Raw genomic sequence first — 72,089 nt, 5'->3', positions numbered from 1 at the left:
GAATAAGATATGGAAGGGAGCGCTTAAAGCTAAATAGGATGTGTGCTACAAAGTGCAAGAAAACAATACATATAAGGTATAAAAATAGTGACCACAGTCTAAAATTTAATACAAAAATTAATAATAACTACATTAAAAAGTAACATGGATCCATGATACGTACAATACGGCTTATAAACAATGATAAGTCAGACTGAAATTTTACACAGAGCTAAACATGCAATCTGGCAGAGATGAAGATATACGATTTATCAACAAGTGTTTAAAAACAAGTTATTTAAACAAGTTATTTGAACAAGTAATTAAAACAAGTAATTAAAACGTGCGTGGTATATTATACCTGGTGAATGGATGGAGGACAATAAAAACCCTCAGATTTAGATCTGCTAGTAGTGATTAAACTAGACCTTAAACTAGACCTTAAACTGAAACCCCCATAGGGCTCTTTAATGTATAGCCCTATCACCGATATCCTACATTACCCCAAAGATACACTAACTAGATCTTAGGGTGGGCCAAGCTATATTTCTTACTGGTATCCATATCCACTCTCATCTCCACCTTCCCCTATTGCAGACATACCAAAGACTAACATTATTACTACAGATGTAAACATGTGACAACATTTTTTTTGACCGACTACATATCACTGATTGGTCCAAATACACGATGAAATGTTGAACTAGAAATATAAATTTTGGACTGATGTTGTATCTTTTTACGATACCGATTAATGTATGTGCTCACCATGGTTTTCTAGACCTATACATTCTATTTACCAAAAAAGGCTGGGTTTCTCCATTTTTCAACTAGTATATAAGAATACATAAACATATCTATCAACAAAGGATAGAAAAATACTGATAAGCTATGTGCAAGTTTTTCTACATTTAATAGATGATTTCTATATCTATTTTATGACTCCTATACGATCAGCACTTTAAAACTTTTTTGTATATATATATATATATATATATATATTTTAACACAGAAAATGTTCGTTTGCACGTACTGCCTATACGTTTGTACTTATGCTTGTTCCCAAAATTAATAGGAGCTCCCCTCCACTTAGAAATAATCCCATGTTAATATTTAAACTGTTTAAGGGGAACGTTTAGACATTACCTGCACTGAGAGATAGATGGACATATGATTGTTAGTAGACATAATAAAAACCTGGAAGTGATGGCATATCCGGGACTGGTAGTAGTGCTGAATTAGGACGTATTCACTACTAGCCTTGTTTTTAAATATACCGTATAACATAGACTCTGTCCTTTTGTGCACTGCTAGGGGTCGATCCGATAAAAATCGTCGCCCGCAAAAGTCGGCGACGCCAATATTTGCGCGGGTTTGGTATCCTATATACGGCATAACCTAGAAGTTACGCGCGTATATTTCTGCCGTCGCCCGTAGTTATTTGGGCCATAGACAGGTATACCAAACCAGCGCAATTTGGTATCCAATATACAGCGTAAGGACTTACGTGGCGTAAATGGAGAAATCTTACTCCATTTTCACCTCGCCACAAAAAGCAGCCGTAAGAAGCCTTACGCTGACTATTGGAGCCCCGTAACTCCCTAAACTGGCTGCTAAAATAAACCTAACACCTAACGCATGCGCAATGTCTATCTCCCTGTCAACCGCGATCCCCCGCCGCAATCCCTAATAAAGTATTTAACCCCTAAACCGCCGCCATCTACATAAACTAACCCCCTACTGTGAGCCCCTAAAACCGCCACCATCTAACTGATCTATCCCCTAATGTGAACCCCTAAAACCGCCACATCTAACTGATCTATCCCCTAATGTGAACCCCTTACACCACCGCCATCTATATTAAAATTATTAACCCCTAATTTAATCTACCTACCCCGCCGCCAGCTATATTATCCATATTAACCCTAAGTATATTATAGTTCATATAGTTATTACATTATATATATTAACTATATTAACCCTAATTATATTAGGGTTAATATAGTTAATATAGTTACTATAGTATTTATATAAACTATATTAACTCTATCTAACCCTAACACCCCTAACTAAATTCTTATTAAATAAATCTAATTCATATTATAAACTAAAATATTCCTATTTAAATCTAAATACTTACCTATAAAATAATTCCTAAGATAGCTACAATGTAATTAATAATTACATTATAGCTATGTTAGGGTTTATATTTATTTTACAGGTAAATTGTTAATTATTTTAACAAGGTATAATAGCTATTAAATAGTTATTAACTATTTAATAGCTACCTAGTTAAAATAATTACCCAATTACCTGTAAAATAAATCCTAACCTAAGTTACAAATACACCTACATGATCAATAAATTAAATAAACTACAAATATCTATCTAAAAATACAATTAAATAAACTAAACTACAAAAAAAAAAAACACTAAATTACAAAAAAAAAAAAAGATTACAAGATTTTTAAGCTAATTACACCTATTCTAAGCCCCCTAATAAAATAATAAAGCCCCCCAAAATAAAAAAATTCCCTACCCTATTCTAAATTAAAACAAGTTCAAAGCTCTTTTACCTTACCAGCCCTTAAAAGGGCCTTTTGTGGGGGCATGCCCCAAAGAAAACTGCTCTTTTGCCTGCAAAAAAAAACACAATACCACCCCCCAACATTACAACCCACCAATCAGCCAATCAGATTGAACTTGAATCTGATTGGCTGATTCAATCAGCCAATCAGATTTTTCTACCTTAATTCCGATTGGCTGAGAATCCTATCAGCCAATCGGAATTCGACGGACACCATCTTGGATGACATCATTTAAAGGAACCTCATTCGTCGGGAAGTCGTCGTGCCGGAAGGATGCTCCGCGGCGGAGGAGCGAAGTAAGAAGATTGAAGATGCCGATTTGCTTGAAGACGTCGCCGATGGAAGAAGACTCTCTGCCGCTTGCTTCAAGACATCGCCCGGATGGAAGAAGACTTCACTGCCGCTTGCTGGAACACATCGCCCGGATCGGATGAGGAGTTCTGCCCGGCGGGGTGAATGCAAGGTAGGGAGATCTTCAGGGGGGGTAGTGTTAGGTTTATTTAAGGGGGGTTTGGGTTAGATTAGGGGTATGTGGGTGGTGGGTTGTAATGTTGGGGGCTGGTATTGTGGGTTTTTTTGCAGGCAAAAGAGCAGTTTTCTTTGGGGCATGCCCCCACAAAAGGCCCTTTTAAGGGCTGGTAAGGTAAAAGAGCTTTGAACTTGTTTTAATTTAGAATAGGGTAGGGAATTTTTTTTATTTTGGGGGGCTTTATTATTTTATTAGGGGGCTTAGAATAGGTGTAATTAGCTTAAAAATCTTGTAATCTTTTTTTTTTTTTTGTAATTTAGTGGTTTTTTTTTTTGTAATTTAGTTTAGTTTATTTAATTGTATTTTTAGATAGATATTTGTAGTTTATTTAATTTATTGATCGTGTAGGTGTATTTGTAACTTAGGTTAGGATTTATTTTACAGGTAATTGGGTAATTATTTTAAATAGGTAGCTATTAAATAGTTAATAACTATTTAATAGCTATTATACCTAGTTAAAATAATTAACAATTTACCTGTAAAATAAATATAAACCCTAACATAGCTATAATGTAATTATTAATTACATTGTAGCTATCTTAGGGTTTATTTTATAGGTAAGTATTTAGATTTAAATAGGAATATTTTAATTAATAATATTAATATTAGATTTATTTTAATAAGAGTTTAGTTAGGATGTTAGAGTTAGATAGGGTTATTATACTTAATATATATATAATATAATAACGATATTAACCCTAATATAATTAGGGTTAATATAGTTAATATATATAATATAATAACTATATTAACTATATTAACCCTAATATAATTAGGGTTAATATAGTTAATATAGCTGGCGGCGGTGTAGGGGGATTAGATTAGGGGTTAATACATTTATTATTGGTGGCCGCGGTGTAGGGGGATGTAGATTGTAGGCAAAAGAGCAGTTTACTTTGTGACAAAGCCCCGCCAAAAGCCCTTTTAAGGGCTGGCAAAAGAGCTGTTACTTTGGGGCATGCCCCGCAAAAAGCCCTTTTAAGGGCTGGCAAAAGAGCTGTTACTTTGGGGCAATGCCACGCAAAAAGCCCTTTTCAGGGCTATTTGTAGGGTTAGACTTAGGTTTAGTGGTAGGGATAGTTTAGTATTTTAGGGGTTAAATAATTTAATATAGATGGCGGCGGGGTAGGGGGATTAGATAAGGGGTTAATAATTTTAAAATAGCGGCGGGGTAGGGGCTCACTGTAGGGGGTAGGTAAGGTAGATGGCGGTGGTGTTAGGGGCTCACTTTAGGGGGTTATAGATTTAATATAGCTGGCGGCGGTTTAGGGGTTAATAACTTTATTAGATAGCGGCGGGCTCCGGGAGCGGCGGTTTAGGGGTTAATACATATTTTATTGTTAGGATAGTGAGGGGGGATAGCGGATAGAGGGTTAGACATGTCGGGCTATGTTAGGGAGGCGTGTTAGACGTGTCGGGCTATGTTAGGGAGGCGTATTAGACAGTGCGGGTGATTTAGACTTTAGTCAGGTTTTGTAGGCGCCGGCAGTTTCTAACGTGCCGCAAGTCACTGGCGACGCCAGAAATTTGTACTTGCGCAGATTTCTGGACATCGCTGGTTTGTCAGACTTACGGCACGTTAGCATCTGACGGCGACATATATGGGATAGCTCAAGTTGCGAGCTGAAACTGCGGGCGACACGGGTTCCCTCGCTTGCGCCGCAAACTACGATCTATATCGGATCGACCCCCTAGTTCCTCTATTTACCTACAGCCTGTTCCGTTAAAATTACAAGAACTCCCACTTAACTATGAGGTAGACTTATAATTATACACGATCTGCTAAGAAGGCCATCTGATATTACCAACACTGATAGATGGACAATCAATAACTTCTAAAACACCTAACAGATATAAGAACAATACCAACACAGAAATGGTAAGGATTCTGGGACCCGAAGTGACGCATAATACGTCATGACCGAAACCGGAAATGACACGCGAAACTGAAACCGGAAGTAAACACACAGAAACCGGAAGTACCGGTAAGAACTGACGATATTAAAATATTAAACCAGTCAGTACAACATTTTGGGTCTAATATCAATTTCAAATGATAAACGATCACAAACACATCATATATATTTAAACACATTACTAGGGTTAAGAAGATTTTTATACAAATTAAACAAAATGTGAATCAATACCCATGATCCATTAGGAACGACAGGAAGATGTATTCCACTAAAGCTTTGGCACCAAAATTACAACCAATCACAGGATACGGCACCCTATATAAGCTTCCAGTTCACTCACATACAGTATAGTCTTGAGAAAGGCCTTGTTATAGGTCGAAACGCGTAGACACAGACATACTGGTAAGCTTATTCCCTATTTTCTGCAAAGTGTAAAAAAACTTTATTGCACCATTGTTTGTTTGTTTTTATTTACAGGTGAGGAACTTTCTCTATGGTTCACCTGTTATTTTTCTACTGATACAAGTTTTTTTCCTGCAACTTTTCCACTGATACAATTTTTACTATCACCTGCATCATGATTTGGATACACGTTTTACATCGTATGCCCTTTCCAATTCCGTGTCTTCACGATTTCATCCACAACGATTTTTGTCACCATATATTTGTTGAACACTATTTTGCAGACTTTGGATTGCACACCACTATTTGGATACATTTGTATAGGTTGAAGATTTTACTTTCATTTTTGATATTTTTGTCTTCTAATTTGGAATATAATGACTTATTAGACTTATTTTTTGACACATTCATTTGATCACTTTTTTTATCACTTTTTTGTACTTTGTGATTTATATATTTTTTATTGTCCTCCATCCATTCACCAGGTATAATATACCACGCACGTTTTAATTACTTGTTTTAATTACTTGTTTTAATAACTTGTTTTTAAACACTTGTTGATAAATCATATATCTTCATCTCTGCCAGATTGCATGTTTAGCTCTGTGTAAAATTTCAGTCTGACTTATCATTGTTTATAAGCCGTATTGTACGTATCATGGATCCATGTTACTTTTTAATGTAGTTATTATTAATTTTTGTATTAAATTTTAGACTGCGGTCACTATTTTTATACCTTATATGTATTGTTTTCTTGCACTTTGTAGCACACATCCTATTTAGCTTTAAGCGCTCCCTTCCATATCTTATTCACTCTGTAGAAATAAATTAGAGAGGGTCATGATTGGTAATAAGATAATCACCCTATCCCTGTACGCAGATGATATCCTTTTCTTTGTAGGTAATACTAAAAGAAATAATATGCCATTAATTCTTAAAATTATCCCTGAATTTAGAAAATTCTCTGGCTATAAATATAATCTTAACAAGTCAGGAATTCTTTGGATAGCTAAAAAGAAAGACAGGCACCTAGTTAAACCCTTTGTGCAAGCAATCGGGAAAATTAAATATTTCGGCTTATTCCTCTCCAAGAATTCCGATGAATGGTAAAAACAGAATTTTTCCCCAATGTGGCAGAAATGTTTATCTTCTTTGAAAAACTGTGCCAGGCTTCCCCCAACCCTTTCGGCCAAAATTACACTTATTAAAATTATTCTCTTTCCTAAAATCTTTTTACTTGCAAAATATTCCTGTGTTTCTTAGTATTAAGGATTTACAAAAATGTAATTCACAATTTTTGAGATTCTTGTGGGTTAAAGGGAAACCGTGCATTGCCCTTAGGAAGTTAACTCATCTTAAGGAATATGGGGGATTTGCTCTTCCCAATATAAAATTCTACATTTCGGTATGCCTGTCTAAGTTCGCTATGGATTGGTTTACAGGTTCTGATTATATTACAAACTCGATGGTAGAAGAATCGATTATCTCACCCTACTCCCTTAAGGCCTTATTACATCAGAAACACTTTAAACTCATTAAAAAGGCCTCTTAAAACACACCATATATAATATTATATAATATTTTAATAGCTTGGAATAAAATTTGTCAGAACCTTCAGATTGACTATAAGTTCTCACAATATCTTCCAATAAGGGGCAACCCCCAATTTGAAACTGGCTCTAAATCCTATGCCTTTAAGTCTTGGGGGCATATTTAACAAATGTCTTGCGGACCTGATCCGACAGTGCAGATCAGGTCCGCAAGACCTCGCTAAATGCGGAGAGCAATACGATCTCCGCATTTAACATTGTACCAGCAGGGAGGTGTCAATCAACCCGATCGGGTTGATTTCCGGTGATTCCTGTCCACCTGCTCAGAGCAGGCAGACAGGGTTATGGAGCAGCGGTCTTTAGACCGCTGCTTCATAACTGGTGTTTCTGGCGAGCCTGAAGACTCGCCAGAAACACAGGCCCACAAGCTCCATACGGAGCTTGATAAATTTGGGCCTTGGTCTCAAAAAGGGCTAAATCATATTATACAACTTATAGATCCACAGACTAAAACAGTTAAAACGTTTGATACTTTGGTTAGCGAATATGAGCTAGATAGAAAACAGTTTTTTGCATATCTACAAACTAGAAATGTTATTAATACTCATAAACTAACCAATTATGATTCAGAGAGATTAGGAAGAATCAATACTATTATTAATCAGTTTCGCCTTGGGAAACACTCAATCTCTCTATTATATAAAACTGTAATATCTCAAGATGCTAAAGGTAAAATTATGGAGCTTTTTTTAAAATGGCATAATGACCTTATAGACATGAACTTTGAATATTTTAAAAAGAGCTTCGCTCGAGTCACTAAATATACCTCGTTATCTCTTTTAGAGAATCTCATATTAAACTAATTAATAGATCTTATCTTACACCTACCATGATATCCAGATGGCATTCATGGGATATCATCTCTTGCTCAAGGTGTAGTTTTCCCAGTGCAGATCTAATGCATGTCTTCTATCTTTGCCCTAAAATCCAGAATTTCGGGATTAAAATTGTATACTGGTTTAATACATTTCTCCTGATTAAATTTAGATTGGATATTGACCAGATCTTTTTTCTTGTCTCTCAAGAATGTTCAAAATAAAGAATTGCTCAAAATAAAGAATTGCTTAATACTGCTATTTTAACCGCTAGACAGATGACTCTGAAATCCTGGAAAGATAAAAAAAGCACCAAGCATCACTGCTTTTGTTAAAAACATGCTATTTCAACTAGCAGTAGATTTAAAAGATCCATTGATACATTTAGAAGGCAAACTTAAGGCCTTTCTGGCAAAATGGGAGAACGTTATTATGTCACTCCCCCCTGAGACCCAAACACAGATTGTGTACCCCTTACAGGCATCCCCTCTCTATACAGTCAAGTGACTATACTCCATACTGGAGTCAAAACATAACATAATTAAGTTCCCCCTATATTATTATTTTTTTTTTATTTATGTTAAATGTTGATTATATATTAAGTTTGAAAATCCCCAATTCATGTACAAAGAGTAAAATGATCTTTTCTATATTAGATTGACAAGTATTTTGAACAGCAGAGATATTGATTTACGTATATTTCCATATGTGCTTCTCAACAAGAGAAACATTGTATTGATATCTGTTATGTATGATATTTGATTTTGTTTGGCTTTTACTTCTGTTCTTTTTTACATTTTCTCTGAAATGTATCATGAATTGGTATATAAATAAAGATATAAAATAAAAAAAAGATCCAAATTTTAGGTTAAGTGATTTTTTTTCATCCATAGAAAACAAGACTAGAGAAAGATATAATGTAATATTGGAAATCTGGATTGATTAATATATACTCTGTTTTGCAGGGACAGATCCTGTTTAACCACAGTGGTTTGTCAACAAGTTGGGAACAATCTTCACATCTATACACAGTAAATAATGCCATCTGTTTCTGAACATATAGTTTGTTGTTGAAAAGTATGGTTCAAAAACCTTTTGCATTAAAGTTTTTACATTTATGCCTGAATTTATATTAACCCCTTAAAGGGCCATTATACACTCATTTTTTCTTTGCATAAATGTTTTGTAGATGATCTATTTATAAAGCCCATAAAGTTTTTTTTTTTTTTTTTAAATGTATAATTTTGCTTTTTTTTAAATAAGATTGCTCTTTTATTTTATTTTATTGCTTTTATTTGAATACCGTCAGCTATCTTCTCCAGGTTTCTCCTGTTTGTGTAAAGGGTCTTTTCATATGCAAAAGAAGAGGGAGGGGGGAGTGTCTTATTTCCCACTTGCAGTGGGCTTTCCAACTGCCTTTTCAACAGAGCTAAACTGAAAGCTTCTAAGTACGTTTTTAAACCATTTTATAGTGGATTTTTATACCAGTATCTGTGCATCTTATTCTTTATAGTAGTGTCTATTATATGCGGTTATATGAAAATGAGTGTATACTGTCCCTTTAAGGACCACAGCACTTTTCCATTTTCTGATCATTTGGAACCAAGGCTATTTTTACATTTTTGCTGTGTTTGTGTTTAGCTGTAATTTTCCTCTTACTCCTTTACTGTACCCACATATATTATATACAGTTTTTCTCGCCATTAAATTGACTTTCTAAACATACCATTATTTTCATCATATCTTATAATTTACTATAAATTTTTTTTATAAAATATGATGAAAAAATGGAAAAAACACTTTTTCTAACTTTGACCAACCAAAAAAACACCATGCTAAATAGTTTCTAAATGTTGTCCTGAGTTTAGAAATACCCAATGTTTACATGTTCTTTGCAAGTTATAGGGAAATAAATACAAGTAGCACTTTGCAATTTCCAAACCACTTTATTTTAAAAATTAGCGATAGTTACATTGGAACACTGATATCTGTCAGGATCCCTGAATATCCCTTGACATGTATATATATATTTTTTAGAAGACAACCCAAAGTATTGATCTAGGCCCATTTTGGAATATTTCATGCCACCATTTCACCGCCAAATGTGATGAAATACAATACAATACAATGCTTCTCTGGGATCCCCTTTGTTCAGAAATAGCAGACATATATGGCTTTGGCGTTGCTTTTTGGCAATTAGAAGGCCGCTGCGCACCACACTTGTATTGTGCCCAGCAGTGACGGGGTTAATTAGGTAGCTTGTAGGGTTAATTTTAGCTTTACTGTAGAGATCAGCCTCTCATCTGACACATCCCACCCCCTGAACTCTCCCTGACCCCTCAAATAGCTCTCTTCCCTCCCCCACCTTACAATTGTCACCGCCATTTTAAATACTGGCAGAAAGTCTGCCAGTATTAAAATAAAAAGCATTTTTTTTTTTTAAATGATTCTGCAGTGTTGAATCCCCTCTTAGCCCCCAACCTCCCTGATCCCCCCATACAGCTCTCTAACCCACCCCCCTCTACCTATTTGCTGCCATCTTGGGTACTGGCAGCTGTCTGCCAGTACCCAGTTTGCCCCTAAAAAACGTGTTTTTTTAATTATTTATTTTTATAAACCATATTTTCTGTAGTGTAGCTGCCCCCCTCGATATCCTACCTTCCTCCCCCTCCCAGATCTCTTTCCCAACCCCAGGAGAGCCCCACCATCATTAAATAATTTTTTTGTTACTGAAAATGTTGCTGATCGCCGCTCGTGCACATGTACGTGCCCCCACCCATCCCCTCTTACCGCTTCCACTGACAAAGTGATCCGACGGCAAGGACATTGATGGTCCACCCACCCGCCTCCCAGCTGATGCTCCCACCACGCTTGACGACATTAATGCATGATGCAGAGAGGACCATAGAGTGCCTCTCTCTGCATCGGACTGCTAAAAATTGTTATTGCAGGATGCCTCAATACCTAGGCATCACTGCAATAACATGAAGCGTCTGGAAGTGATCAGGATCACTTCCACCGCTTTCAAAAACCAACCTCGTACGGGGTACGTCTTTGGTCGTTAACTGCATTTTTTTGCACAACGTACCCCATACGTCATTGGTTGTTAAGGCCAGGATCGCAGTATTTAACATTGAACAAGTGTTTGCTTTCCATGTTTTCAACATTTGATGGAGGCAATAAAATTAGGCATTAAAGGGACAGTAAAAATTAAACTTTTATGACTCAGAAAGTACAATTTTCAATAACTTTGCATTTTACTTATGTTATCTAATTTGCTTATAGTGCTTGCAGTAGAAATACACTACTGGCAGCTAGACACTGATTAGGGGCTATACAAATATGCCTTTTGTTATTGGCTCACCCAATATGTTCAGCTAGCTCTCAGTAGTGCATTGCTGCTCCTTCAACAAAAAATACCAAGATAATGAAGCACATTTAATAGTAGAAGTAAATTGACAACTTGCCCAAAATGTTATGTTCTATCTGAAAAAAAATGTTTTTCATATCCCTTTAATAAATATTTACTTAACTCAGCAAAACATGGACTTTTATTACTTAAGTTCAAAAGAGTTTTTCTGCATTCAGTGTAGACCAGTTAGAACAAGTGTAGACCAGTTAGAACAAGTGTAGACCAGTTAGAACAAGTGTAGACCAGTTAGAACAAGTGTAGACCAGTTAGAACAAGTGTAGACCAGTTAGAACAAGTGTAGACCAGTTAGAACACTTTAAGCATGGACAAGAAATAGATTGTTCATCTAACAAGTAGACCAGTTCTTCTTTGGAAAGAAAATATCTGTTTCCATTTGTTTATTTTAATAAATAGCACACAGTTTTTTTTTAAAAAAAGTTTTCAATTTACTTCTATCATCAATGTTACTTTGTTGCCATGGTATTCTTTGTAGAATAAATACCTAGGTAGGTGTCTGGAGCATTACATGACATCCGGTAATAGTGCTGCCATCTAGTGCTCTTGCAAATGGAAAACATTCTTGCAAAACTGCTGCCATCTACTATTCCAGACACGTGCACTCTCCTGAACTTACGTCTCTGCTTTTCAACAAATGATACCAAGAGAACATAGAAAATGTGTTAATAGACATAAATTAAAGAGTTGAATAAAAGTGTATGCTCTGTCTGAATTATGAAAAAAAATGGGTTTCATGTCCTTTTGAAGTGCACTGTAAATACTGTAGTTTTATTTGATCCGTTTGATCCGTTGCTGAGTACTGCATTGTTACCCTCACACTCCCGACAGACTCTCCGTTCCATTGAGCTTCTTTACACTCTGTGGAACAGCTCGCGGGAACTCTTTCATTTCTTGTGGTTCAGGGTGTTCCACATGATAACAAATATAGGCTTAGAAAAGCTTCATAACATCCATGTTTTTACTCTCAAACAAAGACTTATCAGTGAAGATTAGTTTATTTTAGAGTTGATCAGGATCTGGCAGCTTATCTGTCCTTGTTTGTGTCTAACATTAGTAGTTTTGTCATCGTCTTCTTTCATGTTCTTCTGACTCCTCACCCAGAATGAATTATAATAATACCAGAATAATCATACACACATTTAATGTGTATGGTTGTAGTCAATGATGATCTATTTATGGTTCTATCTTAAATGTAGCTTTTCACAGTCTACCTATTTGCTTATTTAACCCCTTGGCTGACAATGAGGGCTGCACTTTAAAATTTGTGAAATCATAAAGACTATTTATATCAGGCTTCTTTTAAAGGGATAGTCTAGTCAAAATTAACTTTCATAAATCAGAGAGGGCATGCATTTTTAAACAACTTTCCAATTTGCTTTGCTTTCTTGGTATTCTTTTTTGAAAGCTAAACTTAGGTAAGCTCATATGCTAATTCCTTAGCCCTTAAAGGGCACCTCTTATCTAAGTGCATTTTGACAGTCTTTAACAGCTGGAAAGCGCTCTTTCATGTGTGCCATATAGATAACATTGTAGTCACTCCTGTGGAGCTATTTATGAGTCAGCACTGATTGGCTAAAATGCAAGTCTTGCAGTTGGTTGCAAGATGTATGATAGCATTATCCTGCATGATTTTAAAAGAAATATGAAGTAAATAATGATGTTTAAATATACTGTCTATATTTTAAATAATGTAATTTGCTTCATTTTAAAGCCTTATTTTTTAAGTTTAGTCCAGTGAAGCTAGAACCATCCATTCTAGGAAGGTGCGCTGCTGTATAGTGGATAGATGAACAAAGTCTGGCAGCACTCTTGGTGGTGTGAAGTAAAGAAATGTAATCTGTTAGAGCATGGAAGAAAAGAGGCGCCAACATAGGGTAATATTGTTTGGAGAGTACTAGCGATAGCAGATGTACCCCCCAGAAGATAACTACTCACAAACAGAGCAGCAAAACCAGAGTGACCTACTAGACTGTACGGGACCAACAGAGTTGCCCAAAAGACTCAGGGCAGACCGCCCACACACCGGCGTCAGGTGAAGTAGACAGGAGGTCGACAAACCCGGAAGTTCCAACGGGCAACAGCAGGGACCAACCAAGAGATCAGGATGGTACCAATGTATCGCAGGTGGCGATTTGTAGATTAAAAAATGAAAGTAAAAAGAGCAAGTAATATTAAAACGTGTGAACTTTATTGGACACACTAGAGATACAGCAACGCATTTCTCAGCAAGGATAGATGCCGTTTCATCAGCCTGACAGCTGGATGGATGAAGATAGAAGATGCCGCCTGGATGAAGACTTCTGCCGGCTTCGATGAGGACTTCTGCTGACTTCGATGAGGACTTCTGCCGACTTCGATGAGGACTTCTGCCGACTTCGATGAGGACTTCTGCCGACTTCGATGAGGACTTCTGCCGACTTCGATGAGGACTTCTGCTGACTTTGATGAGGACTTCTGCTGACTTTGATGAGGACTTCGATGAGGACTTCTGCCGACTTCGATGAGGACTTCTGCCGGCTTCGATGAGGACTTCTGCCGGCTTCTATGAGGACTTAGGCCGGCTTCGATGAGGACTTAGGCCGGCTTTGATGAGGACTTCTGCCGGCTTTGATGAGGACTTCGGCTTCGATGAGGACTTAGGCCGGCTTTGATGAGGACTTCTGCCGGCTTTGATGAGGACTTCTGCCGGCTTTGATGAGGACTTCTGCCGACTTCTATGAGGACTTAGGCCCACTTGGATGAAGACTTCTGCCGCCTGGATGAGGATGGATGTCCGGTATTCGAAAACTGTAAGTGGATCGTCAGAGGTTAGTGTTAGGTTTTTTAAAGGGTTTATAGGGTGGGTTTTATTTTTAGCTTAGGGTTTGGGCAGTACAAGAGCTAAATGCCATTTTAAGGACAATGCCCATCCAAATGCCCTTTTCAGGGCAATGGTTAGCTTAGGTTTATTTAGATAGGTTTTTATTTTGGGGTTTTGTTGTGTGGGTGGTGTTTTTTTTTTTTGTTGGGGGTTGTTTGTAATTTTTTTTTACAGGTAAAAGAGCTGATTTATTTGGGGCAATGCCCCGCAAAAGGCCTTTTTAAGGGCCATTGGCAGTTTAGTGTAGGCTGTTTTTTATATTTTGATAGGGCTATTAGATTAGGAGTAATTTGTTTTTATTTTTGATCATTTGTTTTTTTATTTTGTGTAATTTAGTGCTTATTTTGTTTGTAATTTAGATAATTGTATTTGATTAATTTAATTTATTTTATTGTAATGTTAGCTTTTAGAGTAAGGCAGGTTAGGTTTTATTTTACAGGTAACTTTGTATTTATTTTAGCTAGGTAGTTATTAAATATTTAATCACTATTTACTAACTAGTATACCTAGTTAAAATAAATACAAACTAACCTGTGAAATAAAAATTAAACCTAAGATAGGTACAATATAATTATCAGTTATTTTGTAGCTAGCTTAGGTTTTATTTTACAGATAAGTTTGTAATTATTTTTAAATAGGAATTATTTAGTTAATAATTGAAAGTTTTATTTAGATTGATTTTAATTATATTTAAGATAGGGGGTGTTAGGGTTACATTAGGGTTAGGGTTATGCTTAGGGTTACGTTAGGGTTAGGGTTCAGTTTAGGGGTTAATATATTTATTTAGTGTTAGTGATGTTGGAGGCCAGAGGTTTAGGGGTTAATAACTTTAGTATAGTTGCGGCGACTTTGGGGGCGGCAGATTAGGGGTTAATAACTGTAATGTAGGTTGGCGGCGATGTTAAGGGTGGCAGATTAGGGGTTAATAACATTATGTAGGTGGCGGTGATGTTAGGGGCGGCAGATTAGGGGTTAATAACATTATGTAGGTTGTGGCGATGTCGGGGACAGCAGATTAGGGTTGTTTATACTTGGTTTTTACGTTAGGGTGTTAGGTTTAAACATAACTTTTTCTTTCCCCTTAGACATCAATGCGGCTGCGTTACAGAGCTTTTGTTTCATTGATTGCAGGTGTTAGGCTTTTTTTTTGCTGGCTAGTATTTGGGTGAAGCATGGAGCTCAACACCACCATATATTTTTGTAAACTTGTAATAGCAGCGCTATACGGAGGTTAAATACTGCCCCTTTTGTGGTGGTCGTTATTTTCCCTATAGCGCTCAAAACTCGTAATCTGGCTGAGTGTTTTTTCTTAAAAACCCACTGCACCATTCTTTTAGACTTTGGCATGTGGATTTATTTTTTTGTCTATTGTATTTTTTTTTTTAATTATTTTTAGAATTTCCATGTTTTCAACCTTTGACACAGACAATAAAATTAGGCATTAAAGGGACAGTTAATTCAGATAGACAGTACAATTTTCAACAACTTTCTATTTTACTTACATTATCTCATTTGCTTATAATAATTGCAGTATAAATACACTATGGCAGCTAGACACTGATTAGGGGCTGTACATATATGCCTCTTGTTATTGGCTCATCCAATGTGTTCAGCTAGCTCTCAGTAGTGCATTGCTGCTCCTTCAACAAAGGATGCCAAGAAAATGGAGCACATGTGATAGTAGAAGTAAATTGACAAGTGCTCTATCTGAAAAATGTGTTTTTAATATCCCTTTAATAAATATTTACTTAAAGAGACAGTCTACTCCAGAATCTTGATTATTTAAAAAGATAATCATTTCACTACCCATTCCCCAGTTTTGCATAACCAATACTGTTATATTAATACACTTTTTACCTCTGTGATTACCTTGTATCTAATCCTCTGCAGACTGCCCCATTATCTCAGATCTTTTGACAGACATTAATTTATGCCAATCAGTGCTGTCACTTAAATAACTCCACGGGAGTGAGCACAATGTTATCTATATGATACACATGAACTAGCAGTGCCTAACTGTCAAAATCTGTCAAAGCGCAATTAGATAAGAGGCAGTTCAACAACTTAGAAATTAGCATATGAGCCTACCTAGGTTTAGCTTTCCACACAGAACACCAACAGAGCAAAGCAAATTTGATGATAAAAGTAAATTGCATGTGCTATTGGAATCATGAAAGTTTAATTTTGACTAGACTGTCTCTTTAAGTCAACCAAACATGGATTTTTATTACTTAAGCTCAAGAGAGCATTTCTGCATTCAGGGTAGACCAGTTAGAACACTTTAAGCATGGACAAGAAATAGATTGTTCATCTAACTAGTAGACCAGTTCTTTTTAGGAAGGAAAATAATTTAAACTGTATCTGTTTCTATTGGTTTATTTGTTTAAACTATTGCAAGACAAAATAATAACTACAAAGTGCACATTGAATACAGTTCTCTTTTATTAAATAACTTTTTGAACTCAATGTAACAAGAGTTTAATTCACTTTAGACTTCCTATTTCGTATTTTTGTACAGCAGTATTTGTGGAATATAAAATGAAATACATTGTGTAAAAAAAATCTAACATTATCTCCAGAGTAAATTTTCACTAAAAAGCAGAGGAAAGAAAATGAATCTAAAAAATGTGATCTCTCTCTCATGATGCTGCATTCAAATGTTACTGAAAAAGGGGCAGCACTTATTACCCAAGTGCTATGTATTTTAAATCAAATTGATACAAAAAATTGCAGCCAACAATTTGTTAAGGAAAATCTGGACATTTGTATAATCATGCATTCTTGTTTTTAGTGACTGCATTGACCTTTCCAAGTCAAAATTGTGTGAGGATCTGTTAGCTAAAACCTGTGCCCTTTCTTACCTCATTTTCATGCAATTTATCTCTGAAAATTGTGGATTTTAAAATTCTCAGAGCTGTAAATTTACCCTGCTGAATTCTAAAGGCTTATCCATAAGTAAAAGGAATGCCCAGCACTTACTGCAACCAGGTGCACGCTACAGAGGTCCTGCATATACCCCTCAGATCAGATCCAAAAGTCAAGTAGTAGCAGCACCATTTGATTCCATATTCAACAATGTTGAACATGATGATGTTGCAACATGATTAAGGTCAGTTGGACCAAAACATTGTGCTAAATGTTTATATGATGTCCCAATAATCATTATTGAATATTTAATTCTAAAGGCTAACACTGCTTCATATCTTTCTCTAATTGACTTTAGCATATAATAACAAACTGCTAAACAATGTACATTATATTAACACAATGACTGTGACTAACCTTGTTGTCTGCGGACTCTAACCTAGTTTTGCTTCTCCAAATAAAGCAAGTGGTGAGTGTAGTTTGGCTACTGAAAACCAATTGCAGCAAACACAATGTTAATTTGTTTTAAAAATGTTTACTCGTCTGATATATTATTCTATGAAAGTACAACAAAAAATGTCTAGTAATTACAACCTGTTTACTGTACAGCCATACAGCCCCTCTTTACCACATTTTGAAATCAAATATCAGATAGCAACCTAACTTTGAAGCTCCTTTTAGCCTCATAGCCACTTGAGACTGCTGATGAGACCCCTCATCTCTCAGCCACATGACCACATCTTCAGAAAATACAGCATGGCCCTGTAGATCATCTAAGCTATATAAACATAGCAGACGTCAAATCATATCCCATAGCCCTACATGCATCTCAGACACCTGCCCACATCAGACCTCAGAAGAGGCCCAGTATTACCACAATTACATGTCCAAGTCTGTCTTAGATTAGAACATATTGCCCTGAAGACCTTGACAGTCACATATCATACATCAGAACAAATTCTATGGTGCTGTAGCGTCTTTCTGCCACCTGTCTACATTGTACCTCAGACTGAACCCTGGCCCTGGAATCCTTTAGCTTCATCTCACATGACAGTATCAGCAGTCCATCATAACCACATACCCTTATCAGACCTCAGAACAGAAACCATGGTTGTGTAGACCCTCTCAATCACATGCTTACTTCAGACCTAAGAACAGGCCTTTAGCTCTGCATATCTTTTAGCATCATCCCGCTGGTACATCTCAGCTATATACCTTATTCTGACCTCGGAACAAACCCCATTGCAGTCAGAAAAAAATGTAAATACTAAGCCCTGCTAGAAAAACTCCAAAGCAAGGTTTTAACCTAATTACTGTTCCCTCACTTACCTTCATCAGAGCAGCTAAATGGGCGGCTACACAAAGAATATGAATAGTAATAATAAGAATAGTAATAATAATAAGAATAGGAATAATGAAAACGGCTAGGGTTGTTTTTTTGTACATTTTACCTGATAATTTGAAGAAATACTGAATGGCTAAGTACTGGACACCTAACAGCCTTACATATAGATTTTGGTCACTATTGTGTGCTAACATTATTTGATTGCAAATCATTACTGCTTCTATAATTTATTTCATATTAGAAGTTCAAAGTTATTTTTTTAGCACTTAAAGGGACACTGAACCCAATTTTTTTCTTTCATGCAATTTTAATCAACTTTCTAATTTACTCCTATTATCAATTTTTCTTCGTTCTCTTACTATCTTTATTTTAAAAGCAGGATTGTAAATCTTAGCAGCCAGACCATTTTAGGTTCAACACCATGGATAGCACTTGCTTATTGGAGGCTTACATTTACCCACCAATAAGCAAGCATAACCCAGGTTCTCATCCAAAAATGGGCCAACTCCTATGCATCTCATTCCTGCTTTTTAAATAAAGATATCAAGAGAACAACGAAAAATTGATAATATGAGTAAATTAGAAAGTTTCTTAAAATTGCATGCTCTATCTGAATCACGAAAGAAAATTGGGTTTAGTGTCCCTTTAAGGCATAGGGTGTGCTAACATCTGCATGTTGGATAGTGCGGGTGTGCTATATCCCTTACATAATAGACTTTAATGGGGGTGTTATTCTTTGTGTGAGGTCTCACCAAGAATAACCAACCCTGCCCATCGATTTGGCCCCACTTGTAATCTAGCCCATTGTGTGTTATAAGCTTTTAAGAGATAAATTATGTTTTGATTTCATTAGTTTGTTCAGTGACATGAGCTAATCATTCCCTTACTGTGTATTTCATTAGATAAAAGCTCTGGGATCTTGTAAACTGATACCAATAAACATTAATTAGCAAACCAAAATAGTTTTATACTTGAAAACGTAATGACATATATACATTTTTTTTATCCTTTTGGCACATTTTTTTTTATTGGTAAACATACAATCCTGACATGTTTTTAAAGAATACGTTTCAGTAGAAAATACTATTTTAATAAAAATGCAGTTTAAGTATCCAGTACTCTGTCTTCTTCTTTTATCTCAGCCTTAGGGAATTGATCTTTGATCTATTTCATTTGAACAATTTCTGTGAGCCAGTTTATTGCTGGATGCATTTATTAAGCACTGTCCAATACTCTTAAAAAAAGAAAGAATTGTTAGAAAATGCTATTGTAGTTTAATTTATATTCTGCAGCCTTTGGGAATGTTCTTTCTTTGTTTTATTTAAATGTATTATAGTATGCCAAGAATGACTCAGCCATTTCTTTTTAGCTACTCCAAAATTCTCATCTTCCTAGTTTGAGGTGTTACATAGTTAAAACTGATGTCACCAAATTTTTTGTTCTGTTTGAGTGAGCTTTACACAGTATCTATGATCCCTATTTCAGTGCCATGCAAAAACATTGTATGCTGCATGGGAGATATTTGGCTTTTTTTTTCTAAGCCATTCCAATTCATTAGAATAGATTAAAGTTTGTTAAAACAACATTTAGAATAATTCCAGATCATCAACAATTTTTTTCAGAATTGCTAGTGATTTGTTTTTGATGTGAGTGGCATTACATATTGGGCAGTTATTAATGTTAATGACAGGAACACCCACTAACAAAACTAGGAAAAATATAGTTGAAGCAAGTTCAATTATTATGATTTGGTCTTTATAGCCACTTCACAAGCATCTATACAATTTTAATGATTTGATTAAGCCTAATGAAATCACCTAGATTTATGTGGGCCAAGTAATGAGTAGCTGTCTAATAACAACTCAAAAACAATGAATAAACCAACATGATTCGAGATTTACAATTACTGGCCATTAAAATATAATTTTAAAATTGTCACATTGCATTATAAGGCACCATTTTCTCTTTTTGACTATTGAAATACTAGGATGGAACTTGGAATAATGTATTTTATTATGTATGAGCTACCTGGATTAAACCTGCTATTGAACTATAATAGGATGTTCACTTTGGTGGTTTCTTTCCTGTATGTTGGACAGCCGCTAATAACTTCCTAAGGTCTTAAATTTGGAGATCATTGTTCAAAAGCATATGTCCGCTTAGTGCAATGGAGTTTTGTTATATTACTTTACATAACTTCATCATATTAAAGGAAGGAGCTTTTTTAGGCTAACGTAAATATAAAAAGTCAGTTCTCATAGCTTATAAAATATATCCACACATTTCTTATAGCTTATAAAATATATCCACACATCTCTGTTCTACCTGTTATGTAAGTTTTGTAAATATCTAATCTGATATCAAAGATGAAATACGTTGCTCAATTATTTGGTTAACTCATACTTTTCATCTAAAATATAAATAAAATCATGAAATGTAGAGAATTCATGTGGGTTTATTCCCAATGGAATTGGGAATGCAGCAGGAAATTGGAATGGCACAGTATTTTTTTTTTTAGATGAATAGGTTACTGCATTAAGATTTGGATTATGAGACTTAGAAATATTATTGGCTGAGCCTGATTATCTCTGTCTTAAAAATGTGAATGGACAATTTTTATTTTGAAAGCTGACCTCTTTCCTCATGAATTACTGATTACTCTTTTTGAGTATGTAGGTGTGTTTTGTGTATGAGCAACATTGTCTAATGCTGTCAGTAATTTGTTACGGAACCTCCTGCTAATAGTTTTATCATAGAGCGCCGTTCGGATCACTTTTTTTAATACACGCTATCACCATGCTATTCCAGCATTGTCTACAATTAGTTTGGAGTGCTTCCTCCTATATATTCATCTCTACTTTAGTTTGGACGCACTAGTCGCTGTCTACCTGTTACCAACCGGGCCTTGTACCTTCACTTGTTTATGCTCTGCTTACCTGGATCTGACTTAGCCTTGTATTATGGACTAAGAGATTGATTTTTGCCTGGCTTTGTTACCTGATAGTTGTCTTACCTGACTTGATTCACCCTGGCTTGTTTCTTCAAAAGAGTTTTTCTACCCTTTGGTTTCATTACCTGGCATGTGATTACCTGGCATGTGACTACCTGGCATTGACCTTTAGCCTTTTCCTGTTAATGAGAATGTCTTCTCCTTGCACCAATACCTGACTGCTGATATAGAACCGTCAGAGCAACAGTGGTCCTGAGCCCCATCTGTTTCCTGTTCTCTCAGGTCCTGTTTTCAGTTTAACTTATTTCTTGTGCTTGTTTTTCAAGACCATCTTTCCAGGACTGCATCAGCTGCTTTTGGTTGATTACTACATTTCTACCCTAGCCAATTGGTCCTCCCTGGTTAGCCACTTCTCCATGTGTTTGACATAGATTTGGGGAATTTGTTGTGCATTGTCTACCTGGGTGGTGGCTTTTTTATAAAAAAAAAATTTACTCATATGTGTTCTCTCAGGAATATCATATTCTTAATGGGATCGCAAAGTCCAAATTAAACTTTCATGTTTCAGATAGGGCATGCAATTTTAAACAACTTTCTAATTTACTTTTATCATCAAATTTGCTATGTTCTCTTGGTATTCTTAGTTAAAAGCTAAACATAGGTAGGCTCATATGCTAATTTATAAGCTCTTGAAGGCCGCCTCTTATCTAAATGCATTTGACAGTTTTTAACAGCTAGAGGGCGTTAGTTCATGTGTTTCATATAAATAACATTGTGCTTAAACCTGTGGAGTTATTTAAGAGCCAGCACTAATTGCCTGAAATGCAAGTCTGTCAAAAGATCTGAGATAAGGGGGCAGTCTGCAGAAGCTTAGATACAAAGTAATTACATAGGTAAAAAGTGTATTACTATAACATTGTTGGTTATGCAAAAGTGGGGAATGGTAAATAAAACGGTAAATAAATAAATTAAAAAATAACATTTAAAAAAAGATAGTAATAAATGAAAAAATAAAAAAAAAAGTCACTGGTTTTGACATCATCTATTGTTTTTAGCAAGTTTGGGTTCAACTGGTTAAGCTGTTTTCTATTTCTTGCTGACAGAGTTTACCTGGAAACCATTAGAAACACATACTTTTTCATAATCATTTTTAACTTACCAGAGATTACACAAGTTTTGCTAAATCCACCTCGGATATGCTTTTTAACATTTATTCCCACTGGTAAGAGACAATTATAACAAGTTAGCAAATATAATGTAATATTCTGATTTGTTTCAAATTAAAGGAATAGTCTAGTCAAAATTAAATGTTCATGGTTCAGATAGAGCATACAATTTTAAGCAACTTTCTAATTTACTCATTATCAATTTTTCTTTTTCTCTTGGTATCTTTATTTAAAAAGCAATAATTAAAGCTTAGGAGCCGGCCCATTTTTGGTTCAGCATCTGGGTAGCGCTTTCTGATTGGTGGCTACATTTAGACACCAATCAGCAAGCACTACCCTGGTTCTGAACCAAAAATGGCTCCTAAGCTTATATTTTTGCTTTTTCAAATAAAGATACCAAGAGAACAAAGAGAAATTGATAATATGAGTAAATTAGAAAGTTGCTTAATATTGCATGCTGTATCTGAACCATGAAAGTTTAAGTTTGAGTAGACTATCCCTTTAAAGAAAAAGTAAACCAACCTATTTAAAAAAGCAACAAATATACATGTTATTAAACAAACTTCACAAATGTAATTTCCTGTGTTCTTTCTTGTGGAAAGCACAAACGACTCCATTGCTTTTGAAATGCATTCTTCAGTACATGAATCAGGATTGGCTACTGTTTTAAAGTATACAGGTGATGCTTACATTCGCACTGCACAGTAAGCATTGTTTCCACTGCTTTATGCACTACTGAATTATACATTTTTTTTTTTGAAAATAATTTTTTTATTGAAGTTAAAGCATGAATCAACAAAACAAAGACTCGCCCTTAGGCCAAAATTACAACAAAGAGAGTAACACATTGTCTATACAGAGATATTATTGAAGAAGCAATATGCACATACAGTAAAATGAATACATTTCAAATCTGAATATAAAGATAGACAATAGTTTAGGCGAGATGAAATAGAACTTCATTTTATGGTAAATTATTGGCGTATGATCTCCACAGTATAATAGTATATTATCTAAGACCAAAATAACTGTCTGCGAAGAATTACCTTAAGTAACGGCCACTCTTGGGCCGAGTTATATAGGGGGGGGGGGAGATTCAGCGGATAAGCACCGCTATATATATAGGAAAAGGGATGGAGGGTCGGAGCCATATATATGTGCAAGTAGAATAGAGAACATGGAGTGGGTCTAGGATTGCCCGATCACTGAGATCTTAGGCCTGTCGACGGGTTCACCGTAGGTATAAGTTAAGTATGTCTTGGAGAGTTAATATACTTAGAAATAGATTATGGTATACAGTGACCTCTTAACCCAAAAAAAAAAAAGAGTAGTTATATAGTGGCCCTAAGACTATTCTGCTAGTTAGACATCAGCTTACATCGTAGTGGAAGAGGAGAGTTGTACTATTATAGTTAGCATTGCATATCCACGTATTTATAATGTATCCAGTGGAGTGAGTATGAATGTAACATACTATTTCTATAGGGGCAATAACTTAATCTTCACCCTACCTCCTAAGGGCAGGGAGCCTATCTTACTTTAGCTTTTTGCACATCAATAAATGTTAAGTGCAATAGCTCACACTGGCAGCAAAAAATAATACTAAATACAGCTTCTATAATGAGCAAAATAGTTTGTTTTAGTCCACAATACATCACCAATATATCTATTATTCAATGCAACAGGCATTTAAACTATAACAGAAAAATATATCATACAAACATTGATATATATTTACATAAGGCATTCTGGAGCTTAGAATTTATCAGCCTCTGTGTAAGCTTAAACTGTAGAGGGGAGTTAACAGAACTAGGGTTTCTATTTAAATATAGGGAGTATTAGCCTCCTTTAATCACAGCATAGAAAATTACTTCTAGATCTCAAGTCACTCTCCTGATATGAACATGAATAGTGAGAGTCTGTTTACTTTTAGCTGGCAATCTGCCAGGGCATATTGTATATCTGTCTAGCACTCTGAATACTTAGTGCGTTTTAGGGTATATAGAGTATTGTATCATTAAGAAATAGACTGCAAAATTCTAAGATATAACGGCTCGACAGTGAAGAACATAGTCAGCGCCACGCTTACCTCTCTGAAATAATATAATCCTATATCATATTGTCGGTTTAAAATGGCTGCGTGTAAAGGCAATGTTAGCAAACTAGGGGTACTATAGTAGGAAGGTGCGGGGTGAGATGCGATCCCCTATAGCGATTCACTATGGGCAGTAATGCTTGATTTATTAAAAACATATGCCTTACAGATTATTTTAGTGAGAGTCAGACCTCTTCATTAGGTTCCTTGCTACAATATTATCAATATATATTAAAAAAAAAATAATTCCCAGCTACCTCAGAGATTACTAGGCGTGTAATACTGCCACTATATAACACTCCTTATGTAAGATTATCTATATAGCTAACCTAAAAATTTAAAGGCAGGATATTTGCGTCAAGAAGTGCCGCTACTACAGTTGGAAGTTGAGCACTGCATTATAAACAGGCAAGTTAGTATAGTAAGTGGCCCTAAATGAGCATATAATTTGCTTATACAGCAACTTCAGGCAGCATAGTTTTCCTCTGTGTGCATAAATTTACACTGTCTCGTTCTACACAAAAGGCTATGCTATATTCTTAATTGACAGGTACACAATACTTCAATACAAACATATAGGTTGGCAATAAAATATAACACATACTTTCAAGCCGCCTAGCTAGCTTAGTAGATGTATTGGATGTTTTAACCATATCTGAGGCTAAGCATACATGAAAAAAAAAGGAATAAAAACATATAAAAGATAAAAAAAAAAAAAAAAAAAAAATTCCCAAAGCTGCCTTCCGAAAATGTATCTGCTTCTGACTGCAGATATAACAAATATCGCCATATATTAGACTTATCAATGCAAGAATATTATTAAGAAATAGAACATTGCACTAAGTTACTGGTGTGTCATAGAAATTATTATAGAGAACATCAAACATAATTATAAATGTGATGGCTGAAAAATATAAACAGAGTAAAACACTTTGGTGTTAGTATTACTAACTGGCATGAGAACAGTCCATGTGGCGTTATGAAGGACATCGCTTCAGCATGATGCCTAAGAGCAGGGAATTTATCCTATGCCAACTTTCTGCACAGTTCCTGAAGCCAAAGCTGCTATCCAGCAGGTACTATCATCATGGCCATAAGGAGGGCTAGTGTCTGTGTCTATAAGACCCTTTGAACTTATGCCTCCCGGTGTGTAGAGAGAAGAAATATTATAGTCTGCCCTGGGAGAACTTACATATTCGGTGTGTGCATCACCATGTACTCGCAGCCAGATCTGTGTGTGCTGAGCCGCTGCAACTCTGCTCCCAAGGGAGGCCAATCTACCTCCGCGCTGCACAAGGTCTGTCTGAGGAGGATCGCATGCTCCTCTGGATTGCGGCCAAACTTCGTGTTGAGAAAGTGCTCCCTTGAGCCGTATAGATCCAACCGCTGACCATTCTGAATCCAAAAGCCCCATCTCCGCTGCCACAGGTAGTGTATGTGCTGCCTCTCTCTTGCGCTCTTCTAAATATATACTGGGTCCCGGGTCTTCAGCTGATGCAAGCACCTGTACGCCAAGTTCACTTCGCCTTTCACTCAGAGTGACCTGAGGTGACTCATAGGTGTTAGCGCACGACTGTTTGTTCGTGTCAGCCCTAGTAGTATCGGCTTTCTCAGGGATAGTGGGTTCTGAGTCTCCCATGAGCTGGGTATTAGTGGTGTAAGACGGTCTCCGCTGATCGCCGCCATCTTGGCTCCCACGTGGGCCAATGAGCTGTGTACTGAGCTGTGCAAGTAAGTCATTCATCTCCAAATAATGAACTTCCAGGGTCATACAGCAGCGATCCTCAAATTCATCTAGTGCTGACTTTAGGTCCATCTTCTTAGTGGCAAAGCAAGGTTTCATCAAGCCCTTCATAAAAAATTGCACCTCACCCGGTCTGATCTAAATGCAAGGCCTCAAACTTCTCTGCATTCTATATAGGTTGACACGCCATAAATTCAGGGTCTGTTCACTGAGTAACAAGCAGAAATGATTGTCCTTGGAATCTGTAAAGTTTATAGGTCTGGTTCACTTGAGTATTAGATGCAAAAACATCTTTAATTAGACATAGTACAGGAGCTCCATGAATATGCGTCTGCTCTCTTTGCCAGCCGGCTCCGCCCCCTGAATTATACATTTTAATCCACACAGTTATTTTATTAGATTATTTCATAACATAAAAATAATTCTAAAACAATATGTGTGAATTTGTACATCCAGTGTTAAACCTGAACTGACACCTTTTATTTTTATGAATTTATATGTAAATATAATATGAACCCAATCTTAAAAGTTATTTGGAAAATTGGAGATGATGTAGGTTTATATTTAAAAAGAAAAATATTTAGGAGGAGCACATGAGAGAAGGTAGCCATTTGGCACCTACTGAATCTGCCCACACACAACTGATGAGTACATAATACAAGTATTGCTTTTGATAAGTAGCAGCTGTTCTCTATGTTTTAAATAAAATAATTTACTTGTATTTGCAGCCAATATTTTAAAGTATACAAAAGCACACAGTGAACAAAAGTACATGTTTGGATTCATACATTTATATCTTAAAGGGATATTCCAGCCAAAATTGGAAACCACATGGGTGCATTTCGGTATTGAACAGAAGCATTTTTGTAATATACATGCACTAGCAAAAATGCTTCTTATAAAAGCTATAGCTGTTTCAAATGTGTATTTAGGTATGCACCGTACACCAGCATTTTAAAAACAGCACTTGCTCAGAGAGCCTAAGGTGCTTGTACCATCTGGTAATGACTCAATGTGTTCATTGCTGACATGATACAAGACCCAGTGATGATCTGAGCAACTGCAGTATTTAAAATGTGGGTGCAGTGACAATATCTAGCTGTGCTTCACATGCACGTGCAGAGAAAAATGTTAACACTAAAACAGTGATAACTTTTACTAGACGCGTTTTTGCTAATACAAATATATTGCAAATATGTTTCTATTCAAAGATGTTATTAATCTATCTCATTTAGATTTTGACCGGAATGTCCCTTTAAGTCTTTAAATATATTTTTGTCATTTTTATACACAAATACATGAAATATTTTAAATATAGTAAGATTCATACCTATACACTGCACATATTATTTAGAATTCACCAATGCCTCACATAGCCTTGGGGCACATGAATTACAGAAATTAAGGTATGTTGCAATAAATGACTGCAGGTGTAGTTCCTACTAATGCTTTATTTAATTTGCACAATTTGTTTTTATTTATTCACAAAGCTCAGTTATAGGTATATTCATTACATAATAAATTAATAAAACACCTCATCTAACCTAAAATAGAACAGGGCTTATTTGAAACATTCTTAGGCTAAAATACATCTTTACAGCAGGCAGATTTTAGAATTCATCAGCTATGCTAATCTGTTCCTGTGCTGTAAAATTGTTAACAAAAAGTGACCCCCCCAAAAAATATTTTAGAATCTATAGTTAAATTGTAGCTTTTTTCATGCAAACATATCTAAATAGGCTCAGGGGCATTCAAGTTATTCAACAGTTGTGTTTACAGTTATATCTGTAATTATTTTAAAATTCACAACATGTTTATGCCCTTGTGTCTATATAGATATGTTGTCATGGTTAGGAGATATATTGCACAAAGAGAAAGAGAATAAAAAGCATAATTTATGTAAGAACTTACCTGATAAATTAATTTCTTTCATAGTGGCAAGAATCCATGAGCTAGTGACTTATGGGATTTACATTCCTACCAGGAGGGGGCAAAGTTTCCCAAAACTCAAAATGCCTATAAATACACCTCCCACCTCACTCATACCTTAGTTTAACGTATAGCCAAGAAGTGAGAAGTATAAAAAGGAGTAAAAAGCATGCAAAAAGAGGAATTGGAAAAAATAATGTGCTTTATACAAAAAATCATAACCACAAATAGGGTGGGTCTCATGGACTCTTGCCACTATAAAAGAAATTAATATATCAGGTAATTTCTTACATAAATTATGTTTTGTTTCAGGTAAGTGGCAAGAGTCCATAAGCTACTGATGTATGGGATATAATACCCAAGATGTGGGAGTCCATGAGTCACAAGAGAGGGAGGGATAAAAACAGCTATTTCTGCTAAGAAATGAAATCCCCCAAAATAATGAATTTTTCTTAAAAATTACAAAAAAACTCAAATCAAAGGCATTAGAATCAAACTGAGACAAGTACCTGAAGAACCTTTCTACCAACGGCTGCTTCCGAAGAAGCAAACAAAAAAAATGATAAAATTTAGTAAAAGTATGCAAAGAAGATTTGGTCAACTGAAGCTTCATTTTTGAGTGCCCAAGAAGTGGCAACAAATCTAGTAGAATGAGCTGTAATACTCTGAGGCGGAGACTGCCCCGCCTCCAAATAAGCTTTGTGAATCAAAAGTCTCAACCAAGAAGCCAGAGAAATAGCAGAGGCTTTCTGACCTTTCCTGGAGCCAGAAAAAAAAACAAATAGACTAGAAATCTTTCTGAAATCTTAAGTATCCTCAACATAATATTTCAAAGCTCTTACCACATTCAAAGAATGTAAAGACCATTCAAGAGTATTCTTAGGATTAGGACACAAAGAAGGAACAACAATTTCCGTATTGATGTTGTTAGAATTTACAACTTTAGGCAAAAATGTAAATGAAGTCCGCAAAACAGCTTTATATTGATGGAAATCAGATAAGGAGACTAACAAGAGATAGCAGACAATTCCGAAACTCTTCTAGCAGAATAGATAGCCAAAAGAAATAACACTTTCCAAGAAAGTAATTTAATGTCCAGAGAATGCATAGGCTCAAAAGGAGGAGCCTGTAAAATCTTCAAAACCAAAATTGAGACTCCAAGGAGGAGAAATAGATTTAATAACAGGTTTACTATGAATCAAAGCCTGAACAAAAGAGTGAATATCAGGAAGTTTAACAATCTTTCTATGAAATAAGACAGAAAGAGCAGAAATGTTTCCTTTCAAAGTATTTGCAGATAAAAAACCCTTTTCCAAACCATCCTAAAGAAACTGTAAAATCCTAGGAATTCTTAAAGAATGCCAAGAATAATCATGAGTTGAACACTATGAAATATAGGTTTTCCAAACCCGATAATACATTCTCCTTGAAACAGACTTATGAGCCTGTATCATAGTGCTAATAACCGAGTCAGAGAAACCTCTATGACTAAGGACTAAGTGTTCAATTTCCATGTCTTCAAATTTAGAGACTTGAGATCCTGATGGAAAAATGGCCCCTGAAACAGAAGGTCTGGCCTTAAAGGAAGTGTTGAAAAAAACAAGAAAGTGTAGGTGCACATTCTACCACTAGAGTCCACATAGTTATAGCATATTTAAATATATACTTCAATTTGCTAAATATACTTGCACTGTTCAAATAAGATTGGGGATAGACATCTCACACAATAATATCGACATTTAAATTGCAAAGAATATTATCAGAAAAATATGCTTTTAAATAAAAATGGGATCTTAGTCACACAATATGATCATATTCTGCTAAGCCAGTCTACCACTTACAAGGTGTCCCAAATCAGACTGGTCCTATGCTAATCAGTATCCACACTGCAGCAAATTATGTCTATGCAGAGTTAAAGATTTAAATATATGTCGATATTATTGTGTGAGATGTCTATCCCCAATCTTATTTGAACAGTGCAAGTATATTTAGCAAATTGAAGTATATATTTAAATATGCTATAACTATGTGGACTCTAGTGGTAGAATGTGCACCTACACTTTCTTGTTTTTTTCAATTAATCATTGCTGGTCACCTTGGTAGTTTAAAGGAAGTGGCCAAGGCTGGCAACTGGACATCCTGACAAGGTCCGCATACCAAAACCTGAGAGGCCAAGCTGATGCTATCAGAAACACATAAGATTGTTTGATTAAGATCTTGGAGATCACCCTTGGGAGAAGAACCAGAGGCAGAAAAATGTAAGCAGGATGGTAAAAACCAAAGAACTGCTAGAGCATCTCCGCCTGAGGATCCTTGGACATGGAAAGGCATCTGGAAAGCTTCTTGTTTAGATGCAAGACCATCAGATCTATTTCTGAAAGACCCCACATCTGTACAAGATTAAAAAAAAACACATCTGGATGGAGAGACCACTCCCCCGGATTTAACGTCTGACGGCTGAGATAATCCCCTTCCCAATTGTCTACACCTGGGATATGAATCGCAGAAATTAGACAAGAGTTGGATTCCATCCAAGAAAGTATCCAATATACTTCTTCCATAACTGAAGGACTGCGAGTCCCTCCTTGAGGATTGACATATGCCACTGTTGTGATATTGTCTGTTTGAAATCAAATGTAAAAGTTCTCTCTTCAAATAGAGGCCACGCCTGAAGAGCACGGAGTTCTAAAATATTGATTAGTAATTTAGCCTCCTGAGGTTTCCAAACTCCTAGTGCTGTCAGAGACTCTCAGACAGCTCCCCCACCTGAAAAACTTGCATTTGTTGAGAATACATTCCAGGTAGGATGAATAAATGAGGCCCTGAACAACAAGGTGATAGTCCAACCACCAAATCAGAGGGAATAGAGTGTTGGGATTTAAGTATATCAGTTGTGATATCTGAAAATAATCCCTGCACCTTTGGTGCAACATGCAAAGCTATAGAGGCCGCAAATGAAAACTAACAAAGATGATCGCACCTGATGCTGCAGTCATGAGACCTAAAACTTCCATGCACATAACCACTGAAGGAAACAATAGAGACTGAAGGTTTAGACAAACTTAACTTCACTAAAACTTACCTGGAAACCTAAAAAGGTGATCCTTGTCTAATGAATCAAGAAACTCTATTGTAAATTGATCCTCTAACCATGTCTTGAAGAAACCACACTAGTTGTTTCAAGGGAAATTCTGCTAAATGAAAATATTAGCGCTAGCACCAAGATATCGTCCAAATAAGGAAATACTGCAATACCCTGCTCTCTGATTACAGATAGAAGGGCACCGAGAATCTTTGAAAATAATTTCTGATCTGTCGCTAGCCCAAAAGGAAGAACAACAAATTGGTAATGCTTATCTAGAATAGAGAATCTCAGACAACAATAGTGGTCTGAATGAATTGAAATGTGAAAATAAGTGTCCTGTCATTCTATTGTGGACATAAAGTGACCTTGCTGAAAAAAATGGCAGAATAGTCCCTATAGTCACCATCTTGAAAGTTGGGACTTTTTCAGATCCAGAATTGGTCTGAACAAATATTCTTTCTTTGAGACAATGAATAGATTTGAATAGAAACCCAAACTCCATTCCTGCAGAGGAACTGGAACCCTCACCCCTGAAAACTCTAGCTCTGAAACACATTTCTGAAAAACCTGAGCTTTCACAGGGTTTGTTGTAACATGGGAAAGAATCTTCCCATGGGAGGTTTTATTCTGAAACCCTATTCGATACCCCTGAGAAAACAATATTCTGAATCCACTGATTTTGAACATAAACTGTTCAAATGTGTTGAAATAAATTCAATCTGCCCCCACCAGTAGAACTGGTTTAAGGGCCGCACCTTCATGCAGTCTTAGGGGCTGAAGTTAGTTTTAATAATAAGGCTTGGATTTATTCAAATTCAGAGTAAGGAACAACTTTACTTACAGGCAATAAGACCGGTCACAACTGCTGCTGCACCAAAGCTAATTCCTTCCTAACAGCTCCGGATCTCTCTGTAAAGGTATAACCTCTTCATAGGCAAATTCCTCATTTGATTTCTCCTCTTCAGAGATCCACATCAACTGTACATTCTATTTGCTTGTGTTTGTTCCTGTTGAGGCTGAACTGAAACCGGAGTAAAACTCCTCCCACTTTGGCTTTGAAAATCACTAACCTCTCTGGAAGTGAAACAACCAGCAGCTGAGCAAACCACCACAGAGTTAGTAATCTTCTTCATTCATTTAACTCTAACAATAACCTTATCCCTGCTGTTAAAACTTAAACTCTTGTGTCAATCTGTTGCTATAAAGTAATACTCAGAGGTCCTGCTGAAAATTGATTAACCAGAGACTGTATTATTAAATCTGTGACTTGTGAATCTCAGATCACCTGTGTACCCGCTGTTATATTACTAAATCAGTGTGATGTCCTGTTTTATGCAGGAACTTATGCAGTGTTCTTAAATTAAGGGTTTGTTGCTCTTTTAATGAATAAAACAGGCAGTATGATTTGAACTACCTGTTAGATCACTGGTGAGACTTTTACTGATAGAAAACTTCGTAGATGCCAAACAGAAGCAAGGAATATTTGAGTAGAAACAATTGTTGCAATATAAGTAAAGAACATAAAGCAAACAGTTCAGAATAATGATAGAGGTAATATGTATTTTGATACACTTTGTGAAAGCATCAGTAGTTGATTCTTGTTGTAGCAATTCTCAGGAATGACTTCACGCACTCACACACTCATACATAAAATATATACAGCACAGACAGACTATGGTAGTAACCGGTAGATTCAGCAAGGTAATGCGGATGTTTTCCAGAGAGTGACAAGGTAAGAACAGATCCTTTGTAAATGGATTAAATATTACCTTAAGTTTGAAGGGAGCGGTTTTACCTCTGTGACTGGTATACAGCGTTAGTGTGAGTGCGGCTTCCGGGACGCTGCAAGTAGATCCGTTGCTCCTTGATTCGGTTTGATGAAAAATTAGAATTCCGGTAGAATGAGAAAATAACTTTGAAAGTAAAGTGTACAACAAAAGATCCTAGCTTACTACTCCTGTTCAGAGAGAAAGAAATTGAAGCAAGTTAGGTATTATCAAAAGTAGAATCACAGCAGTAGGGATGCGATCAGATAAGCTGCAAAGAGAAAACAGTTTTCAGGCAAGGAATGATGGTTCAGGTGTGCCTGATATAGGGTGGAGGAAAGGTAGGCGGGATATACCTTAAAGGTATATCACACACTCCCCCCGCTAAGGGGTCCCCCAATTGACGAGAGGGATGGCTTCAAAGGATACCTGCGATGAAAAGATCTAATTAGACGGGGAGCAGAAATGTCAGTGCTACGATGCCAAGAATTGTCCTCAGGACCAAAACCTTTCCATTTTAACAAGTACTCTAAGTGACGATTCTTGATCCTAGAATCTAGAATATGGTCCACCTCAAATTCATCGTGGTCATCTATTTGTAATGCAGTTGGAGTCTGAAGACTGGTTTGTACAGTAGAAGTATAAGGTTTAATCAGAGATACATGTATAGTGGGATGAATCCTATAAGCTGCAGGAAGAGTTAAACATACTGTCATAGGGTTCAAAATTTTATTGATTACAAAAGGTCCAATGTATTGGTTCGCCAATTTCTTAGAGGGTACATGTAGTTTTAGATTCTTTACAGATAGTAACACTTTGTCACCCACTTTATAGACTGGACTGGGTCTGTGATGTTTATCATAATAAGCTTTCTGGTAATTCTTTGCATCAGATAAATGTTTTTTGACTAGGGCTTGTCTTGCTTCTAGTTGTAAAGAATAGTCTTTAGCAGCTGGTGAGTTTACGTCAGTTTTAGATAGTGTCAAAGTTGTCGGATGATAGCCATAGGTTACATAGAACGGTGTCATTTTTGTTGAGGATGATACTGAATTGTTGTAAGAGAATTCCGCCATTGATAAATAATCTATCCAATCATCTTGCAAATGGGAAATGTAACAACGAAGATATTGTTCTAATGTTTGGTTTAGTTTCTCAGTCATCCCATTGGTTTGGGGATGGAAAGCCGTTGAGTATCTTGGTGTAATTTTTAATAATTTGCATAATGATCTCCAAAAAGATGAGGTGAATTGTGTACCTCTATCTGTTATAATATCAGTGGGTAGTCCATGAAGTTTCACTATGTGGTTAAGAAAGACATTAGCTGTAGTAAAAGCTGAAGGTAACCTTTTTAGGGGTATAAAATGTCCCAACTTTGTTAGATGATCTATGACAACTAATATAGTGTTAAAGTTCCTTGATTTTGGTAGCTCTACAATAAAGTCCATCGAGATCATGGACCAGGGTTTATCCGGAACTGGCAATGGGGTCAACAATCCGATGGGCCCTTTATGATCTATTTTATTTCTAGCACAAATGTCACAGGAATTGACATAATCTTGAATGGTTTGATTCATTTGGGGCCACCAAAAGTTTCTTCTTGTTTTTTCAATGGTTTTTTGTATTCCGGTATGACCGGATAAAGGTTCGTCATGAGTGTGTTTCAATATTTGTTTTCGTAATGAACAGGGTATATACAATTGATTTTTATCGTTTATTAAACCAGTATTTAAGTTTTTGTGACAGGATTTAGGTGTATTGGTTTCTTTTTCTTGTGCCCTTTTAATCTCTTCCTCTAGAGGTGTTAGGGCTCCAATAAATTTTTCGATTGGTACTATTGGAGTCAGGGTCTCTTGAGGTGTCATTTCCTGTACTCTGGATAATGCATCAGCCTTGGTATTCAGACTTCCTGGTCGGTAAGTGATCAAGAAATTGAACCTATCTAAGAATAAAGACCACCTTACTTGTCTGGAAGTTAGAGTTTTACTTTTCTTCAAATATTCCAGATTCTTATGATCTGTGAAGATTTTAAATGGTTTTTGTGTACCTTCCAGTAAGTGCCTCCATTGTTCGAGGGATACTTTGATAGCAAGGAGTTCTTTATCTCCTATACTATAATTATTTTCTGCAGGTGTGAATCTTCTTGAATAATAAGCTACAGGAAATAATTCTGATTTGTTGTCTACTTGTTGAGATAGAACTGCTCCTATACCTGAACTTGAGGCGTCTACCTCTAACACATATTGCAGCTCAGGATCTGGCATGTGTAAAATGGGGGCTTTGGAAAATTGCCCCTTTAAGTAGTCAAAAGCTAATTGGGCCTGTTCGGTCCATTTATATCTTTGTTTCTTACTAGTCAACTGAGTTAAGGGCTTTACTATATCAGAAAAGTTTTTTATAAACTTTCGATAGTAATTGGCAAAGCCAATAAAACGTTGTAGGGCACGAACCGATTTTGGTGTAGGCCATTCTAGTACAGATGAAACTTTATCTGGATCCATTTGGATCCTGTTAGGAGTTATTATGTATCCCAGGAATTTGATTTTGTTCACATGAAATAAACACTTTTCATGTTTGGCATATAACTTGTGTTCCTTCAATCGCATTAAGACCCAACGTACATGTCTTTCGTGTTCCTGTTCTGTCTTGGAATAAATTAGAATGTCATCTAAATACACTATAACACAAATATCCATTAGATCTCGGAAGATTTCATTAATAAAGTGTTGGAAAGTGGCTGGAGCATTGCTCAATCCAAAAGGCATTACGTTGTATTGGAATAACCCATATCGAGTCCGAAAAGCGGTCTTCCATTCGTCACCTTTCTTCATTCTGATAAGGTTATATGCCCCTTTTAAATCTAATTTAGTAAATATTTGTGCTCCTTTTAACCATTCTATTATCTCTGGTATTAGTGGTAATGGATACCTGTTCTTTATGGTTATGGAGTTTAAAGCCCTGTAATCAATTATAGGCCTTAGAGTGCCATCTTTGTTTTTTACCAAAAACATGCCTGCTGCAGCAGGGGATGTGGAGTGAGATATGAATCCCTTTCTCAGGTTGTCATCCAAATAGGACCTTAAATACACTAACTCATCTTGTGATAGAGGATAGATCTTCCCATGTGGTATTGGTGACCCTGGAATTATATCTATTGGGCAATCAAAGCTTCTGTGGGGTGGTAAATTCTCTGCTTCTTTCAAATTGAAGACCTCTGCCAAATCCTGATATATCCCTGGTATCCCTGTCTCAGATGATGATAAAATACTATGAGGGTAACAGGTGTTTAGGCAATATGTTGAGTCTAGTGTAAGTTTTGAATGTTCCCAATCTATTTTGGGATTATGTTTTTGCAGCCAACTATATCCTAAAATAATAGTATGTAGTGATATGGGGATCACATCAAATGTAATATATTCTGTGTGCCCATTGTTTATCATTGTAAGCAAAGGTATTGTCTGGTGTGTAATGGGTCCCTTATTTATTAAAGTACCATCAATTGATTTAACAAACACAGGGTTCTGCTTGCAAACCAGAGGAATTTTATTATTTACAATATATACAGAATCAATGTAGTTCCCAGATGCACCTGAGTCAATCAATGCCTTGGAGTGTATATTTTCCTGATCCCACTGCAAAGAGAGAGGTAAAGTCAATTGCATTGTATCTGAGATATGATATATGTTTTGATAACCTGTTTTCTTACCCTTCTTTTGTCTTTGTAATGAAGGACAGTTTGAGACGTTATGTTTCTTTTGTCCACAGTATAAACATAAGTTTTCTAATCTTCTTCTCATTTTTTCCTCATTACTTAGTGGCCCCTTGATAGTGCCTATCTCCATAGGGGTTACACTACCTTGATGTTTCTCAGATGTTGTAGGATAGGTAACCTGGCGCCTGGGTATTGTGTCTGAAGTGAATCTCTCTGCTCGCCGTTCCCTGAGTCTTCTATCTATGGATGTGCTTAATTTTATAAGTGCTGGAAGAGTATCAGGCATTTCCTGGCGAGACAGTTCATCCTTAAGGTTTTCAGATAGGCCCAGCCTAAACTGATTCTTAAGGCTAACTTGGTTCCATAGTGAGTCTGTTGCCCACATTTGAAATTCAGTTGTGTACTCCTCCACCGTGCGCTTACCATGTTTGAGTGCGCGTAGTTTAGATTCTGCAGTTATTTGTGTATCTGTGTCTTCATATAAATTAGACATAGCTTGGAAGAAATCCTGTAGTGAATCCAAAATTGGGTCATTATTTTCATAAAACCTGTTAGCCCAGGTTCTAGGCTCTCCCTGTAGAAATGAAATAGTGGTGCAAACCCTGATGCGGTCTGAATAATATGTGCGGGGTCTCATGGTAAAAAGAAGTTTACAAGCAGTCTTGAAATCTCTGAATTCATGTCTTTTACCAGTGAAAGGTTGAGGGTATTGAATATGGGGTTCAGGTACATCAGTACTTTTATGAGACATATATTCTTTAACAATAGCTTTTAATGCGGTATTATCTGCTTGTACTTCTGTTAAACCTTGTGCAAGATAATCTAATTTTCTTTGTATGTTAGAGAACTCAGTTTTAATTTCATTTGCATCCATGATAACAAAGTTTTGTTTACCAGTAACAAACCCTTAGAACACTGTGGCCTGAAAATTATGTGATGTCCTGTTTTATGCAGGAACTTATGCAGTGTTCTTAAATTAAGGGTTTGTTGCTCTTTTAATGAATAAAACAGGCAGTATGATTTGAACTACCTGTTAGATCACTGGTGAGACTTTTACTGATAGAAAACTTCATAGATGCCAAACAGAAGCAAAGAATATTTGAGTAGAAACAATTGTTGCAATATAAGTAAGGAACATAAAGCAAACAGTTCAGAATAATGATAGAGGTAATATGTATTTTGATACACTTTGTGAAAGCATCAGTAGTTGATTCTTGTTGTAGCAATTCTCAGGAATGACTTCACGCACTCACACACTCATACATAAAATATATACAGCACAGACAGACTATGGTAGTAACCGGTAGATTCAGCAAGGTAATGCGGATGTTTTCCAGAGAGTGACAAGGTAAGAACAGATCCTTTGTAAATGGATTAAATATTACCTTAAGTTTGAAGGGAGCGGTTTTACCTCTGTGACCGGTATACAGCGTTAGTGTGAGTGCGGCTTCCGGGACGCTGCAAGTAGATCCGGTGCTCCTTGATTCGGTTTGATGAAAAATTTGAATTCCGGTAGAATGAGAAAATAACTTTGAAAGTAAAGTGTACAACAAAAGATCCTAGCTTACTACTCCTGTTCAGAGAGAAAGAAATTGAAGCAAGTTAGGTATTATCAAAAGTAGAATCACAGCAGTAGGGATGCGATCAGATAAGCTGCAAAGAGAAAACAGTTTTCAGGCAAGGAATGATGGTTCAGGTGTGCCTGATATAGGGTGGAGGAAAGGTAGGCGGGATATACCTTAAAGGTATATCACAATCAGAGACTTGCACCTTTTCAGGCGATAAAGTCAATACAATGAAATAAGATTTTTTTTTGGCTAAGGAAACAAGAAAACTCTTATTTAATCTCCCATTTCAAAGAAGCTACCGAAGCATTTATGTATCTGGGTGTTAAATTATCTAAAGATAGCAACGAATGGTATAAGTTCAGTTACCCCCCCCCCCCCCATTTTCTCTAAAATACAGGGAGTGCAGAATTATTAGGCAAGTTGTATTTTTGAGGATTACTTTTATTATTGAACAACAACCATGTTCTCAATGAACCCCAAAAACTCATTAATATCAAAGCTGAATAGTTTTGGAAGTAGTTTTTAGTTTGTTTTTAGTTATAGCTATTTTAGGGGGATATCTGTGTGTGCAGGTGACTATTACTGTGCATAATTATTAGGCAACTTAACAAAAAACAAATATATACCCATTTCAATTATTTATTTTTACCAGTGAAACCAATATAACATCTCAACATTCACAAATATACATTTCTGACATTCAAAAACAAAACAAAAACAAATTAGTGACCAATATAGCCACCTTTCTTTGCAAGGACACTCAAAAGCCTGCCATCCATGGATTCTGTCAGTGTTTTGATCTGTTCACCATCAACATTGCGTGCAGCAGCAACCACAGCCTCCCAGACACTGTTCAGAGAGGTGTACTGTTTTCCCTCCTTGTAAATCTCACATTTGATGATGGACCACAGGTTCTCAATGGGGTTCAGATCAGGTGAACAAGGAGGCCATGTCATTAGATTTTCTTCTTTTATACCCTTTCTTGCCAGCCACGCTGTGGAGTACTTGGACGCGTGTGATGGAGCATTGTCCTGCATGAAAATCATGTTTTTCTTGAAGGATGCAGACTCATTCCTATACCACTGCTTGAAGAAGATGTCTTCCAGAAACTGGCAGTAGGACTGGGAGTTGAGCTTGACTCCATCCTCAACCCGAAAAGGCCCCACAAGCTCATCTTTGATGATACCAGCCCAAACCAGTACTCCACCTCCACCTTGCTGGCGTCTGAGTCGGACTGGAGCTCTCTGCCCTTTACCAATCCAGCCACGGGCCCATCCATCTGGCCCATCAAGACTCACTCTCATTTCATCAGTCCATAAAGCCTTAGAAAAATCAGTCTTGATATATTTCTTGGCCCAGTCTTGACGTTTCAGCTTGTGTGTCTTGTTCAGTGGTGGTCGTCTTTCAGCCTTTCTTACCTTGGCCATGTCTCTGAGTATTGCACACCTTGTGCTTTTGGGCACTCCAGTGATGTTGCAGCTCTGAAATATGGCCAAACTGGTGGCAAGTGGCATCTTGGCAGCTGCACGCTTGACTTTTCTCAGTTCATGGGCAGTTATTTTGCGCCTTGGTTTTTCCACACGCTTCTTGCGACCCTGTTGACTATTTTGAATGAAACGCTTGATTGTTCGATGATCACGCTTCAGAAGCTTTGCAATTTTAAGAGTGCTGCATCCCTCTGCAAGATATCTCACTATTTTTGACTTTTCTGAGCCTGTCAAGTCCTTCTTTTGATCCATTTTGCCAAAGGAAAGGAAGTTGCCTAATAATTATGCACACCTGATATAGGGTGTTGATGTCATTAGACCACACCCCTTCTCATTACAGAGATGCACATCACCTAATATGCTTAATTGGTAGTAGGCTTTCGAGCCTATACAGCTTGGAGTAAGACAACATGCATAAAGAGGATGATGTGGTCAAAATACTCATTTGCCTAATAATTCTGCACTTCCTGTAATTAAAGAGCTTAAAAATTGGGCTAAATTCAAACTAACCTTAACAGGTAAAATAAATCTGATAAAGATGATAATATTCCCAAAACTTTTTTATTTAATGCAGAATATGCCGATTTTGATAAAATGTCAAGACTTAATCCTATTTAAACAGGGATGTCTTCAGTTTTTTTTTGGGAGATAAGTGAAGAGCTATTGCCTTTAAAAAGTTATCATTATCTAGGTCTGATGGCGGATTGGCACTACCAGATATAGAGATATACAACTTAATAGCAATTTCAAAGATAGCACTTTACTGGCTTACCGGTGCTGATTATTATGTAACACAAGACTTGGAAAAACATTTTGTGCACCCACACGCACTTACGGCCCTCCTTCATTGTCCAACTGGGAAATGTCCCTCTAAGATTAGGCAAATACCTACCATCTACAATGTCATCATTGCCTGGCAAAAATATTGAAAAAAATAAATGTTAATTTTGGTTTCTCAGAACACCTGACTATTATGGGTAACCCTGGCTTTATCCCGACTTTAAATTCCAAACTTTTTAGAGAATGGGCGATAAAAGGTTTAAGGTATATATCCCAAATTAAAGAATATAATACAGGGAGATGTAAGTCATTTTCGGAACCTCCAAAACGAATTTTGGCTTACAAACAGAGAATTTTATGCATTTCTACAGGTCCGACATTATACCCAGACACTTGTCTATGATGGTCAGAACGATGATACATGGTGTGTTCTGAGGCCAGTAATTAATCTATTTAAAATAGGTAAATATTCTATTTCATTATTATATAAAACAATTTTGGGGTATCTTGGACAACAGCAAAGTTAGTAGATGCCGCAATTCTCTCATCGTCTTGGAGAGAATCACATACAAAATTGATAAATAGAACCTATATCACCGCCAAGATCCAAGCCCGCTGGGATATGGCAGGTTCATATTGCCATAAGTGTAAGGTTAGAGACGCAGATATACGCCAGGTATGAGTGAGGTGGGAGGTGTATTTATAGGCATTTTGAGGTTTGGGAAACTTTGCCCCCTCCTGGTAGGAATGTATAAGTCATACGTCACTAGCTCATGGACTCTTGCCACTTACATGAAAGAAATGTAGGTTTTGTCTAAATCAGCAAGGTTTACTTGTGACTTCCATATAGCTTTAAAGGGACAATCTACTCCAGAATTTGTATTGTTTAAAAAGATTCTCATTCCCCAGTTTTGCATAACCATCACTATTATATTAATATACTTTTTACCTCTGTGGCAAAAATATTGAAAAAAATAAATGTTAATTTTGGTTTCTCAGAACACCTGACTATTATGGGTAACCCTGGCTTTATCCCGACTTTAAATTCCAAACTTTTTAGAGAATGGGCGATAAAAGGTTTAAGGTATATATCCCAAATTAAAGAATATAATACAGGGAGATGTAAGTCATTTTCGGAACCTCCAAAACGAATTTTGGCTTACAAACAGAGAATTTTATGCATTTCTACAGGTCCGACATTATACCCAGACACTTGTCTATGATGGTCAGAACGATGATACATGGTGTGTTCTGAGGCCAGTAATTAATCTATTTAAAATAGGTAAATATTCTATTTCATTATTATATAAAACAATTTTGGGGTATCTTGGACAACAGCAGGTGCAAAAGATTGCACAGGTCTGGCAAGTTACAACAGAGATGGTGCAGAAAAGTGTCAAGTTAGTAGATGCCGCAATTCTCTCATCGTCTTGGAGAGAATCACATACAAAATTGATAAATAGAACCTATATCACCGCCAAGATCCAAGCCCGCTGGGATATGGCAGGTTCATATTGCCATAAGTGTAAGGTTAGAGACGCAGATATACGCCAGGTATGAGTGAGGTGGGAGGTGTATTTATAGGCATTTTGAGGTTTGGGAAACTTTGCCCCCTCCTGGTAGGAATGTATAAGTCATACGTCACTAGCTCATGGACTCTTGCCACTTACATGAAAGAAATGTAGGTTTTGTCTAAATCAGCAAGGTTTACTTGTGACTTCCATATAGCTTTAAAGGGACAATCTACTCCAGAATTTGTATTGTTTAAAAAGATTCTCATTCCCCAGTTTTGCATAACCATCACTATTATATTAATATACTTTTTACCTCTGTGATTACCTTGTATTTAAGCCTCTGCAGACTGCCCCCTTATTCAATTCTTTTGACTGACATTTTAGCTAATCAGTGCCCTCATAAGTAACTCCATGGATGTGAGCACAATGTTTTCTAAATGGCGAACATGAACTAACTCTAGCTCTGAAAAACTCAAATGCATTGAGATAAGAGGCGGCCTTCAAGGACTTAGAAATTAGCATATGAGCCTACCTAGGTTTAGCTTTCAACTAAGAATAACCAGAGAACAAAGCAAATTTGAGGATAAAAGTAAATTGGAAAGTTGTTTAAAATTGCATGCCCTATCTGAATCATGAAAGTTTAATTTGGACTAGACTGTCCCTTTAAGCTTTATTTGTCATTACATAACTGATTTTTCAGATACTATGATAACAGTTGTGAGAATAGCTAAAACAGAAACATGCAGTCAGTACAAACTTGTATGGTTCAGTAGTTTTTTGAGATATTGAAGCCTGCAAAAAAATCGTAGCTTACCAAAGAAGATGATCCTTTTTTATGGCTATATCTAAAACTGCTGTTGCTTTGCTTGAGTCTTGGCAGAAAGATATTGGAAGTGAAAGACTTTTAATAAAAGATTAAAAAAATCCCTCTACTCAAAGAAAATGAGTTCAGTATTTCTCAAGATTTAAAGAAAAAGATGATTTTTATTTTTACACACATGAGCAGTGCAGTTTTTCAAAATGTTCAGTAACATACAGCTATTTTTTTTTTTACAGAATAGTAATATATTTTTGTGTTTAGATATGAAATGCTTACCTTGTCGATTCAATCTCTCCCTGATCTTTCATGGCTGATCCTTTTTGTATATAAAAACAATCAAGAACATTTTGTGAATATATATATATGAAATAAATAACACATTTTAAAGATAAGTATTCAAACATTAAGGAGAAAAACGTTTGTGTTGATATTAAAGAAATATACAAACACTGTGATATTGTTTTATTTTATAGATGTAGAGATAACATTATTAAGTGCAATAGCATTGCTCTATGGTCAATAAATACTAGCAGGACCATTTAGGGCCAGTTTACCAGTGGAACACAAAATATCGCTTATGCGAGCATGATATTTGCGCTCCACTCAGTAATACCAGCACACACACAAATGTGTGCTGGTATTACAAGTAAAGTGCAATGTGAACACAGCCTCCTGTATATTTACTGGGAACACACGGTTCCCATAGACCATAATGTAAAGGCACTTTTCACCCCACTCCCGCCATCTTTACCCCCAAAATACTGCCTAGTGCAGTTATTTTATTAAAACACTACACTGTATTTTGGGGGTATTTGGGGCACATTTATAAAAGTAACCAGGGATCTGATCTCTGGTTAATTTTATAAGCGTTAATTACTACCACTTGTAATGGCTGATTTTTTTATTGTGCGCCCGCAAACAGGCAAATAAATTAGATCTCCACTTGTAATCTAGGCCTTAATGTTTTATACTCCTTTACGTTTCCACTGTATATATATATATATATATATATATATATATATATATATATATATATATATATATATATCTTTCCTGCTGAAGACAATAAGGGACTGATATAAAACAGGCAATATAAAAGACAGTGTAATCACAGATGTGTGCAAACTCTGTAAAATAATTACTTTAATAATCCCATGTTCCATAAAAAACCTGTTTGCACAGCCTTTGTATTGCCAGTTTTACAGTATTTCTGTCCCCAGGTGTCTTCAGCAGGAGAGAGGTAAGGGGAAACTTAAAGGACCAGTCAATAGAGTGGATTTCCATAATTAACAAATGCATGATAAAAAGACAATGCAATAGCAATTAGTCTGAACTTCAACTGAGTACTAGATTTGTTTCAGACAATTGTCAGATTTATGTCTATTTTCACTCCTCCTATATCATGTGACAGCAATCAACCAATGCATATACGTATATTCTGTGAATTCTTGCACATGCTCAGTAGGAGCTGGTGACTCAAAAAGTGTAAATATAAAAAGACTGTACAAATTTTGTTAATGGAAGCATGTTTAAAATTACTGCTCTAGCTGAATAATGAAAGTTTAATTTTGACTTGAGTTTTCTTTACAGAGTATTGCAAACATTGCTGCTATATAGTGTTAAAGATGTGCATGCTCCTAAAGTCCTATGAGCCTACCTAGGTATACTATGCAACAAATAATACCAAGAGAACTAAGTACATTTTATAATAGTAAATTGGAAATTTGTTTAAAATTGCATGTTTTATTTTAATCATGAAACTTTAATTTTGACTTTATGGTTCATTTAAGTTTTTTCTACGTAGAGTTGAAACACAACATCTAAGAACAATTTTACAACTACATGCAGATGTTGAAAGCAAGGGGTTTCTGGTATATTTCAAGGGTACCACACATTACAGTGAAAGCCATAAAGGGACAATTTGTCCTATACCCCCCCCACCCACACTTTGTGTTCCCATTGATCCATTTTACCTGCTGGAGTGTATTAAACAGATAGCTCCTTTAACTTTATATCAGCATTTGAAATAGCTAATTTTGCCTGTGATATCCCTATCTATATTGAAACTTTCCATACTTAATCCCTTTAAGTTGTTAGAAAATTCCAAGCCATCCTAACAGTAAGAACACTATTACAATTAAACTTTCATAATTCAGATAGGGCATACGATTGTAAATAACTTTCCAAAATACTTTATGCCTCAAATTTGCTTTGTTTTCTTGGTTTTCTTTGTTGAACGCTAAATCTAGGTAGTCATATCATATGCTAATTTCTAAGCCCTTGAACGCCTCCTCTTATCTCAGTGCATGTTGACACATTTCACTGGTAGACGGCGCTAGTTCATGTGTGTCATATAAAGAACACTGTGCTCACTCCTGTGGAGTTATTTAAGAGTCAGCACTAATTGGCTAAATTGCAAGTTTGTCAAATTAACTGAAATAAGGGGGCAGTCTCCAGAGACTTAGATACAAGTTTGTCACAGAGGTAAAAAGTATATTAATATAACCATGTAGCTTATGCAAAACTGGGGAATGGATAATAAAGGGATTATCTATCTTTCTTATTAAACAAGAATTCTAGAGTAGACTGTCCCTTTAAGTATAGGCTATATAAAAATTGTGTAAACATAGCCAGCAAAAGGAATTCCACTCCCAGTGTGGTAGAGGAGAGATAAGTAATAAAATGTTAACTTCCAAATGTTCTGTCTGAGGCCCTGATGATCGAAAATGTCAAGATATGGTGATATATTGAAAAGAATCTGTTGTGGGAACAAGATTGCTTGTGATATATTCAAAAGGGCTAAAATCAGTGTTTGAAGGCAGTCTTGCCAAGAGACGTTTTACTATAAATCTCAGTGGGTGGTGATGCTGGTGATATATTCAAAGCTGCATCGCCAGCTACATTGAATATGTAATGAAAATGATCCCTTTTACACATATCACACATTTATATTGCCTATTTCGTGCATTTGGTACACAACCAAATAATGAAGGCAGTCTGCAAAAATTAAGATTCAATACATTTGTTTATTCATTATTCTTTTAATATAAAATTAACAGCCTAATGAACCTGCTACAAAGCCCTACACTATTATACCCTTAAGTGCCATAGCCCCAACACAACCTAACCCCATACTCTATTACCCTTTAAGTGCCGTAACCCTAACACAACCTAACACTATATTATTAACCCCTTAAGCACCATTACCTCCAATGTAACCTAACCCATCTACACTATTTACCCCTTAAGTGACATATCCCCCAACACAACCTAAGGCCACTACACTATTAACACCTTCATCGCCATAACCCCCAACACCACTTAACAATACTACACTATTAACAAGTTAAGCATCATAATCCCCAACGCAACCTAAGGTAACTACAAGCTAAAGAAAATAAACAATCCATTACATAAAATTACACAATAATTACAAGAAACCACAACAACTTAAAGCCTAACACAAAATAACCTTTAGAAGAAACCAAATATCAGAATGGTTTTATGAGAAATAGTTCAAACTAATAGAATTAGATTCTCTGCGGAAGTAAGTAAATATATAGATAAAGGGGAATCAGTTGCTGAGATATACTTGGATTTTGCAAAGGCTTTTGGTACAGCTCCACATGAGAGATTATTGTACAAAATTAAGGAACTGGAAATTGCTGAAAATGTTAGCTCATGGATAAATAACGGGATAAAAGACAGGAAGCAATGAGTAGTAGTATATTGTTCATAGTCAGATTGGATCAAAGTCCCCAGAGAATAAATACTGGGCCCTGTTCTTTTTGATATTTTTTTAATATTTTTTATTAATGACTTGGAACAATTAATGATTAATTAGCAGCATCTCTATTTTCGAGGATGATACAAAGTTGTGTAACATCATTAGGTCAATGCAGGGTGAAATTGCTTTGCATGGGGATTTACAAAAAATTGAAGAATGAGCTGGTAAATGGAAAATGAGATGCAACACTGGAAAATATAAGGTTCTGAGTTTTGGAAGTAAAAATAAGCAGGTAACCTATTATTTAAATGGGACTATACTTACCAAAACAGAGGAGAAAGCCAACAGAAAAAAGTACACTCCCAGTGGGGGTAGGAAAGAAAAGTAATAAAATATTAATTTCCAAATGTTCTCTCTTATAGTCGAAACATCACAATGTGATGATATATTTAAAAGGGACCCATCGCTGGAACAAGATTGCCTGTGAAATATTTAATATGGCTGAAATCAGTGTTTGAAGTCAGTCGGCGGTAACAGTGGTCCTCTATGGTGACATTTGAGTGGTTCTCCATGACGGTGGCGAGGTCTCCTCCTCTATTCTGTCAGTTTACCCCTTTTATAGGGGTGTCCTGGCAATTCTATTGGCTAATTTAAAAAAAAAAAACAAAAAAAAAACCAGCTAATAGAAGGATTTTTTTTAAATCAGCCAATATATATTTTATTCTATTGGCTGATTTATAATGCAATAATATGTATTTTAAGTATTGAGGTTACTTTAATAAGGTTTTATTTTTATTTTTGTTTTTTAGGTGGAAGATGTATTTTTCATGATATTAATATGTCATAAAAGACAGTATCCACTACTTTACAGTGTATCTCCATTTCTTTACCTTTGCAATGTAAAAAATAATGCAGTTATGTAAAACTATAATGTTGCAGCTACTGTCTTCTACAACATATTCATATCCCCAAAAATAAATATTATTCCTAAAAAAAAAAAAAAAAAAAGTTTAAAAACACTACAATACTACAGTACATAGTATTGCATTATACAATAAGATACATATAAATTAAACATTGCATCTATATGTATATCCACAGCTCCTATAGGTTTAATAGGAAGGTTTTTTTTTTTCTTTATTAGCAAGGTAGATCACAGACAAAACGAACATATAGGCGTTACGTTGGATTTTAATGGGCGTTCCATGGGAGTAACCTTTATGTAATTGTGAAATATCGCCATGAGGTTGTAATATTCAAAGCAATGCCCTCCATATGTGTGTAATATCTAGTGACTGTACAGTAAAGCAAAGTTTACATATGCATTATTTGAAGTATTCCTACACAGAAATCTTTTTTGTTTTTGTTTCAGGGAACGCACAGTCTATGTTGTGTAGGAACATTTAAAATACAATGCCCCTCCCCCCTATTCCTGCTGATATCACAGATGAGTGGCAATGTTAACTGAATTTTGCTGAAGTTGGGATCCTCATTGTTTCCTTTGGGAGACACATTACCACTCATCAGCATAGAAAGGGTCAGCCCATTTTTTGCAATATATTGCCAGATGATGTTCTGATTATCAGTGCCTAAGTATTTGGGACTTTGTATACAGACAGAGATTAGGTATTGTGTATATACAAAGTGATAAAATAAGGATATCTGATTTCCCTGAAAGCTCACCACATTTTAATGGGTTGTGGTGTCAAAGAACAAAACCAGCTGTTTCATATTCAAAAAGAAGTATAAAGGAACAACTTGTTTTACATTTTATACTCTGCTGGTAAAACAATTAATCCGAAACACATTAAGGGAAAAACAATGTCCATTTAAGATACTATAACTTTTATGTTCTAGCAGCTCCTGTAAAAATAGCTATTACTTGGGAGCTGGAGCAGTGCTTGTGAAGATACATTTTTGGAAAGCTTGAGTGTAATGGGTAATCCACTGTTATTGATTATGTAATTGCTGTAGCCATGTTCTAGCTCAGTCACTATTAATAACAGGTCATACAAAATATAGAGCTTTGTTTTAAAGTTAATACTGTTTAAAGTAATATTTAGAGCATCAGTTATTTTCTTTTGCAAAGGTTTAGCAATATTGTTACATTACAAATGTAAATCCAATAGTAAACACTTTTTTTAAAATTCTCAATAAAATTTACAATATCTGGAAAAAACATGTATGTAAAATCCCTGCTTAATCCATACTATTATATTAAACTATGAGCCCACATTCCATATACTTTAAGTATTTTCCCGTAAGTGTAATCTTTGGCATTAACAAAAGTTTTAGCTGTTATATTTAGCCTAATATTTTTTTCTGTTTTGTTCATTTTATGAGTATTTTTTGAAGGGTGATAAATTGATATAAAAAAAAAGTATCTGTGCAATTATTAGCTCTTTATGAATCTTTCAGGTAAATCTTTCGATTCTGGTCTCCCATTCCTCCCAGAAGGTAGCACCCCAAACAAATTGTATCCCTAGGTGACTCATCAAATTGCCGAAACATATTAAAAGGGTGACTTGATAACCTACACCCTGCTCAATTGGCATCCCTTTTAAGAAAAGGCGGCACTGGGGCTCATTTCCGGTCCGGCGCTGAGTTCCAGGAGCCCTGCTAGGCCGACAAAGTTTTTCCGGACCTTCGGCATTTACCACATCTCCTTGACAAAATATGCATTGTCATGTACAATTAGATGATTTCAAGTATTGTAGATATCTTAAAAAGTATTTAATGGTTGCTTGCTATTATTTCAAACATAAATATATATTTGAAAATATATGTTTATTTTTAAAATAATAGAAAACATCATAACATACTTTTAGTCTATAAATATATACAATGTTTTAAACAATATGCATTGTACATGACTATGCATATAATTTTAAACATTGACCCCTAAACTGTCATAACTTAAAACTAAATGTAGATGCTAGGGCCCTACACATAAATATTCAATATTTAAAATGATGCATTGTTATGTAGAATGTATACTATTTAAATATTTGCATATACATTAAAATGTAATTAATTGTTGCTTGTTGTGTTTATTATTTCTAATTAAATATAGTATAATTAACATTATAGTTCTACATAACTTCATGCCTGTTATGTAAAAATATAATTAAATGCTACTGACAACATATATATATATATATATATATATATATATATGTTATCACTACTAAAACATAAATTTAAAATTATGAGCAATACTTAAAGCATGTTGAATTATATATGCATAGCAGTTTAAATATTGAATATCAATGCAAGTCCTGACTACATTATATCTACAATGTTTGAAATAACATGCATGATCATGTATAATGCATATTCATTTAAGTATTGGATATATAAATTAAAATGTAGATATTCTTGCTTGATGCATTTTTTATTTTAAATATAAATATATTTTTACAATCTAGGTTAGAAAGAAAATGGGCACCTCATAGTGAAATCCATATGTGATATATAATAAAGAAGGTAAATAGTAAAACTCACAATTTTTGAAGGCACTAGATAGTGCAAACAGGCAGGCTGAAACTTGCAGTAGTCAGCTAACTGGATACTGATCCTGTATCAAGGTAGAGACCAGTTCTCAGGTCACAGGTAAGATCACAGGGAAGTTTGAATCCAAGTATCAAACAACAGGCTGAAGATATGGTGGAGGCAAACCAATTGTGATGTAATGTTTTGTATATTTCTTTGTGCAGATAGAGCAAATTCAATCTGAATAATCAGGCAGAAAGACTCCTCCGTATATGAATGTTAAAAGACAAGTTTAATGTTGCTGCAACGCATTTCTCGATCACACAACACGGTCCTTTCATCAGGCATAAAAATAAGATAAAAATACAAGAAAAAAAGTGCTTTTTTAAGCTGCCACAATGTGTTTCATTGGTTATCCAGCACTTTCAAATCATCCAATAGACAACGGAGGGTTAAGGTGTCAAGTGTGGACTCAATTATTCACTAATAATGTGTATTTGCAAACAGACAAAGAAATCTGTGATGAGACTTTTTAAGGATAAAAATATCTAAAAAATGGCATATAATGATTTAAAAAAAGGATTTTGTTATGAAAGGAATGTCAAGGTATTTGAAATATTATTAAATAATATATACAAGTATATTTGTCTTTATTTAATAGGTCTGTGGATGTGCACATCAAATAATTCATTTAGAGATCTCCCACACTCAATATGCTAAATTATGCAATTGTATAACCACGAGGAACTGAAAATTAACACAGATAAAATTCTGAATACACATCTCCAGGATGTCTCCAAAGGCTTGACACTAAGGCATTTGGTTTAATTAAAATGTAGCCACAGTTTCAGAAACCATATGTGTGATTGCTTGGGAATGTGAGATAAAATCTATTTACCCCTCCCAATGTACCTAAGAATCTAGCTCAGGTGACAAATCTTGTGAGAGTTACAGCATTGCACTTAGGTGCAGGGGACCCCATGTGGTGAGTAAGAGACAAAGAGTCTGGGAACTGAGTACTGAAAGGGCAGTGAAGACCTTAGGATAACACAGAGAAAGCAAATGGCTCACAATGAAATTTTAAAACAACTATGTTATAGGCAAGTAAAATACATTTCAGCATTATAAGAAAATATATATATTTTTAATGGATGTGTGATGGTCTTTTATATGATAATAAATATAAACGCATTGTATTAATAGATAATTGCTGCATGGGACATTTATATAGGAAATAAATTCAGAATTATTATAGATTAAATAAAAAATTTAATAATACCATATTTGAATTACATGTATATAACATGCTTTCCTATTTTCCAGATGGAACTAAGATGATGACAAATACAAGATACAAGTAAAAATGTATCTGCATAGAAAGGATTCATGCTTCCAAGATCCATTAGAATCATGAAATATGGCATATTCTTGTTGGAATACAATACAATACTGAATTCAAAAGAGGCTATTATTTATATATAAATGCCAGGATACTGATAAAATTGTAATGCATTTTAAGCTAATAATTAACAGTATTAAATTACCTTAATATAGTATATGCTAAAGGCATATTGATGTTTGATATCAAAATGATTAGAGAGGTGATGTGATCCTGCCCCATATAAAATGAATATTGTGAGAGATTAATACAAGAAATGATGGCAGTTATTACATATTTTAAAGAAATAATAATTTCACTGTCTAAAAATGCTGTATGTATTGCTGTGTCTGTCCATCACGCTGCCCCCGGTGTTATGTTGCGAGAACTACAGCCAGAAGGCTTTTTGGCTGTTAAAAATGAAATTTCCAAGAGCTAATCTGATTAGACTTCCCAGGTGACCAATGGGAAGGTCAGCTCCCGTAGTGCCACCCACATGATTTCATAAATGAGTGAAAACATATATAAGTAAGCAAGAGAGAGATAGAGAAAAAAGGCTGTTTTAACTTTGGATGATATCTGCTGCTGGGCATTTTGAAACCATTCTGAACAAGCTGACTACCTCTTTCTCATTGATTGCAAAAGTTACTTATCTGTCTTCTGAGATGAAACAAGAAATTTCTGGTAACTGAATTATCGATTTCGATCATTTTGGTAAAGTATAAGAAAAGGGCTGCTAATTACATATGATATTTTAAAGTCACTGCAGTTTAAATTACAGTTGATAGATTAAGAGAGCAGTTTGTATTTTAATTAATGTCTCATAGTCCTATATGGTGTTAAGTTTGTTTTTGAAGGCTAAGTGATTTATCTATGAAAGTTCTGGTGTTTTAAATCAATATTGTATTAGGATAAATTGCAGTTAAATAACATAATATATATATTATCCTATTGTTTATAAGCACTGTTTAAAATTGTATCGCTTGGATGTTAAAAGAGAAAGACTTTAGTCTCGTTGTGTTAACTAAATAGAAGGCTATTTATAAATAAGGTTGGTTTTAAAGGTAAGCGTGTATGAACTTTGCATAGCATATTTAAATAGTTTTCAAGCGCATATAATATTATTTCATATTCCTTTTATTACAAATATATTTCAAAGTGTTCATGGATATTAACTAAATAAAAGAATTCAGATATTTATAGAAATTGTATGATTTCTAGTAGATGCATGTTGATTAAGGGTTTCTATTTTTAAGGATAATTATTATTTGTATTGTGTTATAACCCTGCCATAAGCTGATATATTATTTGGAGAGCAACTACTAAGATTTTCATAAATATACTGACATAATATATTGGAGGCACTGTTTGAGATTTATTAAGATCCATCATATTTGATTTAATATGTTTGTAGTAAATAGAAATTATTATAAAAAAAAATAAAAATAAAAAAAATTCATATTTCGATATTAATATTTTGAAGATATAATTTTTGAAAAGTTGAAATATTGATTTTCATATTTCAAGATTGATATTAATATCTTGAAATAGTATTAAAGATTAATTTTTGAAAAATTAATAAAAATATTAATTTTTCATATTTAAAAATTAATCAAAAATATTAATTTTTCATATTTTCAAAGTTAATCAAAAATATTAATTTTTCGTATTTCAAAATATGAATTTTTCATATTTCAAAATTAATACTATTTTTTTTTTAATATAATTTTTTTTTCTTTCTTTTTATTGGCAAAAATTGTATTAGCGTTTTAATTTAACTAAATACTAAACCAATATAATAATGTCTGTAGCCAGAAGCGACTCATTTAATTCCGTACATGGCGTTGAAAATGGTCCCATAACAATACCCATTACTAAAGGTCAGGTCCTTAAGAAAGATATCATTAGTTACATTAAAGGGAAGTTTAATATTGCGGGTGAATTAAATAATTTTATGGATATGCTTGAAACTAGGGCTAAAAATATTACCATTAATAATAATATGTGGAATGAAAAAAATGAATTTTTCCAAGAATTATTAATGATTGATCAATGCAAAACTCCCAAAAAGCGAGACGAACTAATACTGAAATCTTGGACCCTTATAATATGCATGATTGACGAAATGTTGCTTTGTGTCATCGACAAACAATTGCAAATATAGGAGCTAGAAGGTAGTATTCGCTCCTCGCGCAGACGCGAAGAGGGTTTAAAAATAGCGAAAAATAAGATGGATGAATTTGCCCAAAACCTAACCGCCTTAGATAAACATAACATAGACTTACTCGCACAGATACAAGATTTAAATAAACAGCTTGCGCAAAGCCAGAGAGAATTAAGCAATTTAAAAAGGTCATATCGCCATAATGAAAACCCTTATATTAACAGTGAGAATAATGCAGATAATGCTAACTCCTTTAGCGAACACATCAGGGACGAGGTACAAAAATATATGGAACAGTATAGACAAATGACCCCTAATGGATCAGAAATAGATTTCCCAAACAGTCACCTCATGATATAAATCCAGAGGACTGCTGTAACGCAGCTGGTGCGGGGGAGGGAAACTCTAATAGAGACTCCCAAAGTAAGTCTGATAAAGTATACGATTCCCATAAAATAATCACCTTCGTACAATGTGCAGTACCTATATTCTCCAATAAGGGAACAACATCTGTAATTGATCATTTAGAGGCTTTTGAAAATGCGTTAGCTATAATGAATGTTACAAGTGAGAAATTGAAAATTTAATTTCTGCCTTGGGTATTTGACAGTAAACATCACAAATTCTTTGCTTCACTAAAGGATATGAATATTCATTCCTGGAATGGGATAAAATGACAATGCCGCCAAAATAGCGGTATATGGTTTAAAGTGTCGTGCGAATCAGAGTCCAATCGAATTCCTTTCTGAATTGAAGAATGCGTATAGTATGGCTGAAGATAACCCCAGATTTGATGGCTCAGAATTTGTAAATTTATTTTTTGAAGCATTGCCTACCCCCATCAAAATTAACTTAGCTATAGATTTTGATGAGGACTGCTCATTGGAATGGCTGATCAAAGAGAGTACAAAATTATACTCTATTCAGCAGTCCAGTGAGCAGGGGGTTAAAAAGGAATCAAAACCCAAAATTGTGGCAGAAACTAGGGTGTCACCTAACCCCCTCAATTTGGAGTCTAAAAAGAGAACCTATGCGGAGGTGGCCAGTCAAAACAGGCCATCTCCACAGAGGTTTAACTCTACCCCCTCCCCTACACAGGTTGAGACGCAGGGAGACTATAACCAAAGTGGGGGACATAATCAGGTGAATAATTACTCACAAAGAGAATACTCACCAAATAATTGGTATCCGCGCAAGGGTAGATACAATAGACGGCGAAGATATTCTCAGGGTAACCAGACACCCCAGGTATATAATGCTCCCCAAAGTACTAATACTGAACAAGCTGAACCCCAGGGGCAACCACGCCAGAATAGAAATAGCGGCCCTGATTCTGAGGGAACCCAATGGTCCAGGAATCATTATTATGGGGCACCAAGAGATAGGCCCAGGGGTAGAGGTAGCTTGTACAATCAGGTAGATATGCTGTTTACCCAGTTAAATCGGTTGAGCGAACAATTCGCTAATATGAGTCTACCTTCTACGGCTCAGCAACCGAACAATACTTTTTTAGGGGTACAGCCAGTGGTCAGCAGTGGACCACAGGCACAGTCATAAATACTGCAGTATCACCTGAAGGGAAGGGGAGAGATATACAAAATGTAATAATAAATATCAATGATACTAATCATGTTCTCTCCCCACAGACCGGAAACGGACAATTTAGCTGTGAAGACAGGCAACCTCATCCGGGAAAAATTAACAAACCTCTTCCTTTGCAGCACTATCTTAACCTTATTTCCACAGATGCAGTACGCAAGAATCCAGCCGGCCCTGTCATAGAGGAGACTGGTAGGTATGAAGTTTCTTCTGCATCGGAAAACACGGCGAATTCAGGTAACACGTGGCGAAGCCCACAAATGTATGATAACGCCAACTTTATGTGTGAAATGGTAGAAACTGCAGGAAGGTATTATGTATTAGTTAAGCTGCAAGATTCAGTCTCCAACCCTATCATGGGATTAATTGACACTGAATCTCAGGCAACTATATTATCCCACAGGTACTACACACAGCTAAATGAGCTAACACCCCACAAACCTAAAATAAAAGAATTTGACGGTTCTCTAATAGGTGTTGGGGGTGACTCCCTAAAAGTCTACGGTACTGACTGGTTAAAATTTAAATTGGGGAACAGGGTCATAAGACACCCTGTCATTATAGTGGATCTGCCAACTGATCGTTTAATTATTGGTTGTGATCTCCTGAAGCGATTAAGCACCATAATTGATTGCATAAATAATGTAATTTGGTTACAAGTTAAACGACCTATCAATTATGAAAAATCTGGTATATCTCGCACCCGACATAGCTGTCACGTGGTGGAAGAGAAACCAGATGCTGTGGAGATTCATTTCAGGAATAACTCTGTAGCTGAAATCACTATTCTACAAATAGATGATCAGACTCCTTTTAGTGGCTCTGATGGTAATACTTTTAAAATATCGCCTGGAAAGATAGCGAATATTTCCCTAGATGGCGATGTATTAACCATATCACTCCACAAGGGGGATCATAAAATCCCTAAGGGGAGAGGCCGCGCTCAATACCTCACAGGGATTGAGAGAGTTAAAGAGGATCTATTTATCCCTATACAAGTGCATGACCTTGGTAAAACCAAGTATGCTAAAATAAAACAGGAAGCTAGCTATATAAGCGAAGGTTTATTTGCGCAAATAGCTGAACCTAAAGTGATTAAATATCTTTCTCCCCAAGACCACTGTGTCAACGGCCTGGATAACAGGTCTGAAAGCTATAACATTACAGCTAAGTGCTTATTATCTATCTCTATTGGTAATAAGTCAGTGAAACACCTGTTTTTAGTTTTAAATACTCCCCATAATCAAATATACATTGGCAATGATATCTTACATAGATATGACATACAAATAGATTTGATTAATTCTTGCCTTTGGAGCAGGTTAAAGGGGGATCCTGAAGTATTTCAGGATGAAAATGCAGCCCTGAAATCAAACCAACAATTGCCATATGCTGTGAATATGCAGGTATCTAGCGATGTTATAATTCCTGCTGGGGCTGATAAATTTCTTTTACCCTTACAGGTAAAGAGAGGTCAGAAATTAAAAACTTCTGAAACACTGATTTGCCTCTCCCATAGAATACAAAATCTGGGTGTCACAGTGACCTACACTCCTATGGTGAATATTGGAACTATTCCAATACATATTATAGTGCATAACATGACCCCACAGGATATAACATTATCCAAGGGAACTACCATAGGATATGCACTGGAATCAAGTTATTACACTTTTGGATTCCAGAATAATGTAATTGGGCTAATACCTGAAGAATACCTAACTGAAGAACAATTAAAAGAACAATCCTTTGCATCTATGCCAGAGGGTCTATTTAATATTCAGTCTATTTATCCCTTCAGCTCAGAGGAAGGCATCTGTAAAATTGAAGAAGCCTCTCTAGTGTTTGATCAGCCAATCAAACAGCAAGATTACCCCAATACCCAGAGTCATGGGAGCAATGTAAACTATAACCAAGGGGATCTCACCTCTAGGTTGGAGGAAGCCTATGAAATAGGACAGCCTGAAATCTTTCCAGGATTTCAGCAAATAGTCGAAGAGCAAATATCCTTAGCTAATTGCTGTTCCAGCGATGATGAACGCCAACAGCTGCGAGAACTCCTGATGGAGTACAAGGATATTTTTGCTAAGGATTCTTTTGACTGTGGTACTACAGACTTGCACATTGCAAGGATACAAACAGATCCCGATGCACCACCTGTATTTGTCAAACAATACAGACTTCCCTTAGCCTCATATGATTCTCTTGCAGAGATCATAAGGAATTTGGAAGAAAGAGGTATTATCAGACAAGTGCACAGCTCTTATAATAATCCTATTCTAGGTGTCCTTAAGCTCAATGGACAATGGCGTTTGTGTGCTGACTTAAGACAGCTAAACAAACGAGTATACATGTCTGGCTGGCCTGTACCATACATTGACTAGTGCCTAGAGAGCTGAAGAGAAAACTCACTCAAGCACCTTGCTTAGCGTACCCTGAAGGTGGTAAACCTTTCTTCTTAGAGACAGGTTACACAGATATAAGCATGAGTGCTGTTTTATACCAAAAGCATGATAATTTGAACAAAGCCATTGCTTATGCGAGCAAAAATCTATCCCCAGTAGAAATAAAGTTTAACGATTGCGAAAAAGCCCTCTTATCTACTGTATGGGCTCTACAAAATTTCCGCAGCTATATACAGGGCGAGAAAATTATTGTAGAAACGGCCCACCAGCCTTTGCTATATTTGCAAAGTGAGAGAATAAGAGATGGGAATTTGTCTAATAGCCGCATAACAGCGTGGACTCTTTCCTTACAAGGCTGGCCCTTAGAAATTCGCTACAAGCAGAATAAAAAGAATCCAGTCGCACAGGGGCTTGCTGAGCTCCACGACTGTACTGCTAGAGATCCTGGGGAAGAATTATCAGAAGATGGAGGAACAATTGCTTTCCCCATATAAAATGTACAATGAGGACCATTGTCAAACATTACCTTGGGTGTATGTTGATGGTTGTTCATACCATGCCACTATTGATAATGAGCGCAGATTAGTCGCTAGACATGTGCATGGCTAAAAAATTTGGTTCGTTTTCGGTTCGGATCGATTCAGACTTTTCGAATTTCGGTTCGGATCGAATCGGATTCGGCAAAATTTGAATAAATTAGTTTCGGATTTATTCGGATCAGAATAAATTCGTTTCAGATTTATTCGTATTCGGCTGAATTCGGTTCTATTCGGTTAAGAAATTCGGTATGTTTTTAGTACACTAACACCCATTTAGTACACTAAGTCACTAACACCCATAAACTACCTATGAACCACTAAACCGAGGCCCCCCCACATCGCAAACCCTATAATAACATTATTTAACCCCTAATCTGCCGATCGGATATCGCCGCAACCTACATTATAACTATTAACCCCTAATCTGCTGTCCCTAACACCGCCGACCCCTACATTATAGTTATTAACCCCTAATCCTCCCCCCCAACGTCGCCGCAATCTAACTACAAGTATTAACCCCTAATCTGCCGACCCGATATCGCCGTCGCCTACATTATAGCTATTAACCCCTAATCTGCTGTCCCTAACACCGCCGATCCCTACATTATAGTTATTAAACCCTAATCTGCCCCCCCCCAACGTCGCCGCACTCTAACTACAAGTATTAACCCCTAATCTGCCGACCCGATATCGCCGTCGCCTACATTATAGCTATTAACCCCTAATCTGCTGTCCCTAACACCGCCGATCCCTACATTATAGTTATTAAACCCTAATCTGCCCCCCCCAACGTCGCTGCAATCTAACTACAAGTATTAACCCCTTATCTGCCGACCCGATATCGCCGCCTACATTATAGCTATTAACCCCTAATCTGCTGTCCCTAACACCGCCGACCCCTACATTATAGTTATTAACCCCTAATCTGCCCCCCCCAACGTCGCCGCAATCTAACTACAAGTATTAACCCCTAATCTGCCGACCCAATATCGCTGCCGCCTACATTATAGCTATTAACCCCTAATCTGCTGTCCCTAACACTGCCGACCCCTACATTATAGTTATTAACCCCTAATCTGCCCCCCCAACGTCGCCACAATCTAACTACAAGTATTAACCCCTAATCTGCCGACCGCAAATCGCCGCCTAACCCCTAATCCCACTATAATAAATGTATTAACCCCTAAACCGCCGCACTCCCGCCTCGCAAACACTATAATACATTTTATTAACCCCTAATCTGCCCTCCCTAACATTGCCACCACCTACCTACAATTATTAACCCCTAATCTCCCGCCCCCAACGTTGCCGCTATAATAAGGTTATTAACCCCTAAACCTAAGTCTAACCCTAACACTAACACCCCCTAACTTAAATATAATTTAAATAAAACGAAATAAATTTACTATAGTTAAATAAATGAATCCTATTATAAACTAAATACTTACCTGTAAAATAAACCCTAATATAGCTGCAATATAACTAATAGTTACATTGTAGCTATTTTAGCATTTATATTTATTTTACAGGCAACTTTGTATTTATTTTAACTAGGTACAATAGTTATTAAATAGTTAATAACTATTTAATAACTACCTAGTTAAAATAAATACAAATTTACCTGTAAAATAAATCCTAACCTAAGTTACAATTACACCTAACACTACACTATCATTACATTAATTAAATAAATGAATCCTATTTAAAACTAAATACTTACCTGTAAAATAAACCCTAATATAGCTGCAATATAACTAATAGTTACATTGTAGCTATTTTAGCATTTATATTTATTTTACAGGCAACTTTGTATTTATTTTAACTAGGTACAATAGCTATTAAATAGTTATTGACTAATTAATAGCTACCTAGTTAAAATAATTACAAAATTACCTGTAAAATAAATCCTAACCTAAGTTACAATTAAACCTAACACTACACTATCATTAAATAAATTAACTACAAGTACCTACAATTAAATAAACTAAAGTACAAAAAAAACCCCACTAAATTACAAAAAAAACCAAACACTAAATTACAAAAAATAAAAAAAATATTACAAGAATTTTAAACTAATTACACCTAATCTAAGCCCCCAAATAAAATAACAAAGCCCCCCAAAATAAAAAAAAATTCCCTACCCTATACTAAATTACAAAAGTTAACAGCTCTATTACCTTACCAACCCTTAAAAAGGCCTTTTGCGGGGCATGCCCCAAAGAAAACAGCTCTTTTGCCTGTAAAAAAAAACACAATACACCCCCCCCCATATTACAACCCACCACCCACATACCCCTACTCTAACCCAAACCACCCTTAAATAAACCTAACACTACCCCCCTCAAGATCTCCCTACCTTGAGTCGTGTTCACCCAGCCGGGCCGAAGTCTTCATCCGATGGGGCAGAAGAGTACATCCAGACTGGCAGAAGTCTTCATCCAAGCGGGGCAAGAAGAGGTCTTCCATCCATCATACAAGTACCAAAATACAAACAAACACTAAATTACCAAAAATAATAAAATATTACAATAATTTTAAACTAATTACACCTAATCTAAGGCCCCTACTAGCTATTAATATAGCTACAATATAACTAATAGTTACATTGTAGCTATTTTAGGATTTATATTTATTCTACAGGCAACTTGTATTTATTTTAACTAGGTATAATAGTTATTAAATAGTTAATAACTATTTAATAACTACCTAGCTAAAATAAATACAAATTTACCTGTAAAATAAATCATAACCTAAGTTACAATTACACCTAACACTACACTATCATTAAATTAATTAAATAAATGAATCCTATATAAAACTAAAGACTTACCTGTAAAATAAACCCTAATATAGCTGCAATATAACTAATAGTTACATTGTAGCTATTTTAGCATTTATATTTATTTTACAGGCAACTTTGTATTTATTTTAACTAGGTTCAATAGCTATTAAATAGATATTGACTATTTAATAGCTACCTAGTTAAAATAATTACAAAATTACCTGTAAAATAAATCCTAACCTAAGTTACAATTAAACCTAACACTACACTATCATTAAATAAATTAACTACAAGTACCTACAATTAAATACAATTAAATAAACTAAACTAAAGTACAAAAAAAACCCCCACTAAATTACAAAAAATAAAAAAATATTACAAGAATTTTAAACTAATTACACCTAATCTAAGCCCCCTAAGAAAATAACAAAGCCCCCCAAAATAAAAAATGCCCTACCCTATACTAAATTACAAAAGTTAACAGCTCTATTACCTTACCAGCCCTTAAAAGGGCCTTTTGCGGGGGCATGCCCCAAAGAAAACAGCTCTTTTGCCTGTAAAAAAAAAACACAATACCCCCCCCACATTACAACCCACCACCCACATACCCCTACTCTAACCCAAACCCCCCTTAAATAAACCTAACACTACCACCCTGAAGATCTCCCTACTGTGTCTTCACCCAGCGGGCCGAAGTCTTCATCCGATGGGGCAGAAGAGGACATCCAGACCGGCAGAAGTCTTCATCCAAGCGGGGCAAGAAGAGGTGTTCCATCCATCAGAAGTCTTGATCCAGGCGGCATCTTCTCTGTTCATCCATCCGGAGCGGAGCGGCAGCATCCTGAAGACATCCAACGCAGAGCATCCTCTTCTTTCTTGATCCGACGACAAAATGACTGTACCTTTAAGTGACGTCATCCAAGATGGCGTCCCTTGAATTCCGATTGGCTGATAGGATTCTATCAGCCAATCGGAATTAAGGTAGGAAAAATCTGATTGGCTGATTCAATCAGCCAATCAACCAGATTCAAGTTCAATCCGATTGGCTGATCCAATCAGCCAATCAGATTGACCTCGCATTCTATTGGCTGATCGGAACAGCCAATAGAATGTGAGGTCAATCTGATTGGCTGATTGGATAAGCCAATCGGATTGAACTTGAATCTGATTGGCTGATTCCATCAGCCAATCAGAATATTCCTACCTTAATTTGGATTGGCTGATAGAATCATATCAGCCAATCGGAATTCAAGGGACGCCATCTTGGATGACGTCACTTAAAGGTACAGTCATTTAGTCGTCGGATCAAGAAAGAAGAGGATGCTCTGCGTTGGATGTCTTCAGGATGCTGCCGCTCCACTCCGGATGGATGAACAGAGAAGATGCCGCCTGGATCAAGACTTCTGATGGATGGAACACCTCTTCTTGCCCCGCTTGGATGAAGACTTCTGCCGGTCTGGATGTCCTCTTCTGCTCCATCGGATGAAGACTTCGGCCCGCTGGGTGAAGACACGGTAGGGAGATCTTCAGGGGGGTAGTGTTAGGTTTATTTAAGGGGGGTTTGGGTTAGAGTAGGGGTATGTGGGTGGTGGGTTGTAATGTGGGGGGGTATTGTGTTTTTTTTTACAGGCAAAAGAGCTGTTTTCTTTGGGGCATGCCCCCGCAAAAGGCCCTTTTAAGGGCTGGTAAGGTAATAGAGCTGTTAACTTTTGTAATTTAGTATAGGGTAGGGCATTTTTTTATTTTGGGGGGCTTTGTTATTTTATTAGGGGGCTTAGATTAGGTTTAATTAGTTTAAAATTCTTGTAATTTTTTTTATTTTTTGTAATTTAGTGTTTGTTTTTTTGTACTTTAGTTTAGTTTATTTCATTGTATTTAATTGTAGGTACTTGTAGTTAATTTATTTAATTTATTTCATGATAGTGTAGTGTTAGGTTTAATTGTAACTTAGGTTAGGATTTATTTTACAGGTAATTTTGTAATTATTTTAACTAGGTAGCTATTAAACAGTAAATATCTATTTAATAGCTATTGTACCTAGTTAAAATAAATAAAAAGTTGCCTGTAAAATAAATATAAATCCTAAAATAGCTACAATGTAACTATTAGTTATATTGTAGCTATATTAGGGTTTATTTTACAGGTAAGTATTTAGTTTTAAATAGGATTCATTTATTTAATTGATTTAATGATAGTGTAGTGTTAGGTGTAATTGTAACTTAGGTTAGGATTTATTTTACAGGTAAATTTGTATTTATTTTAGCTAGGTAGTTATTAAATAGTTATTAACTATTTAATAACTATTGTACCTAGTTAAAATAAATACAAAGTTGCCTGTAAAATAAATATAAATCCTAAAATAGCTACAATGTAACTATTAGTTGTAGCTATATTAATAGCTAGTAGGGGGCTTAGATTAGGTGTAATTAGTTTAAAATTATTGTAATATTTTATTATTTTTGGTAATTTAGTGTTTGTTTGTTTTTTGGTACTTTTCTGATGGATGGAAGACATCTTCTTGCCCCGCTTGGATGAAGACTTCTGCCGGTCTGGATGTCCTCTTCTGCCCCATCGGATGAAGACTTCGGCCCGGCTGGGTGAACACAAGTCAAGGTAGGGAGATCTTCAGGGGGGTAGTGTTAGGTTTATTTAAGGGGGGTTTGGGTTAGAGTAGGGGTATGTGGGTGGTGGGTTGTAATGTGGGGGGGGTATTGTGTTTTTTACAGGCAAAAAAGCTGTTTTCTTTGGGGCATGCCCCGCAAAAGGCCCTTTTAAGGGCTGGTAAGGTAATAGAGCTGTTAACTTTTGTAATTTAGTATAGGGTAGGGCATTTTTTTTATTTTGGGGGGCTTTGTTATTTTATTAGGGGGCTTAGATTAGGTGTAATTAGTTTAAAATTCTTGTAATATTTTTTTATTTTTTGTAATTTAGTGGGGGTTTTTTTGTACTTTAGTTTAGTTTATTTAATTGTATTTAATTGTAGGTACTTGTAGTTAATTTATTTAATGATAGTGTAGTGTTAGGTTTAATTGTAACTTAGGTTAGGATTTATTTTACAGGTAATTTTGTAATTATTTTAACTAGGTAGCTATTAAATAGTCAATATCTATTTAATAGCTATTGAACCTAGTTAAAATAAATACAAAGTTGCCTGTAAAATAAATATAAATGCTAAAATAGCTACAATGTAACTATTAGTTATATTGCAGCTATATTAGGGTTTATTTTACAGGTAAGTATTTAGTTTTAAATAGGATTCATTTATTTAATTAATTTAATGATAGTGTAGTGTTAGGTGTAATTGTAACTTAGGTTATGATTTATTTTACAGGTAAATTTGTATTTATTTTAGCTAGGTAGTTATTAAATAGTTATTAACTATTTAATAACTATTGCACCTAGTTAAAATAAATACAAAGTTGCCTGTAAAATAAATATAAATCCTAAAATAGCTACAATGTAACTATTAGTTATATTGTAGGTATATTAATAGCTAGTAGGGGGCTTAGATTAGGTGTAATTAGTTTAAAATTATTGTAATATTTTATTATTTTTGGTAATTTAGTGTTTGTTTGTATTTTGGTACTTGTATGATGGATGGAAGACCTCTTCTTGCCCCGCTTGGATGAAGACTTCTGCCGGTCTGGATGTACTCTTCTGCCCCATCGGATGAAGACTTCGGCCCGGCTGGGTGAACACGACTCAAGGTAGGGAGATCTTCAGGGGGGTAGTGTTAGGTTTATTTAAGGGGGGTTTGGGTTAGAGTAGGGGTATGTGGGTTGTGGGTTGTAATGTTTTTTTTTTTTACAGGCAAAAGAGCTGTTTTCTATGGGGAATGCCCCGCAAAAGGCCCTTTTAAGGGATGGTAAGGTAATAGAGCTGTTAACTTTTGTAATTTAGTATAGGGTAGGGCATTTATTTTTATTTTGGGGGGCTTTGTTATTTTATTAGGGGGCTTAGATTAGGTGTAATTAGTTTAAAATTCATGTAATATTTTTTTATTTTTTGTAATTTAGTGTTTTTTTTTGTAATTTAGTGGGGTTTTTTGTACTTTAGTTTAAATTTGTATTTATTTTATCTAGGTAGTTATTAAATAGTTATTAAATAGTTATTAAATATTTAATAACTATTTATACCTAGTTAAAATAAATACAAAGTTGCCTGTAAAATAAATATAAATGCTAAAATAGCTACAATGTAACTATTAGTTATATTGCAGCTATATTAGGGTTTATTTTACAGGTAAGTATTTAGTTTTAAATAGGATTCATTTATTTAATTAATTTAATGATAGTGTAGTGTTAGGTGTAATTGTAACTTAGGTTAGGATTTATTTTACAGGTAAATTTGTATTTATTTTAGCTAGGTAGTTATTAAATAGTTATTAACTATTTAATAACTATTGCACCTAGTTAAAATAAATACAAAGTTGCCTGTAAAATAAATATAAATCCTAAAATAGCTACAATGTAACTATTAGTTATATTGTAGGTATATTAATAGCTAGTAGGGGGCTTAGATTAGGTGTAATTAGTTTAAAATTATTGTAATATTTTATTATTTTTGGTAATTTAGTGTTTGTTTGTATTTTGGTACTTGTATGATGGATGGAAGACCTCTTCTTGCCCCGCTTGGATGAAGACTTCTGCCGGTCTGGATGTACTCTTCTGCCCCATCGGATGAAGACTTCGGCCCGGCTGGGTGAACACGACTCAAGGTAGGGAGATCTTCAGGGGGGTAGTGTTAGGTTTATTTAAGGGGGGTTTGGGTTAGAGTAGGGGTATGTGGGTTGTGGGTTGTAATGTTTTTTTTTTTACAGGCAAAAGAGCTGTTTTCTTTGGGGAATGCCCCGCAAAAGGCCCTTTTAAGGGATGGTAAGGTAATAGAGCTGTTAACTTTTGTAATTTAGTATAGGGTAGGGCATTTATTTTTATTTTGGGGGGCTTTGTTATTTTATTAGGGGGCTTAGATTAGGTGTAATTAGTTTAAAATTCATGTAATATTTTTTTATTTTTTGTAATTTAGTGTTTTTTTTTGTAATTTAGTGGGTTTTTTTGTACTTTAGTTTAAATTTGTATTTATTTTATCTAGGTAGTTATTAAATAGTTATTAAATAGTTATTAAATATTTAATAACTATTGTACCTAGTTAAAATAAATACAAAGTTGCCTGTAAAATAAATATAAATGCTAAAATAGCTACAATGTAACTATTAGTTATATTGTAGCTATATTAGGGTTTATTTTACAGGTAAGTATTTAGTTTTAAATAGGATTCATTTATTTAACTATAGTAAATTTATTTCGTTTTATTTAAATTATATTTAAGTTAGGGGGTGTTAGTGTTAGGGTTAGACTTAGGTTTAGGGGTTAATAACCTTATTATAGTAGCGGCGACGTTGTGGGCAGGAGATTAGGGGTTAATAATTGTAGGTAGGTGGCGGCGATGTTAGGGAAGGCAGATTAGGGGTTAATAAAATGTATTATAGTGTTTGCGAGGCGGGAGTGCGGCGGTTTAGGGGTTAATACAATTATTATAGTGGCAGCGATTTGCGGTCGGCAGATTAGGGGTTAATACTTGTAGTTAGATTGCGGCGACATTGGGGGGGCAGATTAGGGGTTAATAACTATAATGTAAGGGTCGGCGGTGTTAGGGACAGCAGATTAGGGGTTAATAGCTATAATGTAGGCGGCGATATCGGGTCGGCAGATTAGGGGTTAATACTTGTAGTTAGATTGCGGCGACGTTGGGGGGGGCAGATTAGGGGTTAATAACTATAATGTAGGGGTCGGCGATGTTAGGGACAGCAGATTAGGGGTTAATAGCTATAATGTAGGTGGCGGCGATATTCGGTCGGCAGATTAGGGGTTAATAAAATAATGCAGGGGTCAGCGATAGCGGGGGCGGCAGATTAGGGATTAATAAGTGTCAGATTAGGGGTGTTTAGAGACTCGGGGTACATGTTAGGGTGTTAGGTGCAGATTTAGTGTTTCCCCATAGGAAACAATCGAGCTGCGGTGTTTTTTTTTCAGCCGAAACTCCCATTGTTTCCTATGGGGAAATGCCGAATTTTACCGAGCTAATTCGGATTTATTCGGAGATACGGCAGCTATTTCGGATTCATTCGGTAGATTCGGAAGTAGTTTAATTCGGAAATCCGAATCGATCCGAATCTCCGAATTTACCGAATGTTCCGAATAAATCCGAAACGAACCGCACATGTCTATTAGTCGCTGGCATTGGTATAACTGGGGCAAATGGATTCCCAAATATATCTTTAGGTTTCAACATTGGACCAAGATCCAGTCAAGTTGCAGAACTATCTGCTGTTTTCAAAGCCATTGAAATGGCTATTGAACATGGTATTCTTGAATTTGTGATCATAACTGACTCAAATTATGTGCGTGACAGTTTTGTTGAATACCTGCCAACTTGGAAAAGAAATGGCATGCAGAAAAGCAATAACAAACCAGTCAAGCATGGCAAGTTGTTCTGCAAGATTGATAATCTGGTGGTATCCAATGATTTAAACATACACTGGAAAAAGACCAAGGGTCATTCCAGAGTTCTAGGTCTGGATAAGGAAGGCAATGACCTTGCGGATTCATTAGCCAAACAAGGAGCCATAACTGGAGAACTCCTTAATATTGACCACTTAATGGGTGCAATTCAGGTAGAAGCCATTACCAGAAACCAGGCAAAACAACAGAGTTAGCCTAACTTGGTACAATGGAGTCAGGATTCTCCTAGTGAGGACCGGATCACTAGTCAAAAAGAAGACCCCATTGTAGGCATCTTCTATAAACACATAGAAGATCCTGAAAGCAACCCCATATCAAAAGATGATTGTATTGGCAAAGAAGATCTTAGAATCTTAGTAAAATCTAGATCACAATTCAAGTTACAGGATGGGTTGTTAATTAGAACCGTCAAAACTGGCATCCAGCAATGGGTAGTACCCACCAAGTTCAGAGGTTTAATGCTTCAACATGCCCATGATGCTCCCACATCTGGTCACCGTGGTGCCAAACTCACGTATGAAATATTACGTGATTACGCTTTTTGGCCACATATGTTGAAAGATGTTCAAACCTACTGTCAAGGGTGTTTAATCTGTCCACAGTTCCAACCCACTGCACCAACGCATAGAGCGCCATTGCAGAAAAGGGGGATGGTAATGCCATGGTCAGATATACAAATTGATTTTATTGGTCCAGTAACAAGATCATCAAGAGGTAACAAATACATGTTAACCGTGACATGCCTGTTCACTAAATGGGTAGAGTGCATTAGTGCACTTAACAATAGTGCGGAAACATGTGCAGCCTTGCTCATTAGCCATGTGTTTTCCAGATTTGGTTTGCCCCAAAGAATCAAATCAGATCGGGGAACCCACTTCACTAGCGAAGTGATGACCAAAATGTGGAAAATACTAGGGGTTAAAAGAAAGCTCCATATTGCTTATAGAGCTGCCTCAAGTGGTGGTGTAGAGAGTTACAAGCAGTCCATTGTTAAAATCCTCAAAAAGTTTGTGAGTGAAACGGGTAAAGACTGGGATGTAAAACTACCTCTAGTCTTAATGGCATTAAGAGCAACTCCAAGTAGTGCTACCAAGATGTCACCTTTTGAGCTGATGAGTGGTAGAAGAATGGTTCTACCTCAGCATCTGCTGTACCGTACATCAGACCAAAACTTGATAAACGCTGCTGTGACGAACCAAGGTTATCCAACCCTGCGCCAGTCACTTATTTGGCACAGAAAGGGTTTTCAGCCCCCTTTTCTGTCACCTATAGGTCACAATCTAGCCACACCAGGCAAGCTTGTGATTCAGTTTAGTGGCTGCAAGAGTTAATTTGCACTCCCTTAATCTGTACTAGACGTAAGAGAAATGCCCAACACTCCCTTTCCAATGCCACCCACAATAAACTATAAATCCTATAGCTCAAATGCTGCCACCACTTAAAATTTATTAAAGGGAAAATCTTAAGGAAAACCCCAGAACTTTACACATTAACTCTAGAAATACAATTTAGCAGAAAATAACCTAAAATTATACAGTTCTAATATTCCAGTCTCTTTCAGTAACGTGGTTCAATTATTAGACAAAGGCCAAACTTAATAAAGGAATTATTTATTATGCCAAAAATATTATGCACAATGCATTATTAATAAAAAGTTCTTACAAATAAAATTACACACGCAAACAGTATTTTAAAATAAAAAGGAGAAAAACAGAATTGAATACTTTCCTAGTCTTCAAGATATGCGCCAGGGGCTGGCATGAAAATGATGGCTCCTTACTTCTGTACAGCAGCTCCCCTTGTAAGAATGACAATCTTATTGTTAAAAAAAAAGATTCTTAAACCCTACTTTTCAGAGATCAGGTTGCTTAACCACACCCTCCTGGGCAGGCTAAGAAACCCCCCTGTCTTTACAACCTTCAATAGACTAATTTCTTGCCTGAAATTATACAATCGATTATCATTCCTGCTAGGTAAGAAATTTCTATATTTACATATTTAGAACCTTTTAGTTTTATTGGGCGAATCGGTTTGATATAAAATATGCCATAGGTTGTCATATTTACCTTCCTTTAGGTTATAACAGCTTTAACCCACATATGTACATAATATACCAATGTCCTGTCAGTGACCTGGTCAGTTTTTGTAATGAAGGGCCTGTTTTTCATCAGGCATTCTATTGACAGCTTAAGCAATAAACTTTATCCTGTGTATCTCTGTGACTAAGAGTTTCAGTGACTTTATGACCCAATGCATACACACTAACATTTGGTGGCTATTTAGGGGGTTCTGGCACTTCAAAGAAAATACAAACACAATTCTTCTTGAAAACAAATAACTGTTTTGAGTGCAAGCTACACAAAGTTAACTCCTTAGCAGCTGAATCCTGAGATATTTGTGACAGCTGCCAATACACATCAATATGTGGAGAACCTAAGAAAGCACCTGCAATATGCCTTTGCATTTGCTCAAAGGAATTTAGAAAGAGCCGCAACTGCCACTAAAACCTATTATGATCTCAAAACGTCCAAAAGGGAATATGAAATAAATGATAAAGTTTATCTTTATAACTTCGGAAGAGATCAGGTTAGGGAGAAGAAATTTCTTCCCTCATGGAAAGGTCCTTTTGTCATTACTGACAAAATATCTCCAGTGGCCTATAAAATAAGGATCCCCAAAAATGAAAGTTTCATAGATAAATGGGTCCATATCAATCAATCAATCAATTGTGGGCATGTCATCCCAGATCCCAACTACAAGTCATAGAGGGAGAATGAAGTGTCATATCCCCAAATGCATACTGTAGTTTAAAGATGCCTAGCTGATAAACATGAAGGCTCAAAAATTACAGACTTTCTACATAGAAGACTGTCTATGATGTGTACGGTCAACATCCTCACCAAATACCACTAACTTTGATCCAATTCAAATACATGTGTCCTACATGTTTTTGAATTGGAAAGGGGGATTTATGTCAAGGTATTTGAAATATTATTAAATAATATATACAAGTATATTTGTCTTTATTTAATAAGTCTGTGGATGTGCACATCAAATAATTCATTTAGAGATCTCCCACACTCAATATGCTAAATTATGCAATTGTATAACCACGAGGAACTGAAAATTAACACAGATAAAATTCTGAATACACATCTCCAGGATGTCTCCAAAGGCTTGACACTAAGGCATTTGGTTTAATTAAAATGTAGCCACAGTTTCAGAAACCATATGTGTGATTGCTTGGGAATGTGAGATAAAATCTATTTACCCCTCCCAATGTACCTAAGAATCTAGCTCAGGTGACAAATCTTGTGAGAGTTTCAGCATTGCACTTAGGTGCAGGGGACCCCATGTGGTGAGTAAGAGACAAATAGTCTGGGAACTGAGTACCGAAAGGACAGTGAAGACCTTAGGATAACACAGAGAAAGCAAATGGCTCACAATGAAATTTTAAAACAACTATGTTATAGGCAAGTAAAATACATTTCAGCATTATTAGAAAATATATATATTTTTAATGGATGTGTGATGGTCTTTTATATGATAATAAATATAAACACATTGTATTAATAGATAATTGCTGCATGGGACATTTATATAGGAAATACATTCAGAATTATTATAGATTAAATAAATTTTATAATAATACCATATTTTAATTACATGTATATATAACATGCTTTCCTATTTTCCAGATGGAACTAAGATGATGACAAATACAAGATACTGCATGGAAGTGAAAATGTATCTGCATAGAAAGGATTCATGCTTCCAAGATCCATTAGAAACATGAAATATGGCATATTCTTGTTGGAATACAATACAATACTGAATTCAAAATAGGCTATTATTTATATATAAATGCCAGGATACTGATAAAATTGTAATGCATTTTAAGCTAATAATTAACAGTATTAAATTGCCTTAATATAGTATATGCTAAAGGCATATTGATGTTTGATATCAAAATGATTAGAGAGGTGACGTGATCCTGCCCCATATAAAATGAATATTGTGAGAGATTAATACAAGAAATGATGGCAGTTATTACATATTTTAAAGAAATAATCATTTCACTGTCTAGAAATGCTGTATGTATTGCTGTGTCTGTCCATCACGCTGCCCCCGGTGTTATGTTGCGAGAACTACAGCCAGAAGGCTTTTTGGCTGTTAAAAATGAAATTTCCAAGAGCCAATCCGATTAGACTTCCCAGGTGACCAATGGGAAGGTCAGCTCCCATAGTGCCACCCACATGATTTCATAAATGAGTGAAAACATGTATAAGTAAGCAAGAGAGAGATAGAGAAAAAAGGCTGTTTTAACTTTGGATGATATCTGCTGCTGGGCATTTTGAAACTATTCTGAACAAGCTGACTACCTCTTTCTCATTGATTGCAAAAGTTACTTATCTGTCTTCTGAGATGAAACAAGAAATTTCTGGTAACTGAATTATCGATTTCGATCATTTTGGTAAAATATAAGAAAAGGGCTGCTAATTACATATGATATTTTAAAGTCACTGCAGT

The sequence above is a fragment of the Bombina bombina genome, chromosome 4 (genome assembly GCF_027579735.1).
Source record: "Bombina bombina isolate aBomBom1 chromosome 4, aBomBom1.pri, whole genome shotgun sequence".
Lineage (NCBI taxonomy): Eukaryota > Metazoa > Chordata > Amphibia > Anura > Bombinatoridae > Bombina > Bombina bombina.
The sequence above is the reverse complement of the archived record's forward strand: the minus strand, read 5'-3'. Positions refer to the sequence as shown.